General features: G+C 41.2%; 4 protein-coding genes across 5 annotated transcripts; 2 read left to right on the top strand and 2 right to left on the bottom strand.

Moving 5' to 3' along the window:
* Positions 1 to 939: 939 nt before the first annotated feature.
* On the bottom strand, positions 940 to 18,836 carry LOC115812086 (transcriptional repressor p66-alpha). Its single transcript, XM_030774572.1, has 11 exons — positions 18,733 to 18,836; positions 9,322 to 9,586; positions 5,689 to 5,815; positions 5,329 to 5,460; positions 5,008 to 5,088; positions 4,756 to 4,881; positions 4,208 to 4,396; positions 3,649 to 3,919; positions 2,710 to 3,143; positions 2,042 to 2,267; positions 940 to 1,104 (listed from the first exon to the last, which is right to left on the bottom strand). Exons 2-11 carry the CDS (start codon positions 9,576 to 9,578, stop codon positions 968 to 970), a joined length of 1,980 nt encoding a protein of 659 aa, XP_030630432.1. The 5' UTR covers positions 9,579 to 9,586; positions 18,733 to 18,836; the 3' UTR covers positions 940 to 967.
* A 5,383-nt stretch (positions 18,837 to 24,219) lies between these two features.
* mau2 (MAU2 sister chromatid cohesion factor) lies at positions 24,220 to 31,707 on the bottom strand. Its single transcript, XM_030774100.1, has 19 exons — positions 31,474 to 31,707; positions 31,080 to 31,097; positions 30,781 to 30,846; positions 30,502 to 30,597; positions 30,281 to 30,375; positions 30,071 to 30,098; positions 29,541 to 29,696; positions 29,226 to 29,372; positions 28,566 to 28,656; positions 28,191 to 28,294; positions 28,028 to 28,105; positions 27,749 to 27,814; positions 27,366 to 27,449; positions 27,142 to 27,191; positions 26,824 to 26,901; positions 26,088 to 26,199; positions 25,820 to 25,910; positions 25,223 to 25,350; positions 24,220 to 24,799 (listed from the first exon to the last, which is right to left on the bottom strand). The coding sequence occupies exons 1-19, from the start codon at positions 31,705 to 31,707 to the stop codon at positions 24,725 to 24,727; spliced, it is 1,797 nt and encodes a 598-aa protein (XP_030629960.1). The 3' UTR covers positions 24,220 to 24,724.
* Positions 31,708 to 32,864: 1,157 nt separating this feature from the next.
* On the top strand, positions 32,865 to 35,854 carry armc6 (armadillo repeat containing 6). 2 transcript variants are annotated; one of them, XM_030775589.1, is made up of 7 exons: positions 32,865 to 32,996; positions 33,105 to 33,190; positions 33,325 to 33,895; positions 34,122 to 34,267; positions 34,558 to 34,689; positions 35,185 to 35,322; positions 35,556 to 35,854. In XM_030775589.1, the coding sequence occupies exons 1-7, from the start codon at positions 32,876 to 32,878 to the stop codon at positions 35,766 to 35,768; spliced, it is 1,407 nt and encodes a 468-aa protein (XP_030631449.1). In that variant the 5' UTR covers positions 32,865 to 32,875; the 3' UTR covers positions 35,769 to 35,854. The 2 variants fall into 2 exon arrangements, with proteins under 2 accessions (XP_030631449.1, XP_030631448.1); XM_030775588.1 differs by having other exon boundaries at positions 34,122 to 34,281; positions 34,551 to 34,689.
* A 1,157-nt stretch (positions 35,855 to 37,011) lies between these two features.
* Positions 37,012 to 47,231, top strand: slc25a42 (solute carrier family 25 member 42). The gene is made up of 8 exons (XM_030773584.1): positions 37,012 to 37,355; positions 41,113 to 41,276; positions 42,841 to 42,952; positions 43,243 to 43,268; positions 43,436 to 43,602; positions 44,404 to 44,520; positions 44,887 to 45,038; positions 45,408 to 47,231. Exons 2-8 carry the CDS (start codon positions 41,196 to 41,198, stop codon positions 45,731 to 45,733), a joined length of 981 nt encoding a protein of 326 aa, XP_030629444.1. The 5' UTR covers positions 37,012 to 37,355; positions 41,113 to 41,195; the 3' UTR covers positions 45,734 to 47,231.
* The last annotated feature ends 24,210 nt before the right edge of the window (positions 47,232 to 71,441 follow it).

The following is a 71,441-nucleotide window of genomic DNA, read 5'->3' as shown; positions in this document are numbered from 1 at the left end:
TTATTTTCACAAGACACTTAAACATAAGTCCAGTCGAACCTCAACAAAGTAATATAACTTAACTTATAGTTTAAAAAAAGAGAGCAAAAAAAAAAACGAAACATCCCTACATATAGCCATAAAGGCCACCCCACTGAAAACACTGCAGCTATCTTTTGTTTTGCGCTTGAAGATTTATTCTTAATAATTTTTTTTTGTTTATTTTTTTTTTCTTCTGTCTTTTCGTTTTATTTTATCTTTTTTTTAAGAAACCTTTTGTTTTTTTCAGAACCGAAGCAACACAGTCCAAGTAGACTATTATTTCTTGTTGAGCATAGTCTCTGCCCGCACGCTGTCTCAGCACTCTGATCCACCGAGGGGGAGGGGAGGGGTCGAGGTGCGGGGGGGGGGGGCGTCCTAGATTAGTCCAGCTGGCAGAGACAAAGGTGCTTCATTGGCGCAGGGAGGCAGTACAGAGCAGCCAGCCAGCTTTGTAAGCCTCTCACAGGCACGACACCGTCCAGAGACAAGCATCAAGGTTCCTTCAGCCGTCATGTCCCTACGTCAGGGTATCGGCCGAACAAAGAAGTGTGTGGAAGCCCTTTATGCATTTTCGTTTTTTTTTTTTTTCCTATTTTTCTTTTCTTTTTTTTTTTCTCTTTAGCTCCAGTAAAAATCACACCGTTCACGTGTGATCATCAGACAACAGTGATTTTTTTTAAAAAGTGGAAAAATAGAAGTTGAACAAAAAAAAAAAACCCAAAACATAATTGGAGTAGGAGAGGTCTAAAGCAAAGCAGGAAGAAGGGTGAAATTTTGACACCCTTCAATACTTGAATGAGTTCTGTAATCCCATGCAGGATTCCAGACACATCTAGTTAGGGCATCGCTAAGGGTGATTGTTACCATGGTGAATTCTTTAATTCTTGTGGTGAGTGGTGTGGCGGTTTTCCTGGGGGGGGGGGGGGGGGGGGGGGGCGGGGGGGCTTTATTTCCATGTGTTTGCCGTTTGGGAGATGGATCTGGAGGGGATCATGTCGAGAAGATATTCTCGTTGGCGTTCCACAGCCGAGGACGAGGTCCTATGCACAGACAGGCTGGGGTTCACATACGCCATGGTCACACCTGCAAAACGCAGACGCACACACACACACACACACACACGCGTGCGCAGACAGACACAAGACACAGAGTATGAGTGGTATATAAACAAATGAAGACATAACAGTCAATACTATCATGAGCATTCATTACAAGCTTTCATATTTGTTGTTTGATCATTGTTTTGTGCTGAAAAGCACAACAGCAAAAATACACTCACGTCACATTCACTCACTAAAATTAAGTAACATAAAATTTGGCTTTCACATAAATGTTAAATATCACAAAATCTTGAGACCAACAAAGGTACATTATGGGCACTAAGGCAAGAGCACAGTTTTTCAAGCATGTCAGTAACTTAAGACTGATGTTATTGTATTTTGTAGATTCAGTGTAAAAGGAGAAAACCAACGCTTAAAATGCAGCAGCACCACCACCATAGAAAAGAAAATTCAAGAGAGAAGGACAAATGTCAGCCCCAAATTCAAGTTTATATTGTTTTTTTTGTTTTTTTTACCCCCAAAGCCGGTCACTTTATCCAACAGATTTAGAGAGCCCACAATCATCAGATTCAAAATCCTCAAACTACTCTTATCGATCACAGAGAAATCATTACTGTTACATGTATGAGGTATGTTAACTGAGCAAAGATAGTTGAAGAAACAAAACTCTCCTGCCAGTTAAGATTACGAGGGCTTCACTAATCCAAAAGATACATAATCAACCTAGTCCAGATCATCTTAATATGAAGTTTAGCACCAATAATTTCCATGACCCAAGAGGTTAAACCACTACTCTACCAAGGGACCACCAGGTGTGGGATTGGAGAGAGGGAACAAAGACCGATTAGAGAGACAAGGGTAAGAGTCACCGAGAGCAGAGAGGGCGGGTAGGGTTGGGGGGGTTTTTTTTTTGGTTGTTGTTTTGTTTTTCGGCGGCCGGTGGGGGGCACAGAATCTACCTGATGTCACGCTGTTCTGCTTCCTCCAGGCAGAGGTGGCTGTGGCGTTAGAGTTCCTGCTGCTGCCCGGCTTTGAGCCCTGATGCACTGACGCATGCTTACCTGGCCTGCTGACCAGCGCGGCCGCAGCCACGGCGTTCTGGAGCTGAGAGGACGGAGAGAAGGAGTGAGAAACGCCGTGGATGCCCCCCACAGACTGCACACTCCTGGACAACTGACCAGGGCTCTGCAAAAACAAAAACAAAAACAAAAACAAACACAGAGACAGAGACAGAGACAGGGGAGGGAATAGCGAGGTCAAGATTTGAGTCTGATGCAAGAAATGTATTAACAAACAATTTATTAACAAAACAGAAAAGTCAGGCACGCTTCTTAAAGATACATTCGTTTAAATGCTGGTATGCTAGTGCACCCATTTAATAACATAAAGTTAAATGCTAGTATCTGTAGCTAACCTGTTTGATAGTTGAAGATTAAATACTAACCTGTTCAATGGTTTACTATTAAATGCTAGTATATTGGCTGACCTGTTAGATAATGGAAAGTGCTTCCAGAGCTCATGACCTCTTTGACAGTTGAAGGTCAAATGCTAATATGTTCAGTGGCAGAATATTAAACTCTAATACTGTTAGACAAGGGAGCGTTAAAGGCTTGCTGGAGCTGCTGACCTGTTTGATGGCGGAAGGATGGCGGCTGATTGACTGTCCGCCTCTGTGCTGCGACTGCTGCTGCAGGTTGGACGTGCACACCTGTTTCAGCTGCTGCGACACGATGACCTGCTGCTCCGCCTTCAGCCCGTGAACGGTGGAGGAGGAAGAGGAGGACGAGGAGGAGGAGTGGGAGACGGGCGAAGCGGCCTGCTGGAGGATGCGCTGCTCGATCTCCTGCTCCTGCTGCAGGGCTTTGACGAACGCAGCCTTCAGCCTATTGGTGTGCTCCGCCTTAAGGGCCTTCTTCTGATTGGACGACATGCAGTGCTCGCACATGATGGTGCCACTCTTGTCTTTCCTCCATCGGCAGGTAAAGTCAGTCTTACACTGGGCACAGGTGAAGGGATCTTTAGGGGCTGGAGTTACCACGGGCACTGACAGACCCTGTTTTCCTGAAGGAACGAACGAGAGAAAAAAAGGATATGTCCTAACTTGCTCTCTCTATATTATCACCCCATAGTGTCATATTACAGATCACAGAGTGAACAGAATGATTTGAGAATGACAGTTTACACTATAACAGCATTACGCTATAACTCATAAGCGCTTCACTTTTAGGATATTCTTGTTGTGTTTCTGTCCATACTCTATAACCATGATATCTACAGTACTCAGTGAAGTCTTCCCATAACCTGAATTAGGGCCTATTTGTGATTAACATTCTGCATGTGTCCTGCCTGTGCATCCATGTGTACAGTATTTTAGCACAGGGCTAACTGAATTCTCCCTTAAGCTGGCCATTCTGTACTGTGCATTATCACTATGTATCCTATGCATAACTATGTATGTCTGTTCTTACTCAAACTCATTTTGAGTAAATACCCGCATTTTTGTAAAAGGTCACATTCCCTGTCAAGCGGATAATGCGTAGGTTCCATCGAGTCTGTGCGTCTGTACCTTTTCCCAGAGTGTCAAGAAGGTTCTGTACCACCTCCTCCAGTCCCACCAGGTAGATGAACTCGTTGTTGGCAGCAGAGGGCAAGAAGTTGAGTTCTGGGGCGGGGGGTTTGGGGGGCGGGATCTCCAGCAGGGTTTTCTCCAGCTGTTTACGAAGGGCCAACTTGGCGGCGGCCTGGCGACTAGCCGGAGACTCGTTAGCATTTGAAACTCCGCCTGACAGTCCTGTCTGTGACGTGACGGAGGATGACTTCAGGTTGGTGGAAGTAGTCTGGACGGGACAAAGAACAACATGATTAAACTCTTTACCAGGAGGATTAATTATATTTTCTTTACAAATAAAAAAAATAAACAGGTGGTTTCACATGGAGAACATAAGATGTTTCTGCAAAAGAGCGTTAGGGAAATGATCTTTAACCAATAAATGCAATGTCATCAATGCTCTGTGAATACTGCGGTTGATTACTTAATGTGTTAATAAACACTCACACGTGCACGCACACACACACAGACACACAAACACACACACAGACACACACAGCCCCCCCCAAACCCTGACCTGAGGAATGCTGACCAGCAGGTTGGTGGTGGGGGCTACCCTGATGAGGCCAGGCTGGATGATTTTGTGTCCCTGTACAGTGGGCACTGAGGCCCTGGGAGCCAAGAGCAGTGGAGGAGGCCCAGAGCCTGAATGCTGCTGCTGCTGGTGTCTTAGACTCTGGATCTGCTGAGGGGTCACGGAGATGGGCTGATGCAAGACACAGAGCAGTCAGTCAGTCAGTCAGTCAGGACCATCAGACAGAGAGAGAGATGGACAAAGCACAAAGACATCCCCCCTATTTCCCTCCTCCTCCTCCTAAACCCATTCCTTTAAGTTTCACTGACAGAGTGCTTTTTCTGCTGAAACATCAGCATGACTTAAAACACTTTCTATACGGGCTCACGCTAAACTCTACCGACGAGAAAGTTCAGTGAAATAGAGAAACGGCGCGAGGTGCGGGGTGTGATACGACGGCACAAAAAAAAGAAAAAAAAACAAAACAAAAAAAAAAGAAAAGCCCAGACATTATGCGGTGGTATAGAAACAGACACGACTTAGTTTTGTACCTGTGCTCCTCTCACCAGGGGTGGCATGATGATCTGAGAGTTCTGGGAGCTGTGTTTAGACACCTGCTGTCCTCCCCTGACCAAAGGTGGCGGGATGACGGTGCCCGAGCTGCGTCCGGACAGCACCTGTTCCCAAAGACACAAGACCCTCTGAGTCTCCAGCGTGGTGGAGTCGTTTCTGTGGTAAACACAACGAGCATACGCTGCGGAGGGGCACTGAGCGTGAAGTGTGTGCGTTGTAATCCCACTTACTGGCTGAGCTCCTTTGCTGGATGAGACAGTGCCTCTTACCAGAGGAGGAGGAGTTGCCACAGAACCTGATGTGCCAAGGGGCTGAGGAGAAGAACAAGAGAAGGAGAAAATAGGAAAGGAGCATAGGAGTGTATGTGAGTACAACTGCTCCCCCCAAAAAATGTAGTGAGCAAAAGAAACTGGTATCTGGTTAAGCCTTCGACACTGCGTTGGATTAGCGGTTACAGCGACGGAGGATTTGTCTCCGTGTCTCAGTCTGAGTGTAGCTATTGTACTGTCTGAATGCTAGACTCTGAGGGCCTGGGAGTCAGCGAGCGGTACCTTCTGAATGCTGGTCTCTTTGTGGATTTGACTCTGTCGGAGTTTCTTCAGTAAGACCAGTTTGGCCTCCTCCAGTCGCAGCTCCTCTTTGAGCTGTTTTATGATGCGCTCCCGCTCCTCGGGACTGCTCTTCTGCTCCCACAAACGGCAACACAGTTACATTAGTATGTCTTCATATCATATAAAACATATACAGGGAGCATTTTAAGGACATTTGCATGACCTGAGCAGGTGTGAGTGTGTGTGTGTCTCTCTGTAGTGTAGCCGCTACATTTTCGTCAGCAGGGTCTGTGTCATATAAGTAGCTGATATTTTAATATGCATGTTTATAATGGATGCAGTGCGGTTGCTAAGTTATACCATGAGAAGATCTGTGTCCAGCTCTTTGAAATGGTTAAGACCATTCATCTGCGGACTGGAAGGCTCATTATCCGACAAAACGATGACATCATCAGGCGACGGGGGTCGCTTCTCTTTCTTTAGTTCACTGCAACACACAGAGGTATTGAGGAATTATTAAGCACACAATATTTCCAAACCAACACACACGGGCAAAACACGACCCCCTCACGACAGGGTGAATAGAACAACAAGAATTTGTTTTAACACATGGGCTGTGTGACATCTAACTCAGCAATCTTTCAATGAATCACCTTTCAGCATTTTTGTTTAAATTTAATCAGTATTTCCATTGTGAAAAGAACATGTGGACGTTAAGGAAAACTGGTAGAAACTGATCCTGCTTCCCAGTCTGCAGTAACCATTGTTCTCCATTAGAGGGCAACACATACACATGCCTATTAATTGTTTCAGTTTGGGTCAGAAGGGCAACTGCCAACACACAGATATATCACTTTTCTCTAAGAGATGCCATCAAATGCTCAAATCCATTTTAACACAAAGAAATATTTATGATGATGAAAAGCACTGACGAGGGAGGAGAAGGGAGAGCTTCGAAAACGCTGAAAAGGCCCAGACAGTTGAGAGCGACCCACTCAGGCAGCCAAGAACTTCCTTCCAGTAGCAAAAATTTGGATATCATGAACAGACTACAAATACCATATACTGTCCGACCCAAAGCTGAGACAGATCCAAAAATGACTTTTCATATGAAAAGTTTAAGTAAACTATGGACACTTGGAGGAGGTTGTCACCTTGACCTGTATCTGCCTTTTTTTGTTTGAAATTCGTCTCATTTTATGACCCTTTTGAGGCATTACGGCGAGGCAAATAACACTCTGATGAATGAGCGTAATAAAAGTGGAATAAAACACAGTGAAAACTGGGCAGTTGTGCTGTTTAATAATGCACTCTTATCAGGCTGGTACACTGTCTGCAAAGAATGTTGGACTGTCTTATCTGGGCTCCTGAACCTGGGCATATGTGATAAGGTCCAGTCAAGAGTCTGGCTCAAAACTCTTCATACCTCACAGACTCTGGTAGGAACAACTATGGCTTTTAACAGTCTGTTTAGAATTGTTCAAAAGCATTAAATACCACCTGGGGAAAGCTGCTCACTGCTGTGTTACTCTACACGTCTGAATTAAGAGTTCATTCAATTGCAATGTTGCGTCAACCAAAGAATTCCCTGATATGATCCCGTCGACTGGATATTCCTATTTTGAAGTGTTGTGAAAAATTCACCGTGTGCTTTTTCTCAAGAACTGTGGAGCCTGCGGATACCCGAATTCAGAGAGAGTTCTCAACCTGCTGTCTCCTGCAGGCTGCTGGCACAGCAGTGAAAAGCCGTACTCTGAAATGGAGTGTGATAACTTAACCTGTCTGAACAGTCTGAAGGACAAGCAGGCCAAGATCACATGAGTCAGAGATAAACAGTGACAGTGACACTGTAAAAGAGAGAGAGAGAGGCTGAGTGCACTGCAGCACACACGTACAGTCACAACCTTAATCATCAACTCAACTCAACTCACTCACAATGACCTCCAAGACACCAGTGAAAAGAAATGAAGACAGAACGTGTGTGTCTGTGGTCACCATTTCCTGCCTGTAAACCCACAGGTGCTTTTTCTGAGGAAAAAGAAAGAGAGTTAGCACTGTTGAGGTGAAGGATGTATGCGAGGTTGTGTTATACTCTCATTTTACTTTCTCAGGCTTTCGTCAACTTAATGAGAGGGCGCGAAAGTTATCACCGGGATAGGATGGAACGTGGTGAATTTTGGTGTAAGTTTGGGCAGGTAACAAAAAAAAAAAAAAGATAGGTAGCACAACCTCGAATGTTTCTTTCAAGATTCCTTTCAGTGCGATGCTGCCTCTCTCTCCTCAGACACTCACTTCCTGTATATTAATCAGTCTACTAAACAAGTCACATGACCCCTGCATTTTCCCTTGACGTCATGTGACACTCGCCCTCCTCCCCCTCCCTTACTGTTCCTTCCAAAGTGGAAACCATGGCAACCAGCCGGCTGGAACCGGTTTGTGACACATGGCCTTCATTTTGTGAAGTGAAGTAGGGTTCAGGTGCCGGAGAAAATGGAGTTACCGCCTCAGAAACTTTGAGAGAGGGGGACAAGCCACACAGGGAGCTGAGTGCATGCACACACACATACGCACACATGCATATGCACACACACTTCCTGTGTCAAACTATAGCCCTACTCAAACCATGCAGGTAATACAAAAAAAAAAAAAAAATCACAACTTGCAGAAAACTTAACTATGACTTTGTTCACTATTCAGAAAACAATACTACTACTACCAATAATGAACAATAATAACAGTATTATTCTGATACTGCGAAAATACACAGACATTCCAGTTTTCATAAGCTAGTGACTGAACATTGTCACAGATGGCAAAAAGCACAGAAAAAGCAGTTTTAGGTCTGAACAGAATCAGCTAGTATACCATACATGTTTGTGGTACAGGAGAGCACAAAGAAGCAAGAGGAAGAAGAGAACACTTGCATCTTGTTTACCGTATCCACAGCATGCAAAGTTTGGCTTGTACCCTCTCTCATACAAGAGGACACGCATTTCCATTCTTCTAGTTATGACATTTTTCCTTTATACCAACTGCAATTTTTGTTTTAATTTATGTCTTCTGAGATAATTCCCAATAAAGTCTTTACGGACAATTCCAAACAAATATACAGCAAAGTACTGAAGTAAAGTAGAACATTCTTCCACAGATAGCTCTGTGTGTGTGAGTGTGCGTGCGCGTGTGTGTGTGTGCGTGTGGGTGTGTGTGTGTGCGTGTGTGTACGTGCGTGCTGAGATTACATAACTGAGGAGCAGTGAGTGAGAGAGGCTTCAGTCCTTCATGTGCCTCTTTTGAAAACGCATGCTACCTGTGCCTTAGTCAGCATAAAACATCTGTCCAACAAGGCAAAGTAACAATTACTGAATCTATTAGCTTACTGATTTGCTACCATTATATAAAAGACAGCTGGCTGATTTACTCTGTTATTTCTTGTCAACCACGTGATACATCCGAACACGCAAGAACTGCAGACTTTTAAAGATGTCAATCACAGTTTCTTTAGTTAATGGCAGGCCAAGATGGAAAGGGCAATATTTTTTTAGGAGACTTCTATTAGTTACATGTTGATTGCTCCAAAATCCATGGTAATCCCTCTTACATAAGACCTCAGTGACTTTATTCCAACCCTGGAAATATAATGGCTCCAAGAACACTGTATTTCCTTTAACAATTTCATGCTGGTCACAACAGCCTCCTCAAAGCCCAGAGAGACTCAGTTTGAGTAAGTGAATCTCTAAATACATAAAAAAAAAAAAAACAGCAGAATTATTGGACTTCTTGGTTCCAGCTTCTGCTTAAACACCTTCTGCTTAAACACCTTCTGCTCTCCAAAGCCACCACCTGAAGCCACAGCTTCAACCTCGTGAAGATTAACATTTGTTTCTACAGTACAAGTTCATATAAACCCCACAGGAGAGTGCAGTTAAAAGGTAAGGACGCTCTGTAAAGAGTCCAGCTGAAGGCCTCTGCTACGAGACTCTCTCGCTCTCTCACCTCTTGGTGGTACTCATATCCACTGGTTCCTCTCCAGCCTGGACCTCTAGCTTGATGGTCGCCTTCACCTCGCCGGCGTTGAGGATGCTGCTGGCCCGACCCGTGGGCTCCGGGCGCAGCCTGGCCGGCCGTTCTTCTGACCCTGCCTGACCTCCGCCCTCCAGCTTCACCCTCTTACTGTCCATGTCTCCGGGCGTGGAGTCTCGCTCCAGAGCACGCTTCTGACTGCGTGTCTGGCGCCCCAGCTCCTCAGACATGGCTGCGGCTGAGAGAGAGAGAGAGAGAGAGAGAGAGAGAGAGAGAGAGAGAGAGAGAGAGAGAGAGAGAGAGAGAGAGAGAGATCAATGCAAAATCAATTAGAAGCGAATTATGAAACCATCCAAACGTACTGACACTGTCATCAGTGGGGACACACGGTGAAATACTTGGAGAGCAATGGGACTGTTAATCTTAGAGAACTAGCTTCACTATGCCCGAAATAAAGTTACGCCAATAAACAGTCACCAGTTCACAAATAGTTGTCCGTACCTATACAAAACCAACACAGAGATGGACAAGTTGCTGGGTAAACATACTGCTTTCCTGTAGACTCTAAGAGGGCATGAACTTTGAGAGTTGCATGGAGGGATGGAAAGAGAAAGAGAGAGAGAGAGAGAGAGAGAGAGAGAGAGAGAGAGAGAGAGAAGAGAGAGGGATCAATGATGTAAAATCAACCTCTGTATTTGTGGTGGTTTGTAACACAGGATAATTGAGAGGAGGAGAGGGAGACAGAGATATTAAACACCGCTTTGCTTGGAGACCAAGAGTTCATTGGCACACCGGGAAATCAAAGAGGATCTCAATCATGATCCAGTTTGGTCGCTTCAGGTACCAAAACTTTTCACTACATGTTCACAATTAGAGAGAGCGAGAGAGAGAGAGAGAGGGGGAGAGAAAAAGAGAGAGAGAGGAGGAGCAGGACACAAGGACACAGAGTGGAGGTACAAAGACTGCCAACCACCCAAGGCGAAAAGATGGAGAGATGTAAGTAAACAGACAGACTAACAAAGCCACATGGAGAGACAGAAGGAGGAAAAGGCAGACAGTCAGAGGAATAGGGGCAATGACACAGACAGACATGAAACATAAAGTCAGGCAAACAGGAGGGACCAGACATTTAGGGAGACGGTCTCATAGAAAGGGGGTGTGGACAGACAGAAAGACACGAGGACATTGGCTTTTTCTCCCGTTCCACATGGACTGAGAGGACGCAAATTCTGGATAAATAAAGAGGCATAAATAAAGAGAACATTCTAGTGCCTCATCTGCTCAGTGATGCATAACAGGAAGCTTGAGCCCTTAAAAAAAAAAAAAAAAAAAATCACATTAACCCTTTCCCTGGAGGAGCGCTGTTGGCCTCCTCCCTCCAACGTTTCCCTTTTTCCTGGAAGAGTGAGGCTACTGTACGACACAAGACTGATGTATAGTGTACACACTATGCTCTACTACAGTACAGTACCTGTGTTAGACAGTCACAACCATGAAAGCCTGCAAGTGCCCAAGTGTGCACACACGCACACACGCACACGCACACACACACACACACACACACATAGACTCTGCCTCTCTCTCTCTCTATTTCATCTGATAAAGGAAAGCTGACTCAAGTTCTTTTTTTTTTCTCTCTCTCTCTCTCTCTCTCTCTCTCCCACCCCGTGACATCATTGAGCCACACATGACCCTTCCCAGGATTCACTGGGCCACACAAAGCACTTTCCTGAGAACCGGTCTAAACCGGTAGGCGCGTGAGTGAGAGGGAGGCAGAGGCAGGTTTTAACCCTTCGTGGGCCGGAAAAGCCCAGCCTCTCAGTGACGGCCGTCTGGGCCTAAGAGGAAGACAGCACATGGCATTCCAAAACACACCACTGCTGGAGAAAAGAGCGAGGGAGAGAGAGGGAAGGAGGGAGAAAGAGGGCCTGCCGCTGCGTGTCTTACAGTGGCTGGTCAATATGTAGGTTTAATATCAATCAAATAAGACCACCGGGGGGAATAGCCTTGAAACTTGGAAAATCAAATAGTTCTTTTGGGGGAAATGCATGGCTCAACTCAGGCCACGACTTCTCGTGCAGAACTCTATTACTATCTGAACGCATCTCAGCTACACCGTGACAAACTGTGCGTTTAAATATGAGAGGCAGCGTAAATGTGGCCTACATGATCATAGTTTGATGACGGAAGCTATGGAGAGAGAGAATGCAGACCCAGAGAGTATCTGTCTAATGGAGAGCTGATTATAGAAGGCTTATTCCAGGATGAACTGACAGGTAAAACTGCCTCTAAGAAGCAGCAAAAGCTTTCCCACAGCCCTGCCTGTGTCCACGTCCAAGAGCGAACCAGTATCTTTCTCTTCTAATTTCAACTGTTTATAAAACCCCTTTTGACACATTACAGTCAATGTGTGTCAGCATACAAATGTGGCCCCAAAGATTATGCTAATTTTATGAGCTGGGAAAGCATAAGAAGATTCAGTATTTTCTCTCTCCCTCTCTCTCTCCCTCTCTCTCTCACACACACACGAAAACACGCAAACACAGACGCTTCCCCAGGATTTCTAATTAATTCATAAAGAATGACATCACGACACAGAAAATAAACACATAAAAGCATAAACAGATGTCAAGTCGACATCCAGCTCTTCACATTACTGTGAACAAAATGCCATGTGTCACAGCCCTAACACACACACACACACACACACACTTGATTACAAATTTATCGCATGTAACGTTCATCGCTACGAGAGAAACAGACTGACAAAGTGAAACTGACCCAGAATCACCTTTACTACTTTACAATGTTGAAACAAATCAAATAATCCAGTCCCAAGGTCAGTCATTAAGGGTCTGAAATGAGGAAAAATGTCTTTGTAGGCCCATCAGATCAGCCTACTGTTGAGCCTTCAGTTCGTTCGCTCCTAACACAGCACGCTCCAGAACTCCACCTCTAAGACAAGGAAATAGTAAACAACTGAGTCATCAGAGACAAGCCCAGTAGTGGTCTGCCTTGAGGTCACATTTCTGATCTCAGATCAGCGTTCCTCTTCCGCAGTCCTCTATCAATCAATTAAGGGAAAATTATTACAACTGACCGCAAAGTGCAGATAAGGGCACGATGTGCCAACACGTCGACTCAAAAAAAAGAAAAAAAAAAGGAAAAAAAAAAAAAAGAACTGGAACTCCATGTCCACTTGTTTCCACTCATGTTGTGTGTGTGTGTGCGCGCGTGTGTGTGTGTGCGTGCGCGCCAGGACTGAATGGCTGACGGGTATCAGGTTTCATAGCCCTTGGCAGTTTACATATATCTCCCTTAAATAACGTACATCCTCCCCAGCACCATCGCCCTTACACGGAAACACATTTGATCACAGAAGGTAAAAGATAATGACAAAAGATTCTCACGTTTCCACAAATGAATGATTACTAAATCATGCAAATTCCTTAACAGGCCAGTTAGGATCCCACACGTGTTCATCACTCGTAGCGAGCAAAGACTTTTAGCCAATAATCTTCTGTGTTACCCAACCGAAATTCTTCTTCTTTTTTTTTTTTTGCCTGGGCAGTTACGAGATCACTACTGCTCCGCTCTCTGTTTGCATTTACAACATACTGATCAGCCAGACAACAGTGATGTAATGATGCCATCCCAAGAGTCTTACCACTATTTAATCTCTCCATATACCCCAGGAAGGGTGACTTAAACCACACCTAACATCACTTCTAACCTAAGTTATTGGAAAACACAACACTTAGGTTATCGAAAGCAAACACGGACCAGTGCTTAAATAAATATACATGTATACAACAGACCCTGTAGGAAGTTAAACCCTTTTGTATTTGCCTTTGTCAGTCACTCTGTGTGTTTTGGTAAGAAGGGGAATGTCCTCTGTTGCTAACACCGTCTCTGCTCTTGAAACAGAGTAACACAAAGGCACGTCCATTTTACGGGCCTCTCATTAACGCGCCGTAGGGACCCGATTCGCCGCGGCCGCCGGTCTTCCGCGCGCTCGTTTGGTCATTCCATCTGCACGCCCTTTCTCAACTCATTCGAACGACGAAACCTTCAGAGGAGTTCAGGGTGACACTGCACCTGCGAGGGACACACGTCTGAAGTCCAGAAGCCCTCACATGCTAAAAAAAAAAACTCATTACGGTTTAAAGAAGCCACGCCACAATCACCCTTCTGTTCGAATCTGTTAAGATGCTTTAATATGTTGACCTCTTTAAATTGCATTAGGGAACAGGAATACACTTCATATTAGTGTCTCCTCACTGATTGGCCTAATTGTTGACTGTTGGGTTCTAACTTCTGATAAACTGTTTAACGGTCTCTCAGGACATCTGAAGCTCTTTATAACCTGCACTGATATCCATGTGTGATAAGCTGATTGCATATTACAGACAACCCTCTCAAAAACACCACTCCAATTTCCCCATTGCAGAAGTCCATCCACGATGAGTACAACCACCATTAGTTAAGCCCACAATATACTTCTTTCATATTCTTCAACGAACACAAACTGCCTGTCAAACAGAACTGTCTCTTAAATTCCTCAGTATTGGGTAGAGCCTGCCGTCCGCTGTTCCACTGTAAGACTGTACAGGAGAGACAGTGATAACGTTTTCTCCTTCTTTCTGGAGAGGATGCCTCCGTCAGCCCTGAGGAAGCCTTTTCCACGTCGTTTATTTATAGCAGCTGATGTAATGACCTCCCCTACAGGGTTTTAACTCAGCATTGTGTTTATACGTGCGTGTCTCCAAGTATGCGCATGAACGTGTGGATGTACGAATGTATGTACATGTCGCAATATAAAGGGATTTCTGTGCCCCAATCCCCTCAAAGACTTATTTGGTTGATTGTTCAGAAAAGAGCGTGATATACCTAACAGAACTACTGAGAGACTGAAGGCAAAGAAATGCTTAATTTTTTAAAAGCCGTCAGTAGTCAAGAGGCAGACTTCAAATTTTTTATTCAGACGTTCATGCCAAAGACACGCTGCATCGACAGCACTGCTCCCAGTAGTTAAGTTAGACCTTCAAGCCAAGCGATAGTGGACCAATAGGAAAATGTCCTCATATGACAAGGTCTTTTGGGACGTTTTCATTTGCTGTTTGAAATTCTTGGTATCCTGTTTCCATGCACTTGTCCTTTTGAGCTTCAAAGACCTTCCGTGAAACTTTCAATTCACCCTTTGAAGGAACATGATTTATTTGTCAAATCTGTGCAGATTATTCGGTAAAACTTTGTTTCCGCGTAAGGGCGACAGAGCTGGGGAGGATGTACGTTATTTAAGGGAAATTCTGTGACTGACAGAGGCACTGAACTCAAGGTTGTCTTCAAAATTTAAGCGATTGGAAAAAAAAAAAAACAAGAAAAAGAAAAAGTGAGCCTTATATGACTCATATTGACTTGTTTTAAAATAAAGTTTTTTTCACATTACTGAGAAAATAATCATCTCTGGGGAGGACTTTATGTTTTTGCTGAGCTAGAAGTCATCTCAGCGCAGCATTGTAGAGATGGATAGAAGATGAATGCCGGAGAGAACAAGACGTACCAACGGGCCTCCATTCTCATGCCTTATGATAATGCCACAGATTAGACGCTTCAGTCCTATTAACTGTTCTCCAACACACGAATTAGTACACACCTCCTGACAAAAGTCAGCAGTAAGTCTGCCACACATACCTCCTGACAAAAGTCAGCATGTAATCTGCTTATGCTTCAGAAGTCATAATTCAAAAACGCTTTTGTCGATTACCACCTGGGAAACTTTTTTTCATCAACCTCATATTGTGCAGTTATTACTGTGCAGTCCACTGCTACATATTCATATGTATTCACCACTATATTGTTGTTGGAGTATTAAAGGACAAAACCGTGTTCATTTATAACCTCCCTGAATGAATGACTGGCTTTATTCTTCAGAACAGTGAACATGAACTCCACAGAAGAATCCACTCATGGGTGTTAGTGTGGTCTTACACAATATGTTACAATGGCAGATGTTTCGAGATGATTTTTTTTTTTTTTTTTTTAAGTGATTTCTCTACAGCAGTCACGTTTCAATTCAGCATCTTCACATCAATATATAGAACTTCATGTTCTAATTGAGATTCACTCTAAACATCTGGTGAGAATTTCACACTTTGCAACTTCTCTTGTACTGTGATGTCCACAGTGTCATGCTCCACCTCCAATGCATTAACATAAAACATATACATATATACACACACACACAAACACACACACACACACACACACATATAAATGGCCCAAACTCTACTCCATCACACTCGGCCTCTACACGCCAGAATGTTCAAGTATCAAACCTGAATTTGACTGAGCAGAGAATGCATATAATGATAGAGATGTAAGTGGAGATAAGTGTCTCTTAATGTGTACAGGATCCCTCTCCATGTTGTGCACTTCTGTACAAGTGCTTCTCAATGAACAAGAAGAGACTCTGTAATTGAGATCAAAACCCAAAATAAATGCTCGTTGATTCAGCTCACCACAGAACTACCATGGGTAGGCTGTCTATCCAGCACTGACTTAGAGATATATTAACTATGCTGAGACGTGACCTCACCGTATTGGGAATTCAGCTCTGGGAACATAATGTGCCAAGTGGACCCATTCACTCCGGAGAAATAAGCTATGACTCAGCACAAACCCTAAAACAGTATACATACTCACAAGTTAGAGTTCCAGTACTCCATACACTGGACAAAACGCGCGCTCTGTTATGTGTACGTTTATTTTCACAAAACAGAAGACACATAGATTCACTGTTTGTCTTCATGTGACCCGTACAGGTCCCAACCCAACAAATAACACGATGCCTGGCTCTCATGCAAGAACTTCATTTCACGTTGCTTCGAGAAATCATGTCACAAAATCAGCCAATGAAAAGCATGTGGTTATGCATAATGTCAGTAGGGGGCCTGAACAATAAAAACGGCTGTCCCTGACAGGTTACGAACAAAAGTTGTGCTCTGGCAATTTGCAGGCACCTATAAGGTCCTCAGAGAAGGACCTCCAGTGGTTAGTCTAAATGCTCATTAAAGGGACCATGTGACCCCACGGTTTACAAAGAATCTCCAGTGCCATTGTTCAGGTGAACAAACATCACCCTTTCCAGAATTTTAAATGTTAGGTCCAGAAATGGGATGTTCTAGTTGCTACAGAATAACCTGTAGGATGTCAAAAGAAAATCAAACACAGAAAAATGACTTTTCTTAAAAAAAAATAATAAATGAGGCTAATTATTACAGGAGGTCAAAGGGCAAAGACCATGCACTCTCCAAACTAACAAAATGTGCCCACCAACAGACCACAAGTGCAAGGAGAGTATTCATTTTAATTTATGACGTGACGCAGCCCACAAACCTTTCAGAAATATTCTTGACTTGATATCCTCTAATTCACTTAGAAACCAAGGGCTAAGCAAGTAGACTTACTTGCACCTTCAAACCCTGCAGCTTGTGGGTTAAATGAAAACTCAGATGAAAAAAAAAGTCACATGGCCATTATGACAAAGCTATTTTCAGTTTCTGTGTCATTTAGAGTATGACAACTGAAAGAGGAGAACTGACAATAAAATTGGGGTAAAAAAAACAAAACAAAACAGAAATTACTGATGATAGTACGACTTAATGAGTGTACAGTGAGGGATCACAACAGTGTTAACTCTCTGTACATTAGACTAATGAAAGCAACTTTATCAGCAGAGTACCCAGTAACCACAAACTGCTAACAGTATTCTCGTAGGTGTCCAACGAACTTGTACATTAGCAAATGCAACTGACAATGTCATAAAGTTGTCAAAACAGGATTAAACACTTAGTTACATATTTACGCCAAACTAAATGAAAATGGTTACGTCCTGGTATATTTAAAAAGCAGGAGTTAAAGTTGTGCATCTCTAAATTTCCTGCTGATGTAAGCCCAATGGTTAGAAATCGTATTTTTTTTTTTCACATCAGCTTTTGTTCTAAATAATCAGGTAATATGCTGTCGTTATTGTTAAAAAGCCTTTAAATATTTTCTACACAACGTAGAAATATAAACTAGCATATAGGCACGCATTCAAAAGTAAAATGGGAATAAAGATTCTGGGAGCAGCATGTATCGAATCGCGGGGACCGGCAAGTTCCTGTGTGTGCGTGAACAGCGTCGGTGTGTGTACAGCTTTAAGATGAGGAAGAGGATGGATGTCTTGCGAGTAGGAAGAGTATAAGGACTTTTATTGTGATACAGTACAAAATTGGCAGTCAGTCAGGTTAAGTGCCACGACTGGGGGCTCAAACCAAGGCACAACGTCCACCATTATTACGCCACCATCGACCCCCCTTTTAAGACCATAAAAATTCCAAACATACAAACATTCCCTCTTATCATATTGAAAATACACAACTACACTCGAACCGGCAAGGTGCCCTGCTGAACCCGGCTTACAATATCATAATTTCAAATATGGGGCTTTAAAAACAAACCTGTCAACATTTTCACGCCATCATAATAACCATTTATCATTAGCAAAAGGTACCTGACCAACTAACGTTAAAAACCATAAAAGTTCACGAGGATGTGAATTCGTTCAGAGAGCAAAGTTAAACAGCTACGTAGCTACCCTGAACTAATCGCGCAAAGATTAATAAATCACAATACACTGCATCACTTGAGTTGCAAACTTTCATGTTTTTTTTATAATAACGAGCAACCTGGCAGTCGCATCCTAGTTCAAGCCAATCAAGGACTGAAACGTTAGCAAGCTAACTTGCTAGCGTTACCTTGCGTTCGAAGAGGGGGGGACAGCGCAAAATTTAAACTTTGAAGACTGAACGAGAAAATTCATTTAACTGAATGGCACCAAGTCTTTTCGGGAATCGTTAAATGAGTGACCCTCCAAGTATCATTGACGATCTTGTTCCTTGAATTGACAAAAGGGTGAGTGTACATTGTCTCTGAAGAATTCCAACTCCCACGGACACTCGCTCGTTACGTTACCCACCCAGACACTAGCTACGGTTCAGTCACCGAAGCTAGTTCAGATCATCCAGATAGGCTGAAACTAAACATCAAACTATTCCATCAATAATCTTTCAAAATTATTCCGAACACATAATACAAGTAAATGTGACTTCCAATAATCAGTATGTCTAATTAGTTCTTGTAATTGCTCACTAACCTCTCCCCTTCCTCGAAGATTGTTTTTGCTCTGCGGAAAAGTGTATTGGCTACTTTCAAACAACCCATTACTCTGTCGTCGCAGATAGGTGGAGGAAGAGGAGCTGGCTTTCGATAAGTCCGAATCAAACGGATCGTCTCAATCCCCCCTCCCACAAAACTTCAGACACGTCTTTTTACACTTACTGGGTCGATATGACACTGATCCGCTCTTCTTGGGGTGTTCCTTGTGATTTTGGACGACAATTAACTCCGATAATTCGGCGTAAAAATCCCGGGGATACCCTCTTCTTAGCCCTCCCCGCTCTGCCGCCTCGGTTGCCAAATAATGCGCCTCTCACACATGGAGCCGCGGCGTCACCGCAGTGGGCATGCGCGCTTGTGCACACCAGGGGGACCAAGAACACACAACACACAATCACTGACCATCATCAATACCAAGGGGCATAGGAAGAGTGTCCTGCCCATCCCCCACATCCACAGGGACGTCGGGTTTAGCACCCCACCCCTTTCCTCAGACTTATTGATCCTCTCAGATAACACAGGTAGAGAGAACAAACATACTGTATGTAAACAATATCACATAAACTCTTCACTTGCATGACCAAGAAATATTCTGATATACTCTGACTCTATAAATAGAAATGTTCTAGGCTAAATGGAGATGTGGTTTAGTGCTCCATTCAGTGTGTTGGCCAGGTCACTGGATGAATGATGACTAGAGGGGGCAGCAGTTATGTAACAGTCAGACAAGTAACGCATGTTCAGATCGGAAAGAAAAAACAGGGTTTAGCAGAGTCACACACTCCAAAACTATACTTGTAGTTCCCATGTTCAAATCAACAGGAGCTTCTGCCAGCCCTCCCTACGTCAGTCCAAACCATACCTCCTGTGATATTACACATGTAGCACCCCTGCATGTCATGCACACATATATACATACACACAACATCAGTGAAACATAAACCACCGAAGGTGCTAACATGCCATTAGGCTGTGATGATTAATTTTCTAAAACCGTCACTTCGAGGGTCTCTGGCAAGTTCCATTCATTCAATTATTTCCGCATCATTGTCCACCCTCATTTTTATTGCAGGGACTCACATTTGGCCCACTGTTACTAGTTTTGTCAACTCAGCATGACTGTCAGGCCATTTTGCCGTATGAAGTGTCTCAAGAGCAACCTGTTTTTGTTAGTCACGGCAGCTGGAAAGCAACTGGAAATCCCTTTTTTATACAATCTATATGCCCTTATTGATTTCATATTGGCAATCCCATAATTTCAGGAACTCCTGCCCCAAAACCTCATATGACCTCATATGGCTTGTATGTTTTTACATTTTTGCACGAACGTGTTTTTTTTATAAAGATATATTCCAAATGGACTGATTTTGATAAAGTGCTTTTGATTGCTTTTATGGTGTGAAGCATTGGAGCACTCATGACAAAGGGGCATCAGTGCATGCATTGGTGCTTTAAGACAGAATAGCACTGTCATTGTAATGAAACAGCTGTGATTAGCTGTTACACATTGCATTGTTTCATTAAGATGCATAGGGTGTTGTTGATTGTTGATTTGACAGCAAGTCAAACTTCAGGGTGTTTACAGTAGAATTATTCATGCCAAACTGTCTCCTTTTTTCTCCCCTGCTCAATCTAGTAAATTAAAGTCAGAAACTAAAGTGAATGATGTAAGATTAAATTTTTACATTTTTTAAAATTTAATTTGATGTTCATAATGCACCAGAAATGATCTTTTGCCAAGTTTACAAAAAATAGAACGTTAATTGAAATACTTTTTACCCTTTCTTTTATTTTTTTTTTAATTCGTACAGATCAGAGTAAAGTTTTTCTGAGTTTGTGTCTGTAACTTCATCCATATACTGATAGTCCTCCTCTCTCCTCTGCACTACATGAAGCAATGGCTGCCACTAACAACATGACAGTCTCAACTTAATCCCCATTTAAGTACAGTAACAATGCAGGAAGTGGCCCTCCCAGTCACCATCAGCTGAGCTCACTATTTGGCAGGAAGTGTCGACTCTCAGCTCTGCTCTGACACCTATTACCTAATAAGCATCACTTAGCATCAATTTTTTTTTTTTTGGCATCATCTGAATCTCAAACTAGTAGATCTTTATTTGCCATTAAGGTTGCACAGACATTCTAATTCCTATGTAATGTGGTTTGGAGAAACTACGCTGGGGAAGTGGAAGCCCTGGATGTGTTCCTCTGGAGTTCATGTCTTATCAAAGGAATGTCACAGGCTCTGCTCGACAGATTAGAAATAAAGACAGTCATGTGATCAGGCCTGCAAGACTGAGCTCAGAGTTGGCACAGTTCCCTGTGGTAACACACCATCACAAACAGCTCCACCATTACCCAACATCACCACTCTCATTCACTTCTCAAGGACACAGAAATGGAGAACGTGTGTATACATACACACATTTGTACATCAGCAAACACATGCATTATCTAAGGATGCATTTACCTACCCTGATGGACTAAAAAAGATAATTATCTAAAAAAAAAAATCTAAGCCTTTAGTCCCACAGATTGGATGAAGATAATGGAAGACATCTTACTCCATGTCTTTTTTACACAAACAGTAATTGTTCAATGTGCTTGAAATGTCCGGGTGTGATTTATGTTCTGTAGCAATAAAATAAAATTACTCACTAATCTTGTCCACATTCAGCACAACACAGGACCATTTGGCAATGATACTAATATAGAGTGTATGGCCCAGGTTATTGGTTTTGTCCTTTTGCAATCTATGCAAGGTGTGTAACTCCATAAACTCCAACTTTATGAACTCTGTCCACCACAACTGAACAGTTTGGGTCACCTACTGTATCAAAGAGGAGTTCAGAGATAGCACCTGAATGCCAGTAAATGTTTTGATATGTTTATGCTGGTGTAGGTCTAGATAATACAACACTCAAAACAGTCTGTTAAAAAGCTTTTAGGGGTTTCTGAACTGTCATAATCACTCAAGATATGTTCTTTTTTCAGAGTTTAAATCTACAACCTCTCTATGTGTTATATCTTAAAGCATGAGAATTCTGCAAATATGGGCTGGTTTACCCATGTTATAAGACGGCACATACAGTTGTGTCCAACAGGAGAAATGCTAACACTGCACAATTTTGGTATTTGGTGCAATTCAAGCCATTAAAAACATTTTCTTCTCCAATTTTATTTTTAAAAGGTTCTGATGATTTTGGAGGCAACAAAACAATATCAGTGTTTACAAAAAGGGGAGAAATTGGACAGTGACCAGAATTTAAGCAATCTTGAATACTCAAAGCAACTACAAAGATTTCAAAATAATTCAAATCCCATTTTTTTAGTTCTCTCCCCTAATATCTCAATCCAGTCTAAATTCAAGACAGACAGTTGAGAAAAATTCAAAGCATGGGGCAAAATTTAAACACAATACATTTGCTTTTAGTAGTATTTGTACAAATGAGGGATCTGATACTGAAACTAAATACTGATGTAGATATATCGTTAACTGTGATATATAAATATTCAAACTTTACAAAATTTAATAAATGAATTTATTTGTTAAAACTACAGAAGAAAAGAGGTAAATATCTTAAAAACAAAAGTACTGTTCTGACACAGTTTATACAGCGGGTAAAATAGGAAACAGCTTTGTGACATCAATACAAAAAATACAAAGAGTTTCCAAGGAAATAATGAGGAAAAAAATATGGTACTTGTGAGAAATTTTCTACTGATTTGATAGGAGTCAAAATGCCTATCACAATTAAAAAATATATTTACCAGAATATTACAAATGGGGTTGTGTATTACCATAGTTACATTCTGCTTGTAACAGAAATTAGAATCATCTTTTCTAGCATTTGCCATGCATGTGTCTCTCATCACATATCTACGATCATTTTTCAATAATCAAATCCTACATCATAGAGTAAAAAGCCAAAAAAAAAAAAATGTGAAGGAGAGCTAGAGGGAATTTGCAAAATAATAATATTAATAAAACAAAAAAATGAAGACCCAAGAGCAGTTATAACAAACATTAGTACCAACATATTGATGCCCATCAACAGGTTGTCTAATTTTGCGCCATTGCGCCATCTGATGGTCATACTCAATACAGTTCTCAAAGGGAGGGCCAACACCAACAGGACAAAAGCAATCTAGGAAGAGACCAACACCTTAGAGTGGCAATGCACAGCCAGTTATTTTTCAATGAGCAAGTCCATTCATGAATATCAGCCCAATAAGAACAGGGAATATTTTCAATTAAAAACATAATTTACATAACATGTCTTAATGAATATTTCACTGCACGTTAGTGAACTCATCAGCTAGTATGAGTGCATTTCCTGTATTACAACACATTATGCACCGCATCAGAAAAGGCTATGCATTAACATCTAAAGCGCAGTCATCAAAAACCTCAGCAGGTTGTGAAGGAGCTGTAAACAGAAATATGACGTAGATTCTTCTCATACATGGAATCATTCCCGAAACAACTGACCAACAGAGAAGACCATTTCACTGAAATCATCCTTGGAAAATGACTTTTCTAATATGAGCATTGCTGTCAAAATATTTGTTGCATTTGAAATAGCAAAATACTATACATACTTCAGAAATACCAGACAACAGACAAAAATTACAAAGGAAAAGTAATGATAACTACAGTATGCATGTGATAGGACATAGGTTCAAAATAGTAAAAAATAAAATAAAGTGGTGACATGAGACATGTGTGTGTGTGTGCGTGTATATATATATATATATATATATATATATATATATCTTCTTGGAACGATTCAGACATTCTAAGATTTTGAGATCTGGCTACATTCATTCCTTTTCAGCATGCTGAAAACAAACTGTGACCAATGAATAAAACAATGAGTTCCAGCTAGATACAAATCATATTTCTATTCTAATTTCTCAGCTGCCAGCACAAAGTTTGAATTGGACTGCTACAGAAGGTGCAAAAAGTTCATACCACTCAGCCTTTCTCTCTCTGTTCCTCTCCATCCCAACGCATTTCAAATCGTTTCTTGGGTGCTGTTCCCTCCCCTTTGAGATCAATGATCTAAAATGGCCAGCCGTATTCGAGTACTCTCACCTCCCTCTACAAAACTATCAAAACGACGAGTTCTACATTACAACTGTCCAATCCTGTTTCAGTCCTGTCCAGCAGACAGTCCCTATAAACAAGGACCCACTACAGGGCCCCCTCTGGCTGCTGTACTGATCTCTGGCCTGCTTTCTGCTGGGACTCATTAAGCCGGACAGACGGCCTTAGTGCTGGTTACGTGCACACCTCGGCTCACTTTCCAGCTCGGACTTAGATAAGTGATGAGACTGGGAGTGTTCCTGAAATGAAATAAATATGCTGGATAGGCGAATGAATTTAAAATAATGCACTGTTTATGGGAAGCTTTCTCAGTCTGAGCTGTCACTCTTCTGTTGATGGGCAGCCACATTTAGCACAAAAGCAGGAAGTATGACCAATATGGCAACGAAAAATCAATCCCTCCTGGTAAAACAGACAAGAGCCGTCAATAATCAAAAGGGTGGGGGGGGGGGGGGGGGGGCAAAGCATTCTTGTTCATAGTTCTTTTTTTTTTTTCTTTCTTTCTTTTCTTTTTTTTTTGGGGGGGGAAATTTTCAATCTGAGGCCATAACAGTGTCTGGGATTCCTATCAGGTATTCCTCTACATTCCAATCATAAGAAAAACTAAGAAATTAAGAAGTGTTCTAACGCATCTACAGAAGGTACAATACATGTTCCAATGCATCTGTGACTGTTGGGACTTGGCAAACAGAAAATCTTATATTGTGTTAAGTTAAAGTTACCATGCTGACTCTTCCCTTGCCTCTGTAACCCCGACACCACTCAAACCACCTGAAAATCTCAATGCCCCAACCACATACAAGTCCCTACCATAAAATAAGTTAAAACGTGAACAATACAAGATTAAATCTGCAGATAAAAGGCAGAGGAGTTCTCTCTCTCCATGTGTTTGTGTACGAGTGTGTAAGTTTGTGTGTGTGTGTGCGTGCGTGTGTGTAAGCAGGGATGTATAAATGTGTGAAGGCTGAGAGGCGGCCGACCTGTACACATGTATACACTGTGAATGTGTGAGTTTATAGAACATTTTGAACGGGTTTGTTATGTTCAAAGCAGGCTAGCCAGGCTAGTGGTAGGTCCATTTTGGGCTTGGATCTGGACTGGAGGAGGTCCATCTGTCCACTGCCAAAGAAACAAACAAAACACACACCTTAAAGGCTTGAAACTGTCACTCATCAGCCTCTCTAACATCACTTTTCTGACACTTCAAGGTAAATGTTGGGAGTATGAATGAATGCAAAGTAGTAGTTGAAAGAACAAAAATTATGTCACAAACACGTGTTTTTCCAATACTTTCAAATGTAAACTGAAATAACACAAACTGCTTTTAAATTGTGTCACATAAGAATAAGCATCCTAGGCAATAAACGATGCTATTTTAAGGTATGAATTTGGGTCCGATAAAGCGTATAAACCTGTGTATATATTAAGTCTATAAACCTTGCTTGTCACTGCACTACACTGAGATTATCTTTACGACTGAGCCCGTGTTAAGTGTTATGAAAATGATCCAAGCCAAAATTGAGAGAGCGATTCACCACTTACACTGATAAGGTTGTGTTCAGGCAGGCTGCAGGCAGCTATGTGGTCCTGCAGGAGCTGCTGGGAGAAGTTCTGGTGCATTTGGGCTGCCTCATGAGCGTCTATCGTATTACCACAGGCCTTATTCAAATCTGTGCACACAGCACACAAAACATTTCAGACCGTGCTAATGAAAAAGGCAAGTTCACAGTGAACAGAGTCAGTGAGAGACTAAACTCTGTAAAGTTTTCAGCTTTTAGGAACAGCATATCTGAAACTTTCAGAAGTGGATTACATGATTAAAGGCTCATAATGAAACAATTACAAAGGCATAATGAAATACAAGTGTTCTGAAAATCGTGGATTTCTGAGGCCCTTGTGTCCGTTGTTCATCCAGATACAATTTGTGAATTTGGAAGAGTTTTAAATTCTTTTCACTGAACTTTCATTGAACTGATTGTATTGGTGCTGATACCAAAGACTGTTGTATTGAAAAGATTACCAAAGACTGACGTACTGAATAGAAAACACTGATCTCATGGCCTATTTCTACCTGCAATGTTACTTAAAAGAAGCCAAGAAGAGAGGCGGTTTTAGCTGATGTCTTGGTGATTGGAGTACCTTTGAGCAGAGCAGAGGACCACAGCTGCACAGACATGTCAGGAATCTTACTGGCCAGCTGCATGGCTGGCACCACCATGTTGTTGCTCTCCTGCAGGGAGTCAAGAAATCAAGGTTTCATGTCTGTTTCATGCAATCGTCTTTATAAATGACATAGACTGCATCTTGAAGTTACTTCAGTACTGTTTTTTTTTCTAAGGCAAAACTGAAAGTTGAAGGCAGTCAGTACACTAAAAGACCTCTGGTGTGTGTGTGTGTGTGTAGTTACCCTGTGGTTTCCAAGAACATAGAATATATGGCCAAGCAGTACAAGGGAGCAGGCAGTCAGACGATTCAGGTCTTCAGCATTTGACATCTTCAGAGTCTCACGCAAGAACCGCCTGCAAACACACACAGACATGCGCGCGTTGGACGAGGGGCTTAAAAATAGACTGCTAAAACAGAAATTAATTTCTCTGATACACGGGAGCATTGTAATAATCCCTTTGAAATGAAGCCATTAAGTCAGTTTTTCTAATATGTTATTTCAGCAGATAGATTTTGGATGCTGACTGAGCAAAACTGGCTTTGCGTCTTGTGTCTCAAATATCAACAGTTAAAGAAAATGTATCCTGCTGTGCGTGAAAAGAAATACGAACAGCATCAAGACAATCATAAAAATATGAAACATCCTGTCCTTACTGGCAATAGGTCTTTGACTCTTTAACGTTTTTTACCAATAAAACATTTCTTTGAGAGCCATTAATCTGATGAATCGTTAAACTACACTTTCTCCACAATTCAGCATATGGTAAAGCCATGTACCCCTGACGACGGTTGTTATGGGACCCATACATGAGAGGAGGTCTCTGTCTGTTTAAACTACCTCATGCTGATTAAAACAAGAAAACTCCCTTTATAGGCCTGGCTCGATGTATATATATGTACAGTTACTTAAGAGCCTTTTTTGCATTTTTTTTTATGTCTCACGCAGGGCTGACATGTCAAATGCAGAGCAGACTCACTTTGCCTCGTTGTATCGTCCCTGGAAGAAAGACAGCAGTCCACGGATGTAGAAGGCCGCTGCTCGCAGACAGTGAGAACTGGGGTAAAACAGAGCAGAGGGATTTCTTCGTAAATCGCAAGGTAGTAGTAAGAGAAACAACACTATAACACATATGTATGATTGACAGAGCCCAAAATATTATTTTAAATATGTGTAACTTTCAAGACCGTAGCATTTACACATGCTGTGAATGTGGTTTGTGAACGTGCGGTAGTTTTAACAGGATGGGTGCATGTGTGTTTCTGGTTCACAGGGACCCCCACAGCAGTGCACTTACCTAACAGGGAAGTTGTGGTCGGGGTTGATCCTCTCTAATAGGTTGTAAAGCTAAGAAAGCAACAAACCACAATAAGGCACAAATTCCTGTCATCATTTATCACTGAGACGATGAGGATTGTATGACACACCGAGGCACTATTTCCCGTATGTTATCTGTCAAAAGACGCCTTATGGAAAACTGTAAGATACATACAGACGTTGGTTACACAGGTTTGCACTGACCTCATTGTGTCTGTTACCCTCTCTGATATAGACGCTGGCCAGGTTAGTCACAATGAAAGTCCAAAGCTCCTGGTGTGTGGTAAGCTGCATAGAGACACCATGTAAGAGACAACCTTAAGTACAACAATAATGATTCTCAAACAAGAAGGGAATGGTTACTGAACAAATCTCAACACCAAAAAACCCTTACACTGATGTATGACCAAATTTTGGAAATAAGAAAGCTTTGACAATTATTTATTTGGTACTGGCACTGACTCAAGTTCAACACATCTATGGTTGAGCGCAAAGCCACTGTGCCTCACTGTACTTCTCCCTCAGCCTAGTGTTCAGCCAGACTTCACTGCAACCACATTCATCTCCGTAGAGCGATGAAGACTCACCCGCAGGGCAGTGGTGAACTGAGCCTCTGCATTGTCCATACAGTTCACTGAGATGCAGTACAGACCCTGAGAAGGAACAGGAAACGCATGTCACGACACGGACCACGCGGCCAACAAAAAAAAAAAACCACAGTACAAGTGCAAGCTGTAGACTTCACCTCATGAAATTATTAGCAATAAACCAAAGCCATCTGGATTACTACACCCAACAAACAAAATGGAATTTTAAATAGTTGGTGGGAATAGTTTTCCTTAATTGAAGTAGTCGAGTGTACTCACTAGGAGAGTGTGAAGCTGAGCAGCGTGATTGGAGAACAATCGTGGAGACTGTTGGCACAGCTGACAAACCTGTGAGATCTGTGGAGGGAGGAGAATGTGATTAGTACTATGTAGGGCTGGAACCATCACGTGTATAAAAGTATATGTGAAAGTAAGAGTTGACCTCCTGTAGTGCCGTGGCTTTGTGTCCTGTTACCAGGCGACACATGATGATATGCTCCAGAAGAATGACTTGGAATGAGGAGAGGATGGGACTGCAGTCCAGCACTGGAACACACCAAAGACTCTAGGTTACTTTATCATCAATTTCACATCAGTGTCTGCACTGTAACTTCATTTCATACTGTTAACATTTAGATGAAATTAAAACCTCTGAAGGAAAGAGGGGAAAAGCGCGTATAGACACAGAATTCTGTGGGCAGCAGCTGGATATATGTTGGCTTAAGGGGACTCTATGTCTGTTCCCTGACAAAATCAACAGTAAAGTAAATTAACAGTAAAGTGTGGAATGTTTTTCTGCTTTGTGGTGCTGACTCACTCTTTAGTTTCTCTAGTTGCATGAGGGCTTTGTCTGTATATTTCTGAGCCTTCTCCAAGTAGCCAGCCTGCATCGAATGCATGACAGTCACCTGCAGATCCAACAAACAAACAAGTCAGCGAATGTGCCGGGGAGAAAAACAGAGAACAAGGGAGAGGAAACTCACCAGTCATAAAATGATTTAAGTTAGAGCCAATAGTAACAAACATCTCTGAAAGTCAATTAAAAAAAAACCCAAAACTGATTTTCAGCTGATAACCTTTAGCACACACTGTGATAAACACTACTACAGTAAGAAAATGATACTTGGATATTAAGCAGGCTGCTCAATTTGAGGAACATATCCTCCACAAAAAATATTACTCCAAATAGCACTCCCAAGGATGGCCAATAAGGACTCAGTACAAACAAAGTACATGGGAATTCCATGTGGTACTGACAACCTTAACAGTTAGGCACTGAGCAATCCCATAAAAACAACTCACAGAGGAGCATGAGTACGTGTGTATGTGTTAATAAGTTAGAGGCTACATTGACCCAAACACTCTTGGGGAGCTGGTGACTCCACACTGAATCACACAGATGTAAAATGAAAAAAAAAAAGGAAAAAAAAAAAAGCTGTGTGTGTGTGTGTATATATGAGTGAGTGTGAAGACTTACCAGGTACACCAGCACACACATGTGCTCCTTAGGCAGCCAGTGAAAGAGATCTGCAGGATTGCTGGGCAAGATCTCATCATCATGCAGTGTTGAAATGGTCTGAATACATTGCTGCAGCTGCTTCAGACAAGGTTTCACGCTCTTCACCTGGACACGTATACACAAACACATAGGACGAATAAGATACATCACAAATGGCCATGTCCACAATCATCAGAAATGACGAATGTGTAAGCACTAGTATCACCCAGCACTTCCTCAGGAAATCACCGCATGTCATGTCAAAGCCGGCCAGCGGACGAGCACAGCGCTAACCTGTCCAGCATCCAGATAGTGTGTGACCTGCAGCACGAGGAAGAAGACCCTGAGGGACTCTTTCTGAATGGGGTTCCCCTGCCAGTTCTCCACAATCTGCCCACACAGTGTGAGCAGCGGGTGCACCTCCTGTAGCTTGCGTTCCATCAGTAGGAGCTACACACAAAAGACACGCAATCAGATTATCATAGTTTTTAACACAGCCCTTCCTCGTTTTCCTTAGCGGATAAAGAGAGTCTAATGTCTATTAAACAAAATCATATTATTTATTGTGAAAACCAAAGTATCTCTGAATAATTTAAATCTGGCATAATGCCCGTTTCAATATCAAAGACTAAATAACATTACATTTAATGCCCAATTTTTTTTCTACATGAGCACCTTTCATTAATATCTGCAACAGTTATAGCTGTTGTACCAAAAGAAGTGTATTAATCCACTCTGAAAATATTTTGCAGCATATTTCACATGTCACACATAATTATGCCTATATTTATAGGGTGTAAATCTTGCACTCTACTCATACATACCATCCCTTTACTCAGTAGAAACAAAGCTCTGTGGGAGAAAAAAAAAAAAAAAAGACAAATGATGTGTGATGAACTGCAGGGTTACTTGTTACAAATGTTCACTTGTTCCACTTCACACTACTGACAGAATTTCACATTTTTAGCGTGCCACACAGTTTGATCAACAAAGAGTAAACAGTTGCCGTTGAAAGCCACAAAATGAAGCTATACCTGGTGTACTCCGATCCAACAACCCTGGCGTACTCAGCTCCTACTCCCAGCAGATCACAGGCAGAGACCAAATCCTTCTCTAATGTGTGCAGTTGCTGTGAGAAACCACACAGAACATGCAACAGTGATTTTTTTTTTAAGGGACGTTACTCTGTTTTTTTTTTCCCTCATCACTCTGTGTTTGTTCATGTTGTGTGTTGTCTACAAGTACAGACACTTACCGCTAGTTGGAATAACAATCTGCAATGCCAGTATGGAGTTTGTTGTGAAATCTGGATGGCCTTGCGTAGTAACGGCTTTGCAGAATCAACCAAATTCTTCGAAACAGAAAATATCAGTGACAACAACACAGTATGTGTGTTACTACAGAGTACACAGCTGTCAAAACCCATTCAATGCTGAGTCACTGGACATATGTATTTGACACAAAATCAAATTATTTAAAAATGCCTTGCGTTTTCAAACAGAATTTCAGAACATTTCCCACAGTAAGGTATTACCTGTTGGCAATAGAGTTCCGAGAGAAGACTTGCAGCTTCAAATTTAACATCTTCGAATTGTGAGAGCTAAAATTTCTAGTAAAGGGAAATTCTATGCTTGCAATGCAGTGAATCATAATTTACTGAGCACAATGCACACAACGGTTTGAATAAAAAGTCGTATTATAACATCACCCCACGAGGAACTACAAAAAAATTTACAATTTCCAATAAGTAGCACACTGTATACTAATATATACAACTGTTCGTAAGTAGTCATTTCATTGGATGATGTACCCGCGCAGATTAAAAAAGGATACGTGTTGCGATATGAACCACTGAAAAAGAAAGGAAACAAGTATTATTTGAATGTATGACTATTATGTAAAATAATAACAACATAAAACACATTTCCGCATGGTTAAACCAAGAACAGACCGAGAAGTGACACATCAAACATTGATAAAACATGCCCATTTCGTTGAACTACCGCTAACACATTCACCTATAAACAGGCTGTATTTCGGTCAATTTAATGTAATGGCGAAAGCTGACTGAATAGCAGCGGAGAAATAGTTTCAAATATGCTTTTCTGTTTTCAAATGGAATACTTTTCCAAGCAAACTGGTCTAAATGTTCATATCGCTGCAGCAAATGTGGCCTTTTACGGCCGCTTCTTCGACTCATCCCCGGCCTTTCCCCACTGTGGCTTACCGCTTTCTCTAAGTGATTCCGGGCGAGCTCGCTGTTCTTGGTGTGGTGATAAAGCACCGAGCCAAGCTGAAGGTGAGTCCGGGCCTCGACTCTCTGCGGCGGCTTAAACTGAAAAACAGCCTGTAGACAGTGAACACAGAGACGAATTTTTGGAGGACTCGAGGTACGAAAATGTTCAGCGAAACCGAGCAGTGCGAGGTACCAAGACTCCGGGGCCTCTCCGCCAGTCGCCATTTTGACGACAATAATAACAAAAACAACTACAGCCTGAATGAAGCTGCTCTGACCTCGCGATATTACATCTACTCCGCGAGATCTTGACCTCATATGACTTGATAGGTCTGATGGGATATGAAGTTTAATGGGATCATCTGTTCATGTGATATTACGCAGCGTTTTAGTCCTCACGTTGGAATGTAACAAGCACAGGCAACGGAATACTTAAGGAAAGATGCAGGCGACCACAACTGTAATGTTAAAGACTCAGGAACAATTTGAATTACGAAAAATGACAACGAGTTTATACCAAGCTCATAGCATGGCCTACTAGTCAGATCTACTGGAGAGGTCACACCATTTTAGTGGACCTCATTTTTTTCTTTTAATTAAAGTAAGTGTACTTCACTGTGCGGGATGGATGGTTATTCATTTATTTATAAATTCTTCACGATGCATACAACTATTTTGGACCCAGCTTGTAAATACACGTTATTTTAGGTTTAAACATTTTATGTTTTGGTTATCTGCCAATAACCACAACTGTAAATTGAAAAGAAAAAAGTTATTTTTCACATCGTAAATCCATTGTAACCGTAGCGATGAACTCACGAACAAAAACATAATTGCTTTGTTTCACGTTTAGCGGAACTTATCTGTCATCAAGCTTAACCCGAGGAACAATAATGATAGGACTTGCGTATGATTACTATTCACAAATGTAATACGTCTGCTAAAATTGCGCAGTCATTGTGGACATACACATTTCTGAAACGTACGTGGCGTAGCTCCCTCGCTTGTTTTACCAATGTTGCTGTGGGACAATTATCGCTAGCTTGCAGACTGGGTGGTGGTGAGTTATGTTGGTTATGTAGTAGTTTTTTTTTTAAGGTTGGAAGTGACATGTGCAAATTCTTTACTTACACATATGAATTTTGACTGATAGTAATGAAGTATTGTAATCGTTGAAGCATCACTTCACAGTAGTGCGATTTGTTTTCATTGATTTGTGTAGCACGATGTGTCAACGGCATTTACTTTGAATTGGCGTCTCATTCAACATTTGTTTAAATTATTAAATGAGCTTGATTTTATTGAGGGATTGCGAATTGGAAAATGCTACCAGAATGTCTTTATCTCTGCATGTTTCGTCGTCATTTCAGCTGAGCTTCAGCTTTCTGTAGCCATGGCGAAACGCAGGATCACACAAGAGACGTTTGACGCTGTTGTCAAAGAAAATATCGAGGAATTTGATATGGATGCCAGTGAAGCTTTGAGAGAGGCTATAGAGCAGTTTGAGTCTCAAGGTAAATTAAACGTGTGCAAACCAACGTGTCATTGTTTCCTCGTCTGATTAATTATCTGCAGGCATGGTCTCTGTGTCTCCTAATAAATGTACTCTTATTATCCTGAAGGTGTGGACCTGAGTAACATTGTTAAAGCAGTGCCTACTGCTGCCTCTGATGAAAAGGCTGAGGATCAAACCCATGAGGTTCTGCAGGTACACAGCTGTCTGTCTTAATTTGAAACCAAACAGACAGACAGATTTCATTACTTAACTATAACAGTTACAGCCACACCACCAGTTACTTATAGAATATTACACATTGAATTTTTAAATGATTTCTCTCATAGGCTTTAGAGTCACTGAAAAATGCAATCAGTACATCCTCTACATCTAACATAGTGGACGACCTGAAACTGTTCACGGACCAATGTGCATTAGGATTTGCTCAGCGGCATCTGGCGGCTCAAAAGGATGCCTATCCCACAATTCTCGCCTGCTGTCAGAGGGTGGGTGAACAGAAGGAGGCCCTGGTAGCAGCTTTGGCTGCGCTGTCCGCTCTTACAGATGGACAGCCGGACCTCCTGGATGCAAACGGGCAGCAGTTTCTAATGAGCACCTTACGTACACACCAGGAGGACCCTGGAATCAGCTGTCAGTGCATCGGTGCGGTACGCCACTGTTGCCTAAAACACGAGCAGAACAGACAGGATCTGGTAAAGGCTGGAGTGCTGGCCTTACTTACCGGCGCTATCACTAAACACCGTGAGCATTCGGATTTGGTGAGGGAAGCTTGTGCCGCTCTCCGGGTTATGACGTTTGATGATGATGTCCGTGTCCCATTTGGACACGCCCATGAACATGCCAAAATGATTGTTCTGGAACAGAACGGCCTAAGAGTCATTGTGGAAGCTGCTAATGGTACTTGTAAACTTGTATATGTTTCTTAATATTATAGAATGGACTAGAACATTTAGCATATGTTTCTAGGCTTTAGGAAAGGTATAAAAATAGCTGGTTCAATTTATTTGTAGAGTTTCTAGTGTAGTGGTGAGACTAATCAAGGGTGAAGTAAAAATCCATTAAGGGTTTTAAAGTGTATTGATGGCATATACTCTGAGTACTGACGGTTTATTTTTTGCCTCAGCACACCCTAAGAATACCTCCGTCCTCAGTGAACTGTGTGCCACTCTGGCCCGTCTGGCTGTGAGGAATGAGTTCTGCCAGGATATTGTGGATTTAGGAGGACTGAAGTTCATGATGACGCTTCTGGCTGACAATTTGGACTGCCAGGTGAGCAGGTCATTATGTTGAGGGTTACTGGAGCTTTCTTCAGAGAAAAAAAGTTTTACTAAGTAACTTGCCTGTAATTTTTGTCAAAACCAGACAAATATAAAAGAAATATAAATGAGGATTAAGTATAGTATTAGAATATCATTTAAGCAGTGATATTTCAACACATCACAGTGAGACATGCATAGGAATGAGAAGACCATCTACAAAAACCCCATGAGTTCTAATATGAATGTGGTTTTCTAACTATAAAGGACTAACATATCTAACATATCTGTGTGACTCTGCAGGAGCTTGTGAAGCAGGTCCTTGGTGCCTTACGAGCCATTGCAGGAAATGATGATGTCAAAGATGCTATAGTGAATACAGGGGGGACAGAGCTCATCATCATGGCAATGAACCGTCACATGGGGAACGCACAGGTGTGCCCTCACCCCAAATGACAACTTTTTGTAGCATTATTTTGGAATGAGATCCATTGACCTCTTTTAAGAGTTGCTCAGAGATTCTTGCTGGTGAAAAGACAAATTTTACACGGTTCTCATGAAGTTTTTTTGACCATGGCACAGAAAAAGTAATTTTTAAAGAGTCATAAGTAATGTGAATGGAGGGGTATTCAAGATCCTCTGAATGGTGAACTATTAACCAGTAAGATTATGGTATGATTCATCACTTGACATAAACATTTGATATGTAGTTTTACAAAAGATTAGCCTTTCGTACCCTTTGATTATTCTCCTATTCACACATTTTTAGCAGCATTTTGACAGAAGGGTGTAAAATAAAACAGCATAATGTTTTAATTATTTTTAGAAGCACTCACATGTATGGGGCTGTATTCCATAGTGTCAGTTGATATGAAATGCCTGGACATTCCCAGTTTCTTCTGTTCACATTCTTGGGCCTCTGTGTTCTAGATTTGTGAACAGGGCTGTGCTGCCTTGTGTGTTCTTGCTCTGCGTAAACCCAACAACTGCAAAGTCATCATGGAAAATGGAGGGGCCCTTGCTGCACTGCAGGCTATGAAAACTCACCCAGCAGAAGTGAATGTGCAGGTCAGTTCACATAGGCAACTGCATGTCTCCTTGTCCACTCTTAATAGGCAGAGTAGTGCTGTTTGCTTCCATTCCAACATCAAAAACTTATGATAACCACTACACTTGGTTCTTAATTATTTATTTATTTTTTATCCACAGAAATACAATGAGTTATTTCTTTCACAGAATAACATTCAGGAAAGAACTAATACATGAAATCATCATATCCTGTGATTTTATGCTTTTCTCAGAAACAGTCTTGCATGCTGCTGCGGAACCTGGTGTCACGCACTCGTGATTTCAGTAAGTCCATTTTGGAGATGGGAGCAGAGGCTCTGATTGGTCAGGCTTTGGCCTCACACCGTGACTGTGGAGATGTGGCGAGGGCTGCACTTAGGGACCTGGGTTGCCAGGTTGAGCTACGAGAACTGTGGACTGGCAAGAAAGGCAGCATCTCTCATTGAAGACCATCTGACTGTTAGTGCCAAGTTTAGTTTCATTAACACTGCATAGACAACAATAATGGTCAATTATTATGATGCAGTCAAACATTCCTCTGCTATTAAATTTGAATGCACTCTTAAAAGATGCTTGTGATTTTTGAAGCATTGGACATTACAAGATTTCTAGATCCATTTTGACCCAATTTGTTTTTTAGTACAGTCACACCTGATTGAGCCTTTGATCAGCTGAAAAAAGCCTGCCATTGTAGGGCTGCAAGAAATGCAGCACATGTTCTGTTACAGTGTACATATTTTCTATTCCACTATTTAAGTTTTCAGTTCTTCCTTGACTGTGTTCATATTTTTTTTTATGGCTTTGTTTTTGTATTCATAAAATTGATTTATGATTAATGGATCTCTGAAGTCATCATGTTGTTCACCTTTAGTTGTGTCAAGCTTTAAAAAAAAAAAGGTTAAGGTACAGCACAGCACTTTTAAAAGTGCACTTAAATATGATGGTGCTTAGATGGATTATCTCACTGTGGCCAGTGATATTTGTCCAGTTCTCCACCTCATCCGAACGTCTTATGTACTTCCACCTCATCATCTCTTATGTAATATAATCCCTGATTTATTTTTAAAGCAGTAAATAAGGTGGTCTTTCTGTTCATTCATAGCCTGTCTGAGAAACAATGATATATTTGTTTGACCATGCAGCTCAAATGAATCGCAATTTACAGACACTGTAAGAGGGCTGCAGTAGTAGAACCATGATTACCTTTTTCTCTTAAATGCTGCTTAGCCAACTTGTTTGGTCCAGCACTGAAGTGTCACATTAAAGTCTCCCATGCTTTTAATCGTACAGCGAGTGTGAACATTTATATAGCTGGCACAAAATATATCGGCTGGCATGTATTCCCGTTGACAATGATTCTTACACAATTAAGTGTTTCAGAACAGTCAAAACACTGTAATATGTCCAAACCAATAAAGCATAAAAATGCAGTATCTGAAACGTTTGTGTGGATACAAGCAACTATACTTTTTTCAGTGTATGAAAATGTACTGACCCTTTAACCTAGAAACTTCTAGACAAAAACATCAACTCCCACGACGTTGACTATGTCTTGCACACACGCCCCCCAAACAAGCCTATCCAAGCGTGCGCCTTCAAGAGCGGACTACATTTCCAACAATGCAACGACGTCGCCTTTTCTAAGCTTGCTTACTAGTGTCACGAAACAGCATGGATGATGGCAGTTAACGCACTGAAAGTCACATTTGGTGTGATGAACAGGGAAAAACTATGTTTGACAGCTTTGACAGGATAACTGAAAACTTCTAACTTGGATGAACTTTAGTTTCAAGGACTTCTTCATCTTGCAAGATTGCGACGTGATAAGGCACCAGTTCTAGCTGACTAGCTAGCTGACTGGTGGCTAACCTGCTAATTTTGTGTAAGGTTAGCTAACCTTAACTAAACTCAAGAGGAGTGGTTACCAAACTGTCACCGTATTTAAAAAAGATAGTGGTAGTCTGTCTTATTTAGAACACACAAAACATCGTATACCAAGAGCAATCTACAGGTGCTGTCAGAATTTTGGACAGGTAAGGCACACAGATTGTTAAATTATAACATTGTAGACATTGAATAGCTTGACAGCTAACTTGTCGTTGCTTGTTGAAAGGTTTCATACAGATAAGTGGTGTTTGCCTGTCGTACATCAGATGAAGATTGATAATGTCGATCATGTGTCACATCAAGCAATGCTTTTACAAATCTAGTTTTCCTATATATGTGTTTTAATTTCTTGTTTGCGTGATTACTTAACTGTTTGTTGACACATTACGGACGAGGTGTTTCCAAACCTTTTGAGTAACTGGACCGTATATGGCATTTCCGGACGTTTTATGCTACTCATCCGACAGATTAAGAAAACATATCGAAGTATTTACTGCATAGGACGCCACTTGGTTAATCATTTGCTCATTCGTTTTTTCAGCATATTCAGGTAAGTATCTAATGTGTTATATATACTGAGAGGGTATTTAAGAATACTGTACGGCCGTTGTGGACGGTGTCAGATATATCGATTCTGTATCAGATGCATGCATTCTATTCAAGATATCACGTGTCATACAGTAGTTTTAAATCTTATAAATCTTAACACGTCTGGAATCTTGTGGGCATTCCTTGACACATTGATCGAATCATGCAAAGCTACGTTTTGATCATTAGAACCTGTAGGTTATGCGTTTAAAAGTCTTATAGTGTCCTATCTTAAAACAAACATCACTCTTCTTAGGGGCCTTTGCTGGTTTCTATTTTGGCCAAGGTTATTCGTAACAGTTAGTTCAGTTACTGTATGCCATTGTTTTGTATATAATGTTAGTCAAAATCAGTGGCCTGTCGTTTTCCTACGGTTTGTTATGCTGTGTTTTTGAGGAATTCACAAGTGTAATTCATGGGGTATCATGCTGCCAATTCCCGCGAAGATTTGTGGAAAGAAGTAGCAGGACATGTAAACGCGTAAATAGTCCTGCTAATCTTATTACTGAAACGTTACTGTGGACTACTCACAGCTTATTAAGCAACCGCATGCTATACAGAAATAAATCCAGTTAACAGCTATGATGATTTTTTTAGCATTGTTTTATCAACATTTTTGAATGTAGGCTACCTTATTGCTGTCTAAGGCTTGGTCCTTTCTCTTTGTTCCTGCAGTTCCAACGGTGTCAAGAGGTCGTGGCACCTGGTGAAAATCAAATATAAAGTCACTGTGTGAATTAGTAAGAAAAAGTGGATTTAAGTTTAAAAAGTAGTATAAAATCTAGAAATACTTCCTTGGTCTTAAAATATTCAACAGTTAAAATAACCAAGGGCATTCTTTAAAGTGAACAGTAAAAAAAAAATAAGAGAAGGATCAGAAGGGATTACAGCTGAATACATCAACAAGTTGAGAACAGTTTCCAACTCCAGTGTGTTTAATAGGCTACTTAAACATATTAACTGTGCAAAAAGAGGTGTATAAAGCAGAATAAAGCTTCATTTCTATTAGGGTTTCAAGAAATAACAGTAGTAGTAGTAATAATAATTATAATAATAATAATAATAGTAATAACAATAGTTTCTGCTCTGTTTCTGTTCTTTCTATTTTCAATTTTTTGTCAGGTTTTTATATGGGATTGTTGAAATTTAGATGAGCTATAAGTATATTTGCAGAGATTGCAATAAGGGCATACCAAGTTAAGATGTTAACCATGTGATATGAAAAACCCTGAGTTGAACCCAAAGTTAACTTGATAAAATGTGAACTGTGCTTCATGGCACCGTTCCACTTACAGGGAACAACAGCTGTTTTGTGATGTTCTTTTGTAATCAATTTTTACATGAAGAGATTTGATGTTAATAACACTTCTACTGTGACACACTTGGATGCAGGTCTGTGTTTTTCCATCACACTGAGGCAGATTGTTTTTCAGTAATTTGCTTTCTTTGTAACTGCAGCTGTATTAGGTCTTGTAAATACTCTATTATGTGAGGTAATGTAGCCTGTCTGGGAATTCTGTGCACAAAGCTTTGCTGTTCTGCTTGGCAGAATTACTGTAAAGTGATCTATCTGTTGGGAGACAAGGTGAGGATGTTAGGGAGGGAGGAATGATGGTAAAAGACTTACAGGAAAGAAAAGTTGAGAGTTTAGAGAGAGAATTTGGGTCTTTTGGAGACAAGTGGATGAAGAAGTTTCTGATACCTGGGTGTGTTATAGAAAGAAAGAGGGAATATGTGCAGGCATATGTAAGAAGGAAAACGGGGTTTGGGGTCAGAGGAGAGAGACTTAGAGAGAGGAGAAGGGGACGTCAGGATTCTGGCATAAACCCAGTAAATGGAATGGTGATGCCAGCCCCTGTTGCCTTGACGACTCAACACTGACTTTTGTTTGGTTTTGTTCTTTTTGTTCCTCTCTTTTCTCTTCCTTTCTTCCATCTCTACACTTGTCCTCATTAACTGTGTTTTTGTATAATGGCTGACCAGAAGAAAACGATAGCCAATCACTTTTTAAATTTGATTCCATTTAGTCTGTTACATTTATTTTCGCTGCATTAAGCAGCAAGTTTGAGCCGTAATGCGACTTATTCAGTTAGGACGGTCACGTGAATGACCATTGAGATTGGCAGATTATTTCAGCCGTGGTCTGCCGCTGGTCACATTCTTACCCCACTTGCCGTTGTGTAATACGCAGATGCATATTGACGGAGTGGCCAACTACTGCGGATGTTGTCACTGTAAAAATGTTTGATAGCATTAGCTCTTGTGTCTGTCAGGTTGATATGTGTTCATCCACGGTTGGAAGATCCTTTTTCCATTGGCCACGCAGGAAAACCTTTCACCCACATGGCCGCTCTCCAGTCCAGAAATGTTTGACGTTCATAACTCGACACTTTGTTGCTGGCCCGCTACTTGGTGACTTATAATAGCACTGAAATCTAGGCCAGGGTTGATAAGGACGCACCTTAGAAGGTAGCTTCAGAAGCACTCTGACTATTCCTTGTCAAAATTCCAATGTGTCATCTTGGTTGTTTGCAAGATTCCTCATAAAATCTGGTCCTTTTGTACTTTATTGTCACACTCGACAGGCAACCGAAGGGCCTATAAAATGAGTGATATGCGGTGTAAAATGGGAAAGATGATAACCAGCGTAACTGGTAAATAAATCATAAATAAATCAGAAGTGTTTACATTTGCAATAAGCCCAATCGGAAGGCGGCATGTTTACATCTGTCTTTTTGTTGCCTTTTCAGTGAAGAATTCAACATTTGAGCTGCCAGTAGATGTTTTACCGCGCGTTGGCCTTTTGCCTGTGATTTGATCTTAGCAAGTCTTTTTGTGAAGGCCGTGTGACTTAGCAGAATAGCTACTCTGTGTTCCATTTTTTTTTTCTTCCTTAAGCTGGTTTCACGTGAATGAATGATATTTAACCATCTACTGCTGTGTCATGTTACGACATGTCAGGCCGGGAACATTTGTAAAAGTGTATTTTCATTCATGTCAGTATGACTGTTACAATACAGTAACAGGATTGGCATTCAGGAAGTGTGATTGTTTTGTAGCAAGGAAGAACTCAAAAAGGAAACTATCTAGAAAAAGAATTCCAAAAAACCCCTTGAGATAAGACTTTAGAGAGGCATTGAAAAGAAGTTTATGTGTTACTGGTAAACTAAAGTAAACCACTCTGATGTTACTGACAAACTAAAGTAAACCACTTGTAGCAAACTAAACTAAACCACTCCTGATAGTACTTAATTGCCCTGTTGTGCTCTGTTTGATGTATTGAGCTTTGATTGTGATTCTGTTTTTTTGTTGTAGGAAGTCGTGGTCCCCGGCTTGAGTCCAGAATCGGCCAGCGATCCCTGCGGAGGGTTGTTGTGTATGAGCGGACAGGGGTGGGTATGGGGAATGGAGTACAGGAACGGCAGGGAGCGCTGACACGGGGCGAAGTGCTGCCACTTCCCTCCTCCAGCCAATCAGAGGTAAGAATACTCAATTCCGAACCCTCCTATTACATAAGACATCAGTGGGGTACCATGTATGCTCTCCTCTGGTTGCTTAGAGGATGCGATAGTTTGACACCTATCATTTCAGATGGTGCCCAATGTTGTCATCGTATGATTTTTGTGTATTTCAATAATTAAGGATCTGGTTTTCATAGTTCTGTTGTTATTTCTGTATTGTAATGAAACACCCTCTGATCAGATTCTGACTAATGTATCTCTCAGAGTTGGTTTGTCTGAGTATCCTCAAAGAAACCATCAATATTTCCATAAACATGCATAGTGGTAAATAATAAATCAGTAAGAGACAATGTATGATTTGGAACAGACAGTGGCAATCGTAAAGTTCCCTTTTTGCAAGAGATGGTTGTTCAGTCCTGGTTGCACATCTAAAAAATGTTCTTGTGTAAATGAGGAGAAAATGTGTGTTTTCCTGAACATGGATTAGTAGAATGAGGTTTACATTCTTGTCTGCAAAAATAATACCCCGTAGACTCTTGAGTAAGAATACCTCAGTCAGGGTTTTTAAGAGGATTTGGTTTCTGGTAGCTGGTTTCAGTCACAAAGAAATATGAGGCATTCTCTCCCTCTCCATGCTTCAGAACTGACAAATATATTTCAGACAGTATCATAAATCATTACTGTCCACGATTATATCTAGAAAACAGACTTTGACAATGTGGACAAAACGTTTTCTCCAGTGATCATTCACCTTGTGATGTTGTGAGACAACATTCGTGCTTTTGGACAGGGCATTTTGTAACTGGTAAAAACAGGTTCATATCTACAGTGTGTTCATCTTAGTCGTGATACAAGAGGTCATTGTGTTTTATCTTTGTTTATCACCTTTTGTGAAAGACATGTAAAGATTGCAGTAACAACACTATGCCTTAGCATTCCTTAACTACTCATTTTTATGGTTTAGTTTGTGAAGCTACTTAGGCTTCCATGTGTTTCTATAAATTGTGGCTTTTAAATTTAGACTTAAGTCAACCGTGAATTATACAACTTCTAAAGGCATAAGTAGGTATTAAATATTGTTTGTCTGACAACATGCTTTCAAAATGGGAGTAATTTAGGCAGTAATGACAGCTTTTGACTTAATATTATCCACTTTGCTCTTAAGGCACTGTAAATATACCAAATACCTCAAAAACCTTACATAAACAAGCATGAGGTTTATTCCACAACAAACATAAGAAATATATTCTTTATTTATGTTGAGCACGTAACAAGCATGTTATTTAGTGAAGTGTCTGATACTCTGGTGTCTCCTGGCTTAATGATCTACTACAGCACAAACACAGTTCAGAGCAGTCTTATATGTAGATCAGCCAGACACCAGACAACATTGCAGAGCAGGACATGGGCTTTAACAATAGACTATATTATATTTGAATATTCAGATTCATTCCTGGGAACAGGTTACCTCTGTTGTAATATTCTGATTCAGTCCCAGGAACAGGCTACATTTTGTTATAGTTTTCCTTTTGAAGTGACCACCTGTGTGTGTGTGTGTGTGTGTGTGTGTGTGTTTGTGTAGGGTTTTAAGCAGAGTCGCTCAGTGCTGAACTCCCTGTTGTCTGGAGCATTTGCTGGTGCTGTGGCCAAAACAGCTGTGGCACCTCTGGATAGAACCAAGATCATCTTTCAAGGTAAGATCCAGCCCGTTCAAAGAATTCAAGATCCAGCCCGTTCAAAGAATTCAAGATCCAGCCTGTTCAAATAATTCCATGGCTGTGTGGTTTCAGTCTGTTCCATTCCATTCTACTGCAGTAAAAACAAAAAGCCAAATAGAAATCTGTTTATCAGTAAGAGAACCTTACAAACTAAAATCAAGTGAACTTTTGGCAAACCTATGGCTATATATGCTTAAGAGAGACAAAATTATATTTTAATATGAAATAATTTTTGTTTTGTTTTTTTTTTCCATTTCGTTCTTTAGTGTCTTCTAACAGATTCTCTGCTAAGGTGAGTCATATTTGTATGTGTAAAAAAAAAAAGCAGTTGATGACCTGTGTGTGTGTGAGGCAAGATAATCTCAGCATTAGATAATGCCAGTGAATACCGGGAAAAGGATAAGCTTGATGAAGATGAATGTAGATGAATCACTGGGCTGTCTGTTGTCTCTTAAACAGGAGGCTTACAGATTGATCTACCGCACGTACTTGAAGGATGGCTTTTTCAGTCTGTGGAGAGGAAACTCAGCCACCATGGTGCGAGTCATTCCCTACGCCGCCATCCAGTTCTGCGCCCATGAGCAGTACAAGAGACTACTGGGCGGATACTATGGCTTCCAGGGGAGGTGAGTGACACCGACAGTTAATTAGATCACTAACAACAAGAATTTTGACTGTTTGAAATGTTTCAGAAAATATAGAAAAATTAAAATATTTCTTCCCCATAGCTAGCTAGCTAGATAGACAGACAGACAGATAGAATAGACAGATAGATGGATCGACAGATGTAAAGTTGTCTTTGATAGCTGTGATTTCTGGATAGCAGGTCTCCTGCCTTGTTTGTTATGTGTATGAGGTCAGCCATAACAGTAGGGGAGTTGATGACTGATAATATCACATGACTCAAGGCTGTCAGCATACACACACACACACACACACACACACAAACACAGCTACTGAGCCTCAACTGGAGCATTCACAGTGACCGAAGACTCGGCACACCTCTGTTATGTTCCACTGTGTTCCCAGTCACTTAAAAGTGATTCATGACCGCATTCGTATTTGTGGTTTTGTCTGTTTGAGTGTCTTTAGTTTGATGAAGCGCCGCCCAAAAATTGAAATGATAAATTTCCTCAGCTTTATCACAGTACCCAGAGAGTTACTGTTTGCACTGTTTAATTATTGATGGCAGAATGAGACAGGCATTAGCATCAGCTTTTTTGGGACAAACACAGGACAAATAAAGGAGAATAGCTCTCAGATGAATCGTGTCAAAGCAGCACTCATCCAAGGATTCTTCATTATGTTGACATTTATTTATTTACCGTGTTTTTTTTTTTTTCATTTAACGCTGCGTAAACTCATCCTACGGTGAGGCTCGGTCAGAGCTGGGCTCATGTGACTGGATGCCTGTGTCTGTGTTTCAGGGCGCTGCCCCCCGTGCCAAGGTTATTGGCGGGATCTCTGGCGGGCACCACAGCAGCCATGCTGACGTACCCTCTGGACATGGTCCGTGCCAGGATGGCGGTCACTCCCAAAGAAATGTAGGGGTTACGACTGTTTTACTACACCGTCATTGACTGTACACGCTGTATCACTCTGCACTGTTTATGAACCAAGCATTTAGCCAAGTGCTTAAGTGCAGCTGAAAGGGATGACATTAAAAACTTATATCTAATTTTTCCCTTAAAATTAATGACCACATATTTATGTGATCACAGTTAAACTGTGGCACTGAGTATGAGCGGAGACAGTTTCCTGTTCTATGACATATCTTACATTTGTACATCTAAAGTAAATGACTATTTACACTTGCAGAAGTGGTGTAATAAATGGTGGAGTAATAGCCAGTGATGTTCTGCTGAGCATTACGCTGTGCTGTTGATAAGGCGGGTCAATTCTTTGCTCAGGTACAGTAATATAATGCACGTGTTTGCTCGGATCTCTCGTGAGGAGGGACTGAAGACTCTCTACAGAGGCTTCACTCCCACCATACTGGGCGTAGTGCCATACGCTGGCCTCAGCTTCTTCACCTACGAGACTCTAAAGAAACTCCATGCAGGTACACACCGTGTGTGTGTGTGTGTGTGTGTGTGTGTGTGTGTGAGAGACAGAGAGAGAGAAACAGAGGAACAGTATTCTGGCTGTATGTAATGTATTAGGGTCCATCTTGTATGTTACTGAGATATGAGTAAACCAAATTACTCATGGTATCATATGTATTTATACATGAAATTGCCGCAAAGTAAGTCATAAGAATTGGCCTGCCGCTTTTAAAGGACTGCTGTAATAGGTCATTCGTCTGTTACTTATTGGCTATTTTCCCTCTGCACAGGCTGAAGCACCACTACCAGTTAAATTGATCGTTTGGACATTGCTCTAACTTTCAGTGTTACCATGGTAACACTTAGCTTGGCTGTTTCTCTTACAGAACGCACTGGACGCATGCAGCCATACTCGTATGAGAGACTGGCTTTTGGAGCGTGTGCAGGCCTCATCGGTCAGTCTGCCTCTTACCCCCTTGACGTGGTGCGGAGACGCATGCAGACGGCTGGGGTGACCGGTCATACCTACGGCACCATCACCGGCACCATGAGAGAGATTGTGGCCGAGGAGGGCGTCATTCGAGGCTTGTACAAGGGCCTCAGCATGAACTGGGTCAAGGGTCCTATAGCTGTGGGCATCAGTTTCATGACATTTGACCTGACACAAATCCTCCTGCGAAAGATGCAGAAACTGGGTTATACTTCTCGGTAACCTGCAGGGGGCGACAGAGAGACAAGCAAACCTAGAGAGGGTTTTGAGAGGTTTTCCTTTTGAAAACAAAGAGAAAAGACTTTACCTGTTACACAACCACTGTGTATCTGTGTTAGCAGAAGAAGATGGGAAAGATTTTGCCATGAAACAGATAAGTTTTTTTTTTTTCCCCCCAAACTTGTGTAGAGCGTGAAAAAAGGTGAGATATTAACAGGAGAAATAACGAGAAAGTGACTGTTGTCTCGGTTGAGAAAAAAAGAAAGCTTAAAAAACAAACAAGCAAACAAGCAAAGAAAGGAGGGGATAAGACATGAGCTATGACACCTCCCCCTGCATGTCCCTGCTAAAGCCGGCAGAGCAGAGGAGACAGTAAGTCTGTCAGCTTTTGAAATGTTCTGAAACCACCCTGTCATCTCTCATATACTAACAAAGAGATCACATGGACAGGGAAACAGAATTGTTTTTTTTGTGTGTGTGTATGTGTGTGTGGGTGTGTGTTTCTAATTACGCTGTGAAAATGATAAGTTTTAGTTATTGTTTGCTGATGAGTCAGCAAGGTGTATCCTTGATTCAGCAGGGTGTTACACACAGTGTGTGACTGGTACGTTCAGAGACGTGTTGAATGTTCGGCCTGTATATTTACCTTTCGAGTAGAGGTCATTTACACTGCCGTAGCACAAGTGCAGCAGAAAAAGAGATCCACAAAGTGGATTATGCTCAGACATGTCATTTCCTATATTTCTTCATATACCCACAATACAAGACAAGGTTCAGTGTGCTCTGTATTTGGAGTTCTTCTTGTTCTTCTTCTTCCTCTTCTTCCTTTTCTTGTTCTTCTTCTTTTTCTTCTCTGTTTAGTGTTAACGATTATCCTAAAAAAAAAAAAAAAAAAAAAGGCCATTTCTTCCTCTCTTCCACGTTATGGTATCTATTTGCCTTTAAATATGCAGAGAAACATGCAGGCTTGATTTTCTGACTGCTTTCGTCTATGTATTCAACAGTAATATATAGGGCAACAACTAAACAAGCATTTCAGCTCAGTGGTGCTGTACTGGCTCATATTGGAAGAGAACCGGTCGTTGGCCTCTGAAAGACATGCACATGAGGGAGAATAACGTCCATCCGTAAGCGTAGAGAAATACTAACCACGAGAAATACTAACCACACGCAGACGCTTTGGCAAGGCTACAGACATGTGAAAGAGGTATGCACAGGTGTATTCTGGGCACATGCCAGCTCGTGCTCTGTGTTTTTTGTGTGTGTGTGTGTGTGTGTGTGTGTGTGTGGTTAATTTTAGCTGTGGGTTCCCATCTCATGTTAAATGCTATCTGGTGCTTCTAAGCTTAGCTTTTGCACAGAGGGAACTCACACTGTGTGTGTTGTTTCACATGCCTCATTTTGAGTGCTCAGAGCAGCTGTATGTTTGCATGTGTGTGAGTAGTTTGAAGAAAGAGTCTGCCCCTAGTGTGTGTGGGTGTGTGTGTGTGTGTGTGTGTGTGTGTGTGTGTGTGTGTGTGTGTGTGTCTCAATGAAAGAGGGAGTGCCACTTAGATGTCAGGCCCTGACTCCACTGTATGGAGGCCTAATCTGAAGGGACAAGCTGTTAATGTACATATTTGTGTGTGTGTGTGTGAGTTTAATTAGCCCCCGCTGTGATTTTAACTGTGTGTCTGTCTTTTATTTTCATATACCCTAAACATGGTTTGGATGTGAACTGGTTAGCAGTAAGCTGTGATGGCTGCTAAAGGTCTGAGTTGCACGAGTCCACCTCGCTGGTTCTGCCCAGCTCAGGACTGTTCTGAATCCTGAAGTGCCTGGAGATAAAAGTGTAAAAAAAAAAAAAAACTATATGTATTGAAACATGGTTCTCACACTAATGCTTTTCTCTGTAACTTTTATGTCCTCTGGTGACACAGTATCGTTGTGAAATTGTAATAACCTGTTTCATAGGTGATTATAATATGACGCTGGTTCTTCAAGACAGATATCTAAAATTATATGCATGCATCAAACAACTTTATTATAGTATTCTGGTAGCTTCATGGTCAGTGGTTCAACAGCAGTATTAATCAGTTGGTTGCTTCCAGATGTAACATGACAATGCAAACAATACAGGAACGCGTGAGCAGGAGGTGGGACTTTCCATGGCCCTCCGTCATAGGACACAAATACACTGCTAATCTGTGTGGTCTTAGTTTCGCCTGAACACGCAACACACCACGAACAAGGTCAGACAGAATGAAGAAATCTACTGTAATGATGGGTGATCTCGCCTGCAATTTTTATCTCCGCTATGCAACCCACCGTAGCTCCCCCTTTCTTTACGTTTTTTTTAAACAGTGTCACATTGGTTCAGAAGACCCTTTACGCGTCCTCTGACGCAAAAGTGCTCCTGCCGACTTAAGTTACGAAAAAAAAAACAATCTCGGACATCGCCCGTCACCTCCCCGATGGCCTTACGTGAGTTTAGAAAAGAGAGAGAGTGTTTTAGCCCTGAAACACACTCCCTGACTATTTACAAAAACTTAAGATCTTGTGAAGTCACTCTGACTAGACAATCAAACTATGCCAAAGCACAGTTCAACCCTCAACAGTTTGTAGACTGGTGGCGCCATTTGAGTTCTTAATTTGCAATTCCAAGGGGCCTATGAAATCCTTATTTTGAGAAACAAGCAAACAAAAAACGTAAGTTAGGTGGTCTGTGAGATGTGAATGGTATTGTCAGCGGAGACTGATTAAGACTGATTCAGGTGGAAGTGAAACGGCACTAACCTCAGCAGTGATTAGAAGCATTAGAGTTGCCATAGGCTGATGTGGTGATATTTGCATTATATGCACATGACACAAGTATAGTAAAAAAAAAAAAAAAACATATACTTGCTGTGTCTAATGTTTGTAATTTATCTAAACAAACTAATTAAATGAGTTTCCATGCAACCATTTTTTTTGTAAATGTGAAGATTTGTGCCAAGAGAATGTATATTAAACTAATATCTTCAATTATTTGTGTAGATGTGGAATTATTTTCTCTTATAAAGTACTTTGTATCTCTTTGATTTCAAGTGAACTTATTTCCCTCTATTTTTACACGGAAGATTTATTCATTGTGTCGGAGCTTTTGTTTTGATTTACATGTTCGATTTAATACATCATAGATTGTTGGCCGTTCCATTGATTTAGCAGAAATAATCCACTAGAGGGAGCCGTACGTCCATTTTAGAGTGAAAACTTCTTACGCCTAGTCTTTAAAACCAGTTGAACCCAATGAACAGATATAGGATCAGTGTTTTTCATTCTTCTCATACTGAATGGAACAATAAAAGTAACATAAACAAAGCTTTATGTTGTAGAGGGTAAAACTTGCACCTTAATGTCTTTGTTGAAATGACAGAAAACAGAAGATTTTTGAGAAATGTCATCTTCGAAGTTTCATCCTAAATGAAATACCGCACACATCCAATAAAATATTTACATTTGAAAATGTACTAAACTATCCCCAGGGCCCTAGTCCAACATGTTCACATTTCAGCAGCTGGAGGCTTACAAATGGGACTGTGAGTGAGGCTTTGTCAGTCAGTCCAATAGATGGCTCCACAGGACAGTTTTATGACAGGAGACCTTTCCTTTGTCCATGCCCTGAACTTGACCTTGACATTCCCTGCCTCGCAGGTCACTCCACACCTCCAATCCTGTATCATATTGTGAGACTGAATCCCGCCCTTTGATCAGTTTTAATGAGTTTAACGCTTGCCTTTTATGAATAACCATAATATATCTGAGAGATATTTTTGGCAGTTCCCCGTTTTGTAATTTGTAAATCAAGCTGTATCAGATTGTATGCAGAATGAGAGAATTCATAGTCAGCTCACTGCAGCGGCCTGGAAAGTTCAGTTCCACTGATTTTTTTTTTGTGTAATTTGGATAGTCTTTTCTTTTTTTCTTGTAATCAAACTGTATTTTTCAATGGTATTTTTGAAGGATCTTCCCATTTTTCGACTCCTTTTCTGCCTCATTCTGTCTGTCACATGGCTGTGGTTGAGTTCCAGTGGACTGCCACCTCTTCCTGTGACACTGAAGGTGCCAGGATGTGAACAAAAGAAAAAGATGGCAAAGAGAAGACATGAGGAGCTAAAGAGTGGGGGTGGGGTTATACCAGCACTGGAGGGTGAGGGAGGAGGGGACAGGAGATGCGGTTGCTATGGGTACTTGGAACAGTGCCAGGTAAAGGGAGAATATATATTTGCATGTATTCAAATACCCCCATGAATAATTTACAACCTGGGATCTCAACGCACTGGACAATAGATGCTGATATTTTCACACATCTGAGGTTGGTTTTTTTTCCCACTGTTTCTCTCTCGCACACAAATACACACATACATACTCCCTGTGTTTATGTCCATTAGTTTTATGAAGATAAAATGGAGGCATAATGATGGTAATGTGTAGTAGTAAAATAACATTACATTACAGTGTGAGGTGTGAACTCCCAGTTTTTGGTAACACTGATTCTACATCTTAAGTATTTTGAATCCATTATATGTCCTTTACATGTCAGTCCCACCATTCTTGATACCTACATGTGAAATCTAAGGAATCTGGACAACAGAAGGACAATAGAATTTATAGTAATGTTAGAACAAGTCAGGGCATGGGTTCCTGCTCATTGTCACTTATTGTAGTTATTGGAGTCACATAATGTACATGCCCCACTAAAAATCAGTTGGAGAAAATGTATTTTGGAGAATGTAGGATAGGTATATATTTCATTGTACGGATTGTAATCTGCTTTTGATTGTAATGTGTTTTTTTTTTCCTGAATGGTTTTTGCTGTTGAAAAGCTTATGCTCCGCCTCTGTGTATCTTACCATGAGAAACTGTACAGAGTTGTTTATTGGCTTACTGTGCAGCACAGGAAATGATGTCATGAAGGATATAGCATGAACTGGAAGATTCCATTAGACCAGAGGGAGTGTTCAGATTGCAGGGTAAATGATCTCCATTTTGTCACTTAATGTCTTAGGACTAAATTTAATTTGAGGTAACCTGTTTGGCAAATATGCCAGTGTGTTAAAATATGTGTTGTATAGTACAGAGTTTTCTGATTAATTTGACATATTTGTTCCTCTTAAAATGAATCTAGAAAAAAATCCCACGAATGTTTAGTATCTCCCTGAGTTCAAACACTCAAGAGTTGCTCTTTTTAAAATACTGTGTGATGAAGTCATATGCTATTGATTATTTGTAACACACTTAGAAACGGTGTGTGTCGGTGGGAACTGTTTTATCAGGTTGAAAATGATCCGCATTTGTATCATCATAATTATTTTTAGTCTTCATAAGAAGCTGAGAAAAATTGGACAAAAGATGAACAAAACATTTGATTGTTTGTTTTATTTTAAGGCGGGAAATTTATTTTACTGTTTCAAGGTAAATTACATAGTTTACTCCAAGATTATTTGGTCACTGGTAGACGAAATAACAGCGAGAATCAGAAACCGTTTGCAGGCCATCTTGCTTAAAAATATTATTTGTTAAAAATATATGTTTATGTATTTTTGGGACATACACCTCGTGTGAACTTATAAGTAGGCTAAAGATGTTAATTAACAAAGCTGATTCAGGCAAACCACCATACTCAGAGGGGTTAACCACTTTGATAAATTTAGTTATGTTTGTAAAATACTAAATTGTTGTCTTGATTTCGTTCAGTCTGAACGAATCTCAATCCTGAAACCGAACACATTAAATTGGTCGTCTGCCATGACAGGACCACTCTAAGATTTCGTGAAATTATCAAAAGTATCTTTCAAGTGATTAAGAAAATGGTAAAAAAAATAATAATAATAATAAGGTACAAACTGAGTTGCTGTTGTTGTTTTTTTTTTTAGTTCGATGCCATAGTTCCATACATTAATTTATTTGGTGTGGTGCCAATGGTGTCAGCGATTTAAAAATCTGATGATAGTTTTCTTCATTTGATTTCTGCGAATTTCGATGTGAGATTTAAAAATATATTTACTATATTTTTGTTAACGCAGTGTCTCGATGCTGATTTAATTCAAAATGGGGGTGAAAAGTACGTTTTTTACAGCGAACAATGGTAACAACTATTAAGCTATCATGCTATTTGTACTTTATTTACTGTATTTTATACAAGCCGTCATTACTATCCTTTCAAATGAATGTTTACAGGCAACATTTTGGACTTGGAGAATTCTTTTGTTCTGCTCTTTTCTATTCAAAAATCACGTTAAAAATTACCACGTATAATTTTGTTGTACACACACTGAACGAAAAAAACGTATTTTTAAGGACAGTGTTGTCAATGAAGTCAGCTTACTTTATTGTTTCTTTTGAATTTTTGACGCATGATCTATGATTCGCTTTGAAATAACACACCGATTTCAATTCGCATGCGGAAGGACAAACCAACCATTCTCTGGATAAAAACTTGTTTGAATTGTTCAAGTAAATTAAACCCAGCGTTTGTGAATCAAACTATTTTACTCTCCGATTAGGCGTCAAGAAAACTTGCCCGTTGTGACACTTCGAGGTGCTTCCTGTCGACTTTAGTCCATGTTAATTTACTTAAAATAAATAAACTTCAGTTGTTGGACTGCTGCATTCACTCAGTGAATAATGAGATTAATTATGGTGGACTGCGGCTGGCGTTTTTATCCCGTAGCTGTATGCGTGTGTGAGAGTGTTTGTCTCTGCCAGTTCACCACATGGGCTATTTACCAGTGACCACCCAGGAAGAGATCAGCGAGCCGTGTAGTCAAATGTTATTCAAAATGGCACATTCAGCCGCCTTTTTTCTTTTTACTTTACACACATGCACGCACGAACACACACACAGACACACAGACACATACACACACACACACGAAGGTTCTCACTGATTAACAAGTATAATTGTTGCAGCGGACAAATTCTGTTCAATATAAATTTCATTTTGTTTTCAGAGTATTTACTCCATAAAGTTTGTTGTTAATACTTTGATACTACATCAGATAAGTCACAACCCATTACACATAAACACACCAAAGAAATGAGGACACTCACAAAATAAAAATGAATTAATTTTATTTCAAATAAGTCCATAACACTAAAAGCAAGTAACCACATATTTGCAATAAACACTCAAGCAAAACTAAAAATAGAACAATGTTGCTATTATTATTATTTCAAGTAAATTAGCATTGATAATGTGTGGAGTCTTCCACTGTGATCTACATAATACTAAGTGCATACAGTCTTTTTACAACTGCCTGACACAAATACAGGAAGCATTTATGAGAAAGTACCAGCCTGCGTGGGCTTATATAGACAATTTGGCAGACCTTTTGTACTGCAAATGGCTTTATAGTAATTATTTGCACATATTGTATGTCTCACATTTCTCACAGGGGGAAAAAACGTACATATTCGTCTGCATCACTCACGGAGGTTTAAACATGCTTTATGTAACGGCCATAACCCGTTCACTTCATTTGTCTTTTAATCCGTTTACACATTTTATACATACCGTTTAACGGCTGGTGTAAATTCTGTTTTGATCGCATGCGGCTACAGAGAGTGAAATTGTTTTCTTTTGACATTAACACTTCAATAAATAAACAGAATCTACATTTCATGATTACTTACCTGCTCTACTTACCGCTCTTTAACATTCCAGATTCTTCTCTCAAGATGAATAGATGCTCCGTGCTAACGTTTAAAAGCCACTGATCAAAAGTCCGCACACAGATTAATGCAGTTACTCATTCATATTATATGAAATGTCCCTTTGGAGTTCAAAGTCCATCTTTGAAAACTTCCTCTCTGTTGTTGTTGATTTTGACATCCATTCTCAGGCAGAGATAAGCTGAGGTATGTTTTCTCTGTTTAGATGATGATTCAGGACTCACAGCAGTGCAAGCTGGTCCAATTCACAAATGTCCTCATTCACTTACTCAGAGCTAATGAGAGAGAGAGAGAGAGAGAGAGAGAAGGAGAGAGAGAGAGAAGGAGAGAGAGAGAGAGAGAGAGAGAGAAAATAAGTTAGTCTTTTCTGTAAAATACAAATGCTATGCCAATACAATAACTGAAATGAAATGAATGAGTTTTTCTTCCGCACACTTAAGACGGACATAAGTGACTTGAAGACAGAAGTGTATAAGACTAGGTTCACGCTGAGAAGTCTGAAGGTTTTCAGGTTAAAATAAATCACCACAATTTTACTGCAGTAAATGGGCTTCACAGAGAGAAAATGGCTTTGGAAGAGAGTGAATCAGAACCTCGCAGAACCTCTGCATGGCTCTTGTGCCACAGTAAGGAAAAACCAGTCAGTGTGGCAATATGGTAAGGCATCCATAGAGACAACACGGCTAAGTCTGGGACAGAATTTTGGCTGGGACATGTCGTTATGGACCTTTATCGCTGTAAAAATTGATGAGATCTGACTCCATACACACACACACAGAAACATAAACTAAGTCAGTGCTCATCACACATGACAACAACCTCTGGGACAGCACACAGACACAGTTCAGAGTACAGCCACAGTCTGGGCCTTCTATACAAACAGACACACACACACACACACACACTCAGACTGTCTGGGCCCTCTGTGTGACCTCTTGCTCTGGGAAGGGAGTGTGTTGAGGAAGAGGTAGACTCCATTGGGAACCCACTAACATTACCCTTGGGACAATGAAAGCACACACACACACACACACACACACACATACACACGCACATACACACACACAGTCATACATGAGGCAGTGTGTTTAGACATATGTAATTCTTTTCTTTTAAATCATCAGTGCTGATGTAGTGGTTAGATAAGATACTCAAAGAGCTTCTTTTCTTTAAATTGTGAAGCTCTAAATCATAAACACAAAATGTCAGGACTATCAAAAAAACTGAGGAAACTGACTGGTTTGAAAAATTAAGCAACAAAATGTTCTCAATAATTGAAAACAAAAAAACAAAAAACAGTTTCAATTAAATGTTATGTGAACGCTGCATTCTTACTTGAAAATTTTGAGATATGTTACTTTAGGCAGTTGCCTCAAAGTTATTGTGCCTTCTTGGATTTAAAGGGTAAGGTGAATTTAAACACTCAACATAAACTCTTCCTAATCAAAGTCCACAGTATGACAATAAACAGCTCTGACATATGAATAACCGTCTAATCACAAACCTCCGATTCCGCCTTAAAAACAATAACCATAATGCACATGGATTCACTTTCTTTTTTTTTTTCTTTCTTTCTTTCTTTCTTTCTTTCTTTCTTTCTTTCTTTACTTGTTTGTTTGTTTGTTTGGGTGTGTGTGATAGGGAAAAATTGCAGGGTAAAAAGAAACACCCTTAAACCTCAGGGACAAAGTGAGAGAAAATAAGACACTAACTGATCAAAAGATGACAGAGACTAACAATGGACTAATCCTCCAATCTTTGCCATTCTAAAGTGACACCAAACATAAAATAACAACAGAACATAAATACTTTTTTAGGACATATTAGACATACCAACAAAAAATCGACAATAAAATCACCCTTATTAACTAGTCTCAGCAGTATTCCTGTGATTCTTATGCATAGTCCTCATATACAAAATGTAATTTTCTTTTTTTTTGGGGGGGGGGGACAGATACTTTGAGTTAGTTGCAATTAAGTTGGTCTACGGTTGATCCTTAGAGCAGCTTAATATATTTGACTGGGGGCTCTGGGGGGTGTTTTGAATGTGTGTCTGGGTGAGGTGGGGGTGATATGTGGTGTGTGACAGTGTGTAGAGGAAAGGGAGGGTGAGTGTCTGGATGAAACCCCCCTTCCCCACCCCACACCCCGAAGGGGGTCAAGGCAGTCAGGGTGGGACAGTAATGAGACTGTGTGTTTTTGGGGACTGCCAAATGGATAATATGTCTGGATGCAAGTCTGTGTGTGGATGTGTGTCTGCATATGTGTGTGTATGTGGGAATGAGAGAGAGAGAGGGGTGGGTGGGAGAGAGAGATAGACAGACAGAGGGAGAGAGAGAGAGAGAGAGAGAGAGAACGAGAGAGAGAGAGAGATTTGTATAAAATGAGTGCAATGCTTTTATAGCATTGAGTTCAATCAAATATCAGGAAGTTGTAACTTTGAACCTTAACACCATTTGTGACCGTTTCTCTGCCTCTCTCCACTCTGGTTAACATTACTGTTTACTGTTAACATTACTGTTATTTTACCATTTCAACGGTTTGTCAACTCTATAAACATCAGTTATGTCAGAAAAGCAAGCTGAACTGAACTGAGAGACCAAGGACAGGGTTAAGATTTTTGGAGTGTGTCTGTGATGATCCTGGACAGCCTGGGCCCTATGATTTGTCAGTGTTAATTTGTATAGAGTGGGAGCAGGTAGTCTGAATGCACTCTGATTCACACAGAGTGTGTGTCAAAGTGCACCACTCAGACATGTAAAAAAGCCTGCAGCAAACATATGGGTGAATAGAAGAGATGATGGTGTTGCTTATGAAAACAGGGAAAGAACAGTGTTGATTTTCCAGACACTAGCTCTGCTCATTTTAAAAAAAAAAAAGTTTTCAATCTTTTCAGACTGATTAGTCCAAAGGAGCAGACGGACTTTTCTGGAAACTCTTTGAAAACTCTTTTCATGGAAAAACATTTTCATGTGCTCCAGACAGTATCTTTCTATCTGAAACAAACTACTGAAACTGTTCGGTTCGTCTATATTTCATGGATTACCTCTCATTTTTACATTTGTGGGAGTTGTCGTATGATTGTTATGACGTAAGAGCATTCACTTCTGCTGTCTGATGACATCATCACGGTAAGTGAGGGATTTGAGAGGGAAAACTGGAGTGTAGGGCAAAGTTTTTCTGTGGTGTTTTTACAGTTTGAACTCTGTCTTGGTTTGTTGAGAACTTTTCGTTGACGGTTGAGACTGAGAGAGAAAGAGACCAGTAAGAATAAGCAAAACCGAGAGAGTGAGTTGGTCAAGGAAAAGAGATAGAGAAGAAGGGAGATAAGGGTGAATGTTAAACTATGAGGGGCCTAGTCTGCCCATGAACCCCCCCCCACCCACACACACACACCCCCACCCCCCTTTGCCTTGATATTGTGTCTGCCCAACAAAGACGTAGGCCCTCATTAAAAACACATGTCATCGGATCACACCTCATATGAATCAAGAGATTGTGGGCAGCCTTAAGAGTCCGTGACTGAGCCATGAATGGGTGGCCCGGGACAGCTATGCCAATAGAGTGGGGGGGCCAACCCGCCCCAGCCTATGGGAACCACATACCCGTGGCGAGGAGAGGTCAAGGGTCTCTGCCTGTCTGTTAAGACCCCCAGAGTCCTTAACCCCCCCCCCCCTCGCTTTCCCTTTACTCCTTAAGATGCTTTATCCAGAAAAAAAAAAAAAAGGTTGCCCAGAAAACTTTATTCTTTAAATAAATTTAACGTCTGAGAAATGGTGCAAAGCAACCTTAGCAGCGAAGAATCTTCATAAACCCTTAACTTTTGTCTAAAGTTTTCATCAGACAGTCAAGATAGTTTAAAGTGACACTTTACGCGGCAGAGTGAAGTAGAACTCTACAAACTCATAAAACTACAAAGTTTTATGAAACAAGACACTCCACTAAAAACTTCACTAATTTTGATTTAAAAAAAAAAATTGTTCCAAAACTCTATTAAATCACCTCATTCTGAAGTCCTGCATCTCTATACTCATTCTAGATCCAACTCTACTTTCCGTGGTTACATCATTTTTCCTCCAATAATTAGGATAGACTGTTCTCCGTCAATCTTTCCTCTGCCTAGATAACTTAAATTACAACAATTTATTTGACTCCTAGGTGACAGAGTCAAGTGAATTGTTTCTTACTGAAACGATGAAATGAAACAGAGGTTCCTCCTAAAGAGAGGCTGTATTTGGACTGGATGGCTGGATTTGTGCTGACCAAACCCACCCCGGGGAACATGTTAGGCCTGACTTAGTTACTGGTGAGGCTGGGCATGCCCCAGTGGGTTCCAGAATGAGGCCGTTCTGTGTGCTGCCTGTTCTACACTGTCTCTCACACACTCTGGTAATAAGGGCTCTCTCTGATCTGAAGTGCAGTTTTAATAGACCATTTCCACACGGCTTTTCATTATCTTCTTTTAAACCATGAAATGACACCCAGAGGGCGAATATGAGAGACGTTACAATAGCACGGCAGCGATGAATATGCCTGAGGAGAAGAAGGAGAGTGGCACACACACACACACACACACACACACATGCACACACACACTTACAAATGCTGTGCCCTTCTTGCATTTTTATGCTTTATGTAAGAGACACTAACAAAGATACAGAAAAAGGGAGAAAGAGACGGAGCAGTCTCATCACATTCCGGATTTTTCCTCCATGACTAATCTCAGTCTTATTCATTAGCTCCTAGTGGTTCTGGTTAAACTTGGTTAAAAAAAAAATGCCTTTCTCATTTCAGCACTGACAGAAACTTTCTCTCTACCATCTAACAGAGTCTCTCCACCCACCCATGAAATCAGGACCCCTGCGTTCCTCCCTGTAGCTGTCTGCGTCACATGCCGGATAGAAAAGCCAGGTGGCACAAAGACATTTATCTCCATCCTAACATATTCTCTGCGCTGTGGTATGGTGTGGTAATGGGGATGCAGAAATTGATCCTTGACACAAACTCTTCAAGTATACCACATTGTAGTGCTGTGTTGAAAAGTCATATGAGACCTAGGATCAGAAAGATGGACACACAATTGCTCACACAAATGCACACACAGGCGCACACTGGCACACACACACACGCACACATGTGCACACACACACACACACACACATATATACATATATATGGAGAGAGAGAGACAGAGAGAGAGAGAGGGCGGTGCAGGAAGAGACAGAGAGAGACAGAGACCTACAGACAGGCAGCATGACTGCATGAGTGACAGGAGCAAGGAGGTTAAACCCCATAGGCTATTGAAGGCCCCAGCTGAGCAGACATTTTGTTGACATGGTGATAAGGTTTTAAGCAGTGGGCGGGAGAATGGCTAAACCAAAGAAAGAAGAGAATAAGAAAGGAAGGGGGTGAGGTTTGAGAAGAGGGAAAAGGGAGACTCAGAAAAGTGCCATTACTAAGCTTGATTTTGTTAAGCTGTGTGCTACGACTGGGTGCAAAAAGAGACAGAAAGAGAGAGAGAGAGAGAGAGAGAGAGAGAGAGAGAGAGAGAGAGAGAGAGAGGAATGGGATGTCCATAAGGAGTCAGTGGACAGATCTATTGAGCCAATGTTTCAGAAGGAAAATGGGGGTGTGGAGCTCTTTTTCTGCTGAGCAAATGAACCTTAAAGCATGAGGCATAAAGGAATCTAAACCTTTAAGTTCAAGTGTACCTTTTCATACATTCACACTTATCCTTCCTCAGGAATGCAGTTGGTGAGGTAATGCTTTCTCTCTCTCTCTCTCTCTCTCTCTCTCTCTCTCTCTCTCTGTCTCTCTCTCTCCCTCTAAAGGGAACAATGCTGATTCATTATAAGACCATTTAAAGCAAAAGCTAAAAGAGGCCATGCTGGTTTAGCAATAGGAATATGACTTTTTAGGCAGTATTCACTAACAGTCTTACAGGTATGCAATCACCGGGAGACTAGAAGAGAATGAAGACGTTCAAACTGTTTTTCTTCATCACAAGGCGCCCAGTTCAGTCTGTGTGATCTACAGTGACTCTAAAAGTGCTGAACATAGTTAAGCAGCATCCCAACATACAGTAGCAAAGAGACTTCCACTGAGAGAGAGAGAGAGAGAGAGAGAGAGAGCGAGAAAGAGAGAAAGAAAGAAAGAAAGAGAGAGAGCAAGGGAGAGACCTTCAGGCTATTTTCATCCTCATTCTCATCATCTTTATCCTGGACAAAGTGTTACTATTTGGAGTTGAAACAGCTCATCAAAATGATCTGTACTTTTTTTTCTTACCCCCCCCCCCCCCCCATCCCGCCTCAAATACAGCACAGGAACAAAGAGTGTCATAACGTTGCTGAAGGGAAAAAAAAACTGTTATGAAACACAATGGAATACTAGAGAACTGCCAAAAATATCACACCAAAGAACTCAACGTGCGCTAGCCGTGCAGCCTCAGAAAGACTATTTAAGTATAAATGCTTTCACATGCTCTGTTGTTCTGAATAAATAGCCAAAGCTTCTTTTTTTTTTTTTTTTTTTTTAAGGGACCCATTGTGTTGATCCACAGAGGGGGCATTCTCTGTCTTGCCTAAAATAATGTTTTGTCGTTTCACATTGACTCTACCCGTCCCTCTTCTTCTCCTTTCAAGTCGGAAACAGCAAAGTCATAAAGGCAAACAAATCATGTGGGAAGTAAGAGAGGAGCGGTTTGTATGAATACCTACTATGATGTAAAAAGCTATAGAACGTTCTAGAACTCTGGACACAATGAATAGTGGGCCTGCGTCAATCAGGGAGACATTGTCAGGAATTTTAAGACATAGCTGAGGACAGACACTGAATTATCAGGAGTAGTAGCCATGGGAAGTGTTTGCTCCTTGGGTGGGGTGTGTTTGGGGGTGTGTGTGTGTGTGGGGGGGGGGCTGGTTTCTGTCTGTCTGTTTTCCTATATTCCACTGATGGGGGATGGATGGAGAGGGATCTGTCTTGTCTGTTCATCTCTTTCTAAAGGAAGCGTGAAGTTATGCAAACACATAATCGGACGGACCACTGATTAAATAGTCTGGCTCATTTGCATTTAGGTCCAGACAGGCAAGGCTAGTAGTGCCGTGCAGACAAGGACCCCATTTTGACCTTGACCTCTAAGGTCCTCCTTCACCTGCTGCAGAGGCATTCAGAGTTCTTTAGCTGTCTAGCCAGCGCCTGACTGGGCCACAGTCGATCAGTGGGTTCCCACGCTTTACGATCAACCCCGCTCCACCCCACCCCAAACACTTGAGAGGATCATTCCAAAAAGTCTCCATATTTATGCTCAGTATTGTGCAGAACTGCATTGTGGGTATCTAACGACCCTTCTACGATGATTAATATTCACAAGTTCACGAACCCAATGAACTTAAAGTTTGGTAAAGGAAGCATCAATGTTCTTCACTGACTGCAGTGAGTGATCTATAGTCTTCCCAAAAAATGGTTCTTTAATTTCAGCAAGGCAAGAAAGAGGGGGAAAAAGGATATTAGTTGAGTTCTGTTTGTCTTTTCTTTCTTTTTTTTTTTTTTTTTGCTCCTGTCTGCTTTTCAATGCGTAGAATCCCTATTCATTTGCACCGGCTATCATTTGCAGCTTTCTCCTCAGTCAGAGAAGTGGCTATTATTCTCAACCCAGCTCATTATACTTAACACAGGGGGCAGCGCTCTCTTCAGCCAAGCAAAGCCTCACTTCAGAAAATGTAGCTCTCCACCATGTATTCAACCAGCAGATTCAACTAACCACTGTTTTAATTCAGCCAATGAAACCACTACTACCCACTCTCAGGTTTTCATTCAGCGACGGAAGCTCTGAAACCTCCCCGTAACCCCTCTGCTCACCTTCTGGTCTGTTCCCAAAAATGCTGTTAGAGGCCGATATTTGCACCTGAACTTTCATAACAGAGACTCTTTAGTGTTTGTTCAGTCCACACAAACTTTTTTGTCCTTGATTCCAGACTGTGGCCATGGAAATGCTTCTCAATCTTACACACACACACACACACACACACACACACCCTCATCTTTCAGTACAGGATATTTATTTCACACTGCCACAGAAAATAAACTGGTTCATGTTACATTGTGATTCAGATTTGTATTGAATGAAAATATCTAATTTAGACACCACAGGATTTAAATACATAAACAACGTGTGTTAATGCATGTGTGCCGTATCACTGTATTCCTTTCACGAACACACCCTTCCGTTCACGGACAGCACTAGATACAGTCGAGTAATTTTTGCTTCTGTTCTCTGGGACATAAAGGGTGAACCTCGCCTTCTCCTCTCCTCCTATAGTTCCTGTTCCTGCCCTCAACTGATTGGCTGCGGGAAGCTCTCATTGTGCAGTGGAGATGAAGTCACATTGTGGTGTGTGTGTGTGTGTGTGTGTGTATGTGTGAATGTGTCACCCTTACTGTGTTACTGCAAATGCAGTACAGTGATGATTGTGAGAAACAAACCCCCTTTCACACATGCAAATGCTAAATCAGAAGTTGATTGGAGCCTGCTGCGATCTAGGTTTTTTTTTTTTTTTTTCGGCGTGTCTAGGCGCACTAGGTTGGGGGACAGCGTGTCATCACATCTGTTTAAGCTAAATGACATATGTCCTGTCGGGTTGAGACTGAATATGCAAATGAGCCTAACACATGGACACATACACAAACCCAGACACTATTCTTTCCCCAGTGTCAGGCCCCCCCCCACCCCTCTCTATTAATGTGATCTGTCCTAGTCAGACAGACCCCCACCTACCCCAACCCAAAACCCAGCGCCCCCCCCCCCCCCCCCCCCCCCCCCCCCCCCACACACTCAACCAAATGCTCCTCTAGTCTGAAACCCCACAAAACCCCCATGTTCAAGTGCAAACCGCCCCCCCCCCCCTCTACCAAGCCCCCCACCCCCCACCAACACACACATAGTTCTCTGCACTCGGCAGCAGACAACGGCAGCCGGGGTACGCGTGAGCGCCATTTTGGCCACGCGGTGTTGCCTACTGTACCTCCTCCACGCCGGCTGCCCATGTGTTAGAGCCGCCACCGTGCCTCCCACACCACACAAAGATCAGCTGTCACACCGGTGTCGCAAGGATCGCGACAGACAGGAAGGCGCAGGGAGAACCGACAACACAAATCTGCTCGTTCAGATGCGTGTATCTAACTAGCGATGTATAATGTGCGTCTCATGCACGCGCGGTTCATTATCTGTCAACGCAGTGTCACTACGCCACTGTGGAGTCCTGTAGACGTACCGTCAGCCAGCTTTCATCATTCAAACGTGAGGAAGAAAGTTTATTTTGTATTAGTCTGAAGATTGCCTAGTAAAGAGTCTTCATTGACATTTGATCTCTCACTTCAAACAGACTGAGAAAACAAGCAGGTAATTTTTTTGCAGAGGATTCAAAGTCAAAGGAGTATTGCTTGAGATTTTTGACAAGCAGACATAATCTAAAAATAATGTTCTAATAATACTATTCCAAACAGCTGAAAGATCATTCAAAACCGACCGTACAGTTTAAAAAAAAACTGATGTTACAAAACACAATATCTCTTTTCTTCAATATCTCTTAGTACTTTTGTTGGAACTGTACTGTCACACTAATACAACAGACAGGATGCAGGTCGCATGTTGTCTGAACAATGTAAACGAATCACTTAAAACACACACACACACACACACACACGATTGCTCTTGGATTTGCTTTGCTCTTCCTGTGGTTCAACATATGAAAATAGGCGCGCGCACACACACACACACACACACACACACACACACACACACACACACACATACACACACACAATCTTTGTGTCAAACCCTCAACCTTAAAATAATGTTGCTATTTTTATGCTAAAAGCACAACTCCAATTTAAAATTGGAAAATATTCTGATGAGGTCTTTGATCGTTCAAAGACATGTATTTTGAGTGCTTACAAAGTGTTTACATGATATTTAGGGCTGAATACGTTTTGTATTGTGCTAGACTAAAACTATGAATGAAGATTTTGTGTCAGTAGTTATCTCTAAAACGTCCAATGCCAGCCGGTGTGAAACAAACCAGAAATTAAAACTGGGCTCAGCCCTTAATGCGACAGCATATAGCAGTGACTGTACATCACCGTCATAATTTACAACAATTTTCATCAATGTTATCAATACCACCACTGCAGTCCCTCTCCCTGGCATTGTTTCACTGATCTCCTGCACAACAGTGGAGTTAAAGAAAGCGAAAACCGTCTGCCGAGTGGCATATGTGGCACACAATGGGCATTCTCCACACAGATGTGTCCATCGAAACAGTCGCCGAGCAAATCTACAGAGCCGTGTGCATAGTGATGAGGTAATTATGTTCTGTCTGCCTCTGTCTGTCATTGGCCAAGACCCTCCCTTCTTACAGTGAGATTTGCATACGGGAGGCTTTTTTTTTTTTTTCTTCCCCCCGACATCTCACTAACACACACATGTCCCATATGGCACAGTTAGTACACAGCTCATCTTATTCCTGCTGACAGCTATAAAATACCTCTAATACAGGACATAGAAGATGAAAGACAAGAGGGGGGGGAGAGAACGAGGTGGGGGGGGGTGGGGGGGGGGGATGGCGCCAAAAGACTGCATGTATTTAACATATCCCGTTGTGTAATTTCCATGCCTTGACTACGTGTTCACAAGCGATTAGCTGCTTTCTCAAGACCCTCTAACTAAATCAAGCGATATGCAAATGAAATTAGCCCAGATTTGCATATGGTTAACACTTGCACAGATGGCAAACGGCAAAAGGCGCCGCCATCTTTTGGAGGGAAAACAACTCGGTCAGCATGGGCGGCAGCCATTTTGTCAGCGGCAGTGCCAGCCAGATGCTCCTTGCCCGCTGAAGCCCAAACGACGGCTTGGCATCATTGTCGCTGGCTTGTGCACAGGCTTAACAAGAAGCTAAGAGTCTAGGGTGTACCGTGATGCTACTGTAAGATTAATGGAGGCTTTGTGTAAATGTCTGTGTAATCAGATACAGTGTGCCTGGATATTCAGAGTTATTTTGTGATTTAATAACTCTATTTGTCTCAGGTCTGATAGAAGCTTTTTTTCATTTAGCTATTTACTGGTTTTTTGTTTGTTTGTTTGTTTGTTTGTTTTTTTACCAGCGTGGCATTTTGCATCTTCTTTGTCTTGTCAAACTTCTATAGGACATCCGAGACATTTCAGTCTAAAGATTACACACACACACACACACACACACACACACACTTGCTATTACATAAGTACAGATCTGTAAATGAGGATAAGAATTTCAAATGCTCCTAACTGTTGATAATGGAACATTACAGAAACCATTAGGAGTCATTGTGAACTGTGGGTTAATGAGGAAAAAGAGCTTACCACTGTTAGCTCTGCTCTCTCTGCAGGTTCAAGTTTTACTCTCCTCTCCTCTCCTCTCCATTAATGGTCAGTCTTAGTATTTCTGGCACTGTTCTGCTGTTCTAGGTGGTTTTCTCTCTCTCTCTCTCTCACATGGTACCTTGAAAGCCATGAAATAGCAAAGAGTCCTAAGTCAAACTCTCTTACACATACCACCACTGCCAGGGGACAGCAGGACAACTGGCTGGAGACCATGCATGATGGAGTTTATGGGAAACTGGTCCAACCTCTTATACCAAACTGAACAGAGTTAGTTTGTAGAGTGCATGGAAAGCAGTTTTTCTAGCCTCCCATCTTTCTCCAGACAACGGAGTTCATTTATTAAGCTCTTTGTGCAATTTTTTCTTGAACCATGAAGAGGCGGGATGACATCGTGAGGGGAGAAAACAGTGAGAAGAGCAAAAAAGACTGAAGACCTTCAGCTGAAAAAAGAAAAAAAACAAACAAACAATTGAAGCATGTTTGGATTGTGGAGAGCTGATCCAAGAAATGTACCCTCAAGGAAAACACACACACACACACACACACACACAACTATAGAGAGGGTATATGTTTCTAGAGACTTCAAACTGCCTTTGTGTTGAGTGTGTGTGTGTGTGTGTGTGTCAGGGTGTGTGTGTTTTCAGATTGATTTGAGGTCACTTGGCTCTAGGGCTCAGGGCTAGCTAGGGTTAGCCAACAGGGGTCTGTCTTCACTGTATTGATTAATCTCCCACACTCTCTCTCCTTCTCCACACTCTCTCTCTCTCTCAGTCTGCAGTTCTCCGGTGGTGCTGCTGAAAGTGGGCTGATGCTGTTTGGCAAGCCCAGAACAGCCCACTCTGCCTGGCCTCAGCATGGTACTACATGCTCCCGGATAGAGAGTTCACCTCACCGGAGGAATGTTGGAATGCCTTTGGAGATTGCTGGTATAGTATTGAATCCATCCATCCAGACATCTGGCCCTTGCTGTTCTATCAAGTTTACAAAAAACAAAACAAAACAAAACCTGAACTATCTGTACATTATGTGCAGTTATGTGCTATAGTTTCGTATCATATGTGATCGAGTTCAATTCTATGTTTGCAGGGTGTCAAGGACAGAGAAATCCAGTATGTTTCCTGCTTTATTGGCCAGTATGGGAACTAAGAGGGTGAGATAGATGTGTTTGTGATACAATAAAACCATTCAGACGTGGGTTTAACCCCCCCCCCCCCCAACACACACACACACGCACACACACGCACACACACTCAACACAATGGAGCTCCCTGACATTCAGACAGCCTTAGCCAAAGTGTTAGCTCAGGGCTGCTTTCCACCCTCCTAAAAATAAAGGAGAACCATTGTCTAGGACGGGCATAATGACGGAGGGAAGGGAGAGAGAGAGAGGCCACGGAGGTGAAAGGCAATGGGGAGGAAAAGGGGTATGTTTGCGTGTCTGTCAGTCATGGTGGTGGGTATTGCCCATGGCTTTGAACTTGTGTAAGAATAGAGAAAATGGTAGAAGGCTGTAAATATTGCTGGTTCAGCGACAGAGTTAGAGAGTGAGAGGGCAGAGGAACAAACTGAATAATAAAAAAAAAAGACGAATGTAGACCATGCAGAGCAAGGATTCAGGTGCTGGAGGTTAACATTCTTTGGAGTATGAAGGATCCAAACAGGTGAAGCTAATACATGAGACACAAAAACAGTGTGAAAAAAAGACATTGGAAAAAAAAATTAATCATATAATGAACGACAACGAGCATGTGCCAGCTGGCGCTGTGAGAATCTGAGAGTGAAAGTGTAGGAAAGGCAGGACTGAAATAACAAGTGCTATCTGGTCTTAGATTCCAAACAACCGCCAGATTTCTATACCCACATCTTTTCATCATCCTCACAACTGTGATACCAAACTACTGTGAGATTTCTATACCCACATCTTTTCATCATCCTCACAACTGTGATACCAAACTACTGTGAGATTTCTATACCCACATCTTTTCATCATCCTCACAACTGTGATACCAAACTACTGTGAGATTTCTATACCCACATCTTTTCATCATCCTCACAACTGTGATACCAAACTACTGTGAGATTTCTGTACCTACATCTTTTCATCATCCTCACAACTGTGGAATAAGGAGAGAGGTAATATGGGGGAGATAAGGAGAAAAAGATGGATAGGAGAGAAACAGAGAGAGATAGAAACAGAGAGAGACAGAGAGAGATGTGGAGAGACTAGGATGAATGAGGGCAGCAGAGAAAGGGACAGGAGACATTTAGAGTTACCCAAAAACACAGATTTGATGAGAATAAACTTTTCATCCAAACCCATATCTAATCACGGCAAATAAACTTTGCACAATAGACACAGACATGCTGAGCAACTGTTGTAGTTATGGATTTGCCAAAAAATCATTAAGAAGACCCTTTATATTCCATAATGTAAAGGTGTAAAATATTACCCTAATTAGCTGAATACGCTAATTCACAAATCTCCTCTAAATACCACACAGCGGTCCTCATGTTTTAAGTGCGTGACATTAAACATAGTTTCACTTGCATATAGAACAATATAAAAGTAACAGAAATTTAACAGAGATCATTTTTATGCTTTCCTTCACCATAGTGTTTTAGGCTGCTTGTTACTAGCCTATGTCCTTCAGTATTTCATGTGTAATTCACAGTATACTGCACAGAATATATGGGGACTTCCTTTAGAAATAAGTGTGACTATTCAGCATAGCATAACATTAAAGTGTTACCAAAAATCTTTTTTTTTTTCCTGTTAATAATTCAGGTTTATGTAGAGAGCGACATGAACAACAATGGCAGCAGAGGTGGTAAACTCAGACCCTCTGCAAACAAGCTCCTTTACACTCAAACCACCCTCTTATTTGTTTCTCCTCCGCTTAACTCTGACAATTAGTTACCATGGCAACCCCCACCACCACCACCACCACCACCACTACCACCACCAGCACAACTACTCTGTCTGCATCCCTCACACTAGGCCTGAGGTGAATCTCATGTTGGAAAGAGAGAGAGAGAGAGAGAGAGAGAGAGAGAGACAGAAAATATCATGCAAATATGTTCAGTAGTAAAGATACTAGTGCACTGAGAATGTGAGCCAAGACGAGAGTTACTAGGCCCCAGGAGAGCAAGGAGCAAATACAGAGTGAACAATGGTGCTTCAAGAAATAACTCACTTTAGTAAGGTTATTCTAATCTCCATTCAACAGGAACGTAACACAAACAGAAATTAGTTTATCTTTTAGTTTTTGCGTAGTCAGCGACAAGATTGTCTCTGTGTTCAATGGAATCAGTAGAATAACTGAGCTTCGTATGGTTTACACTTCCAAATACTTATCAGCACATTCAAAGCACCGATAAGGGGCCAGTAATTGCACAATTTATTAACTATCGTTATTTGTCCTACAGCAGAGAAGTATTAGGATTTACATGAGCCTCCCATGAAAACAGGTTTCATTTATCTCAAATAAATATCCATATTAATAAATGAAGACCACCCCAAAAAAAGATCCTTACAGATTTCTTTCTGTTACACGACTGGCATTTCCCCATGTAAATAACACATCTATACATGTATAAAATATAGCTGTAAATCGATATATGATTCTCACGGAGCTAATGGCTGAAAGACAAACACACAGGTGGAGGGACTGACTGACAGTTGGTCAGTTGGTTTCTCCTTCTCTAGCCTTCCCTGGTGCAAATCCCAGCCTTCAAACCTAGCCCTGGGACCCTACACACACGAGCACCGAGCCCCTTCGCCAACGGCTATTGATCAAGAGAAGGACTTTGACAGAGAGCCATCAAGCCCCCCGCATCAACGCTCTTCATATGAGATCCAAGGCAAGCCGTCTACACTTTCTGTTCACTGAAAGAATAAGCCAATCCACCTGCAGTCAAATACGCCTTTCATCTACCATCATCTCACAAAATATGTCTGAGAAAGACAGGACATCCTTCTGAGGATACATCTTACTGCCGCAGATTCCTCAGTTAGTCAACAGATAAACTGTTTCAGCCTGCCATATCGAAAATGTACTGCTTGTGTATGAAAAATGTCCGGTCTTCATAGTTTTATAATGTATCTTGGAATTGTGGGACAGAAGTAATAAACACAATGGATATGTCGTGGTTGCCATTAATCCGCCTTGTTCAACATCATATATTTGTCTTACGTGGCTTTAAATAAAGTTATTGCAGGCTTATTTCAAACCAGCTCCCTAACAATGTCATGTTCAGATTTTTTTACTTGTTTAGTTGACAGTGTATGGGTTGTAGATTTCTGGTCTAACAACTTCAAAAAATGAATTAAACAAAAAAAAAAAAAACACTCCTAAGTTTTGTGTATTTTTACACTATGCTTTGGTGAGCAGTATCAAAGAGAAGACAATGGCGCTTTAAATAGGTGTAAAAATTCCACATTGCCAAATAACTTAGTCATGTATGTATGTTTACAAACAGCCCACTCAACGAAATGAAGAACATCAAATTAAAATACACTAAATAAACAACAGCTAGACACCTTCATGTCCAACTGAGCGGAAAGTATAGCCAATATGATTTTGAGCAGCTACACCTGAAAAAAAAAAAAAAAAAAATCGGACTAAACTTAAACACGTATGTAATGTATGTTTTTTTTGTTGGTCTAACGGCACACAGGCAAAACCACACAAGACATGGGAAATCACCTGGGTTGTAAAATTGTAAAGAGCTCCCTCATCCTTTCACTTGGCTCTTTGTCCGTCCTGAGGAGTGGGCTATTGAAGTGGTAGCCTATAATCTCTGCTCACTCACTACATCAACACCCCATACATCCTCACACAATGTACACACTGATTGGCACAAAGCATCCTTGCATTGAACTAATTAGTGGGAATCCTCCCATCCCTCATTTCCATTTGAATTGGAGAAAAAAAAAGAGAGAAGGAGAAAAGAAAAGAAGGATGAAGGGGGTGGTGGGGGGGTGGGGGGGTGGATGCGACGCACTAGTTCATATTTACTCAAAGGACAAGCTTGTGTCTTTGAGTTTCCAGGAACATAAAAAAGAGTAAACAAGGCATGGGGGGAGCTAATTGAGCGTGACACCACTCTGGGTACGTGCTACAGGAGAGCATGGAGAAAAGCGCTAATGCTACAAGAGCCTTTCCTGCCTCAGGCCAGCTCTCCCAACTCATTCCACTTGACATGTCTATATGACATATCATCAAATATATGTATGTAAAATGTGTGTGTGTGTGTGTGTGTGTGATGAAATTTAAATTAAATACTAAGCTGTCACATTTTGCAGAATGGTGCTACTTATTTATTAACTGATTGAGAAAAAAAATGTGTTATATAATACAGTTATTATGTCTGATAAAATTTAATACTGCAATTTCTAATTGTTAATGGTTTCAAAATATTGTCATATATTTTCAAAAGATATTTTTGTATAAGTTCACATGTAAAATTGATTTCTGTTCCGACCGTTCTGTCACTTATTTTAGGAAAAGGTTTTAGTAAAAACCCTTTTAAAATATAGCCTATTTAAAATCAGCGTAGTCTATATTTCTATTAGAGTATTGTTATGCTGAGTGAAAATGATTATTCTTTTGTAACTGCGAGGCTGTCATTCTAAAGCAAACTTTCCCCTGGTTTGGCCAGTAATGATATTCCTAGATGTCTATGAGACTCAAAGATGATCAATTCAGATTCTGGGGGGATAGATCTTAAACAATACCCCCTACACACACAGACACACACACACACACACACAACACACACTCTTCCCTGGGCCCCCATTATTTGGAAATAGATCACAGATCTTATTGAATGTCCTGCAGAAAGACATTCCAGCTAAGTTGCTATGTCTTCCACTGGCACCCCCTGCTCTTTCTATTTGAATTAGCTGTCTTTTATGTCTCACTAGGGCAGCCTGTGTCTGGCCGTCTTCTCCCAGCGCCTCAGACATGTTCATGTCCAGCTGACTTAGTCTCTACACAAGGCCAAGTTTAGCTCATGACTGGAGTCATCATGTCAGGCAGCAGTACACCATACAGACAAAATTACTTTTCAGTTGTCTGAGTGTCACTCAAGCCAATTCCAAACATTGCAGGTTTTGAGTAATAAAATTAGTCTAAAACAATATTAAGAGTCTAAGGCCCTCATTGACGATAACTGTATGAAAAATTAAAAAGACAAAAACCAAAAACGTGTAATGAGTCTTAAAACATATGAGGTAGCCGAAACCTTTGTTTTTGTATTTATTTAGGAAGCAGAGAGAAAGTTGTTTTTGTCGGAGTAGCTTAAGAGAGAGAGAGAGGCAGGTGCCTCCGTGTCTCTGTTCCTCTGTCTCTGTCTCCTAAGACAGCTCGTTAATTTGCAAGACTTCAATATTTTTTCTTCTCCCTCTCTACCCACGTATATATTAGCAATGTGACGTGACCCTTACAGACTGAACGACTGTTTTGTGTCTCGCTGGGCGTGGGAAAAAGAGAGCAACTCTTTTCACAGCTGCTTCTCTCGCTACGTTGAGCCAACGGAGGTCTGAATACACCCTGGCCCCCCTGTCTGCCCCCCCCCCCCCACCCGCTCTCTCTCCCTTTC

The sequence above is a fragment of the Chanos chanos genome, chromosome 5 (assembly GCF_902362185.1).
Source record: "Chanos chanos chromosome 5, fChaCha1.1, whole genome shotgun sequence".
In the NCBI taxonomy this organism is placed as follows: domain Eukaryota; kingdom Metazoa; phylum Chordata; class Actinopteri; order Gonorynchiformes; family Chanidae; genus Chanos; species Chanos chanos.
The sequence above is the reverse complement of the archived record's forward strand: the minus strand, read 5'-3'. Positions and strand labels throughout refer to the sequence as shown.

Excerpts from the sequence above, each read along its gene's own strand:
- LOC115812086 (XM_030774572.1), bottom strand. The coding sequence starts at position 9,578 with ATGTCTGAGGAGCTGGGGCGCCAGACACGCAGTCAGAAGCGTGCTCTG. Across the intron at positions 5,816-9,321 it reads GATATGAGTACCACCAAGAG|TGAACTAAAGAAAGAGAAGC; the intron begins GTGAGAGAGCGA and ends TGTGTGTTGCAG. Across the intron at positions 1,105-2,041 it reads GCAGAACAGCGTGACATCAG|GTGTGACCATGGCGTATGTG; the intron begins GTAGATTCTGTG and ends TGCGTTTTGCAG.
- mau2 (XM_030774100.1), bottom strand. The coding sequence starts at position 31,707 with ATGGCGACTGGCGGAGAGGCCCCGGAGTCTTGGTACCTCGCACTGCTC. Across the intron at positions 29,373-29,540 it reads ACTATCTGGATGCTGGACAG|GTGAAGAGCGTGAAACCTTG; the intron begins GTTAGCGCTGTG and ends ATACGTGTCCAG. Across the intron at positions 26,200-26,823 it reads GGACGATACAACGAGGCAAA|GCGGTTCTTGCGTGAGACTC; the intron begins GTGAGTCTGCTC and ends GTGTGTTTGCAG.
- armc6 (XM_030775588.1), top strand. The coding sequence starts at position 32,876 with ATGGCGAAACGCAGGATCACACAAGAGACGTTTGACGCTGTTGTCAAA. Across the intron at positions 33,896-34,121 it reads CATTGTGGAAGCTGCTAATG|CACACCCTAAGAATACCTCC; the intron begins GTACTTGTAAAC and ends TTTTTGCCTCAG. Across the intron at positions 35,323-35,555 it reads CAGCAGAAGTGAATGTGCAG|AAACAGTCTTGCATGCTGCT; the intron begins GTCAGTTCACAT and ends TGCTTTTCTCAG.
- slc25a42 (XM_030773584.1), top strand. The coding sequence starts at position 41,196 with ATGGGGAATGGAGTACAGGAACGGCAGGGAGCGCTGACACGGGGCGAA. Across the intron at positions 43,269-43,435 it reads CTAACAGATTCTCTGCTAAG|GAGGCTTACAGATTGATCTA; the intron begins GTGAGTCATATT and ends TCTCTTAAACAG. Across the intron at positions 44,521-44,886 it reads GCGGTCACTCCCAAAGAAAT|GTACAGTAATATAATGCACG; the intron begins GTAGGGGTTACG and ends TTCTTTGCTCAG.